The sequence below is a fragment of the Penicillium canescens genome (assembly GCF_028828765.1).
Source record: "Penicillium canescens strain IBT 15451 chromosome Unknown utg000010l_segment0_segment0, whole genome shotgun sequence".
Taxonomy (NCBI): Eukaryota; Fungi; Ascomycota; class Eurotiomycetes; order Eurotiales; family Aspergillaceae; genus Penicillium; species Penicillium canescens.
Genome location: NW_026703972.1, coordinates 44,806 through 116,894, shown reverse-complemented (window position 1 = coordinate 116,894; position 72,089 = coordinate 44,806). Strand labels below are relative to the sequence as shown.

At 48.5% G+C, this 72,089-nt stretch overlaps 3 protein-coding genes across 3 annotated transcripts; 2 read left to right on the top strand and 1 right to left on the bottom strand.

Annotated features, from left to right (window-relative positions):
* Window positions 1-29,182: 29,182 nt before the first annotated feature.
* On the top strand, window positions 29,183-30,291 carry N7446_012134 (bifunctional acetylglutamate kinase/N-acetyl-gamma-glutamyl-phosphate reductase; the record flags this gene model as incomplete). The annotated part of the gene is made up of 3 exons (XM_058520876.1): window positions 29,183-29,185; window positions 29,309-29,553; window positions 29,664-30,291. The coding sequence occupies 3 exons, from the start codon at window positions 29,183-29,185 to the stop codon at window positions 30,289-30,291; spliced, it is 876 nt and encodes a 291-aa protein (XP_058366242.1).
* A 414-nt stretch (window positions 30,292-30,705) lies between these two features.
* On the bottom strand, window positions 30,706-31,210 carry N7446_012133 (uncharacterized protein; the record flags this gene model as incomplete). Its single annotated transcript, XM_058520875.1, has 2 exons — window positions 30,706-30,892; window positions 30,957-31,210. 2 exons carry the CDS (start codon window positions 31,208-31,210, stop codon window positions 30,706-30,708), a joined length of 441 nt encoding a protein of 146 aa, XP_058366241.1.
* A 3,014-nt stretch (window positions 31,211-34,224) lies between these two features.
* Window positions 34,225-35,489, top strand: N7446_012132 (uncharacterized protein; the record flags this gene model as incomplete). The annotated part of the gene is made up of 5 exons (XM_058520874.1): window positions 34,225-34,595; window positions 34,654-34,948; window positions 35,005-35,081; window positions 35,150-35,249; window positions 35,310-35,489. 5 exons carry the CDS (start codon window positions 34,225-34,227, stop codon window positions 35,487-35,489), a joined length of 1,023 nt encoding a protein of 340 aa, XP_058366240.1.
* Window positions 35,490-72,089: the final 36,600 nt, after the last annotated feature.

The following is a 72,089-nucleotide window of genomic DNA, read 5'->3' as shown; positions in this document are numbered from 1 at the left end:
TCTCAACAAATGCCAATTGAACAAGCCGAAGCATCACAACAAGTGTCAAAACTTCAACAATCCACTTCGCCACAATGGCAACAAGTGACCCCGTCACTCACTCCACGAATGACTCCGCTGCCAGCGAGTCTTCCGCCAAGTCCGATACCAAGCGAGGTGCCGCTGCCGACCAGCGTACCAAACTCGCCATTACCGGCACCACTCACGGCCATTCCATATGAGCCTGTTACACCGGATCAAGCGCTTCGTCCAGCTTATCCGCAAGCACCAGAACGAACAGCATTCAAGCAAGTGGACGTAGTTCCAGTACGACCAATTGTCTACACTCCGTCAAGTCCAGCACCGGCCTCCTCTCCAGATCAGCAAGTTCCGGGAAGCTTCCCCACAGCTTCACAAGGTCACCAAGCCATTCGAGATATTAACGGAGACGTCTCTACAGACAACGTTATCCAAGGCACTCGAAGAAGGACAGTGAGAAAGGACCCATACCTTGCGAGTTACTTCACGTACGATGACCAAGATGACCATGAAGGCGTACTAGCTGCATTTGCTTCCGCGCTCTCATCCACTCGCCCAGAACCTCGCTACCATCGCGATGATCTTACTCCTGAACCCCAAAGCTGGAAGGAAATGATTAATCATCCGTTTCGGGACGGTTTCATGGCCGCAGCAGGCCTCGAAGTGGAATCTATCAAGCTCCGTCAAACATTCAAAGTTGAACCACGCCCTCAGGACCGCAGCATTCAGGTCCTACCACTCAAGTGGGTTTTCAACTATAAGTATGACAGCAATGGTTTCCTCACCAAGCTTAAAGCACGAATCTGTGTTCGAGGCGACCTACAAACCATTAGCTCAGACGACAAGCGAGCCGCCACGCTTGCTGCCCGTACAGCCCGTGCAATATTCGCACTCGTTGCTGCATTTGACCTAGGAACCTTCCAACTCGACGCTGTTAACGCATTTCTCAATAGTGATCTCGACGAAGAGGTGTATACGTATATGCCTGAAGGTTTCCACGATTCAACAAGCGTCTGGAAGCTCCTTAAAGCACTTTATGGCTTACGCAAGTCTCCGAAACTATGGCAGCAAGAAGCCACACGCGTTCTTAGAAAGCTTGGATTTCAGCACGTACCAGAGGATATATGCCTATTCACGAGAAATGGAGTCATTGTGTTCTTTTATGTGGACGATATAATTATCGTCTACCACCGAGCGAGATACCAGGAAGCTTTAACGCTGCGCCAACAGCTTAAAGAGCACTGGGAACTTCGGGACATAGGAGAAGCAAGCTGGTTTCTCGGCATTCGCATCCTCCGGGATACTAAGCAGCATAAGCTATGGCTTTGCCAGGATTCCTATATCGCATCAATGGCCGCCAAGTATGGTCTTACCAACGGACGAAAGGTTACAACACCTCTACCAGTCAATCGCATGACTCGGTATACGGGACAAGCAACTAAGGAGCAGATTCACGAATACCAGCAGAAGGTAGGATCAGTCATCTATCCAACAGTCATCACACGTCCAGATGCTGCCAAAGCAGCAAATCACTTGGCCGAGTTCCTCACGAACCCCGGACCCGAACACCGAGAAGCAGCAAACCGCCTTATCCAGTATCTCTACCAAACAAGGTTCCTTGCTCTCGAGTATCATCCAACTCTCACGGAGTCTGCACTCCACTTCTTTAGCGATGCATCATTCGGAGATCACGTTGATCGGAAAAGCTCAGAAGGCTTCCTCTGTAAGCTGTTTGGAGCAGCAGTCGACTGGAAAGCCAGCAAGCAACGAACCGTCACAACGTCGACAACTGAAGCCGAGCTGCTAGCTATATCTGAGGCTGGCAAGTCAGCTATGTGGTGGAAAAGGCTACTTCACGCAGTCAATCTCGACTATCAATCAGGACTAGACATCCACTGCGACAATCAGCAAACCGTCGATCTTCTCACTAAGGAGCAACCTCAGCTTCGCACCAAGCTTCGCCACGTCGATATCCACAATAACTGGCTTCGTCAAGAAGTTGAAGCCGGCACTATCTCAATCAAATGGGTTCCCACAGCCGAAATGGCCGCCGATGGACTCACTAAGCTGCTTCCATCACAGTCCCATGCGCAATTCATTCAGACACTAGGATTGGTCGACATTAAGCACTTGGTGGAGGACAAAGTGGCATGAAAGAGAAGCAGAATGGCTGCTGAGGGGGTGTGTCAAGAAAAGCGGTCCTTACAGTACTAGCTTACTCGAGTTTTAGCAGCACCCATTTTTGCTTACTCATTTGCTACAGTATAAATGGCTACTTCGCCAAGCCATTCACCGCTTCATGAGCATTGGTTAAATAGCGCAGCATCAGCTTGTCCTAGAATTTACACTCATTCTATGATATCAAGGCCGACCAATGGTCTGTTGTAGAACTAGCGCGTACCGTATCTCTTGGAATCGACATTATGTCCAGTCACTGTAAGTCTGTTCCTCGCCATAGTGGCTAACCTAATTAAGGTAGGGCGAACAGGATATAAAATACGGGCGGAAAAGGAGGCGGTATACAGATTGCCCAATTATATTGGATTCTGGGTTATTGCACTCGTGATCCCTATTAACCTCCGTACCCGTCAACCCGTTGAAGCTTGGCCGTCCTTGTTGATGAGAGTCAACTTTTGAACTTGTGATCATGGTTGAGATGGATACCTTGTTTTTTCGATTTTCTTTTTCAGTCCTCTAGGTTTTACTCTATTTACTTTTGGAATTTCTGAGCTCTCAAACGAATGTGGAAAATGCGTTGTGATTGAATATATATCTCCCGGTCCGTTCATCACCAGAAGCCACTAATATGAGGCACATTCACCAACCATCAACACCACGAGACTGATCACCAGCACCATCATTAAATGGACTGCTAACAGAGTGCTGAGATTGAAATGCTGACTACGCTGATTGACTTTAATGGTGAAAATGAGACTGAGTATCTAGCCGCCGATGTCTTCTAGTCTATAAAAGCCTCCAAGAATTGGTGGACATGCTATTGCCCAGATATTCGACTTTCCCCTGCGATCAAGATTGATGCCCTTAACAGCACGCCAGACCAGGAAAAAGAAGGAGAACAACAGCCCAGTGCATTGCCAATCGTTTCTGAAAAAGAGAATTCGCAGGAGGCTTCTGATAATGTCCCTCCACTGGTAAGTATGGCGGCTCAGCTTCCAATGCTCTTGCTGACCGTCGCAGCTCTCTCCCTCGCAACAGGAAGCAGAAACAAGACATACCTTGGCGACCGAGCCCTTTCAACCTATTTTGAATGTGCTAGCAGACCTCGAACGCGACGATCCCAAGTTTGCCTTTCCAGCAGGTCGAATTGTCGGACTCTATCGACGCCTATGGGAGTCGTGCGTGTCCAAACACATCGATGGCCAGAAGCTAGAGCAGAGCAATGGGATCTTGAAGGAGGCTAGCAGTCACCTGACTAAAGAGAGGGACGGACTTCAGCTTCGCCACGACAAGCAGCTGTCTCGGCTGCGCTTCTTTGACCAGGCACTGGAATCATCTCGGGGTCGATTGACTAGGATCCTCGATGACTGGGATCACCCTTGCAGACTCAACCTGGCAGGGCTGCCAGGCATAGGAAGAGAAGGTTGAAGGATTCTATATTCTTGATTGTCCTATGTCTTTTACCATGTGGAGAGTATCCAATGATGTACAGTATCCAACGATGTTGCAATGAAGAGTTACCGCAGGGAAAGAAGCTTATATCTTTTCGAGAACTCATATTACAGCTTTTGTGGAATGTGTCTGCGAATAATCCCGCATGTTCTAGTGTCGCTTTTATTGACCCCAATACATTATAAACGAAAAAGTACGGGTCCAATGACAGTGTGGGCAGTGTAGCTAGCGGAGAAAGTGTCAACTAACTCGGCCGTCCCGCATTGCATCACGACAGCTACCCGAAGTAGATGTCGCCAGCTCGTACAGACCACCAAACCTTCTCCCCGGAGACCGCTTCAGCAATCTTTGCGGAGTGTTGGCATCTTCCATTCTGCTTCGAATGGCCCTCTGGATGCAATCGTTCCTTGTTAGACGCAGGGATTTTGCCAAACTGAAGTATGTCAGTCTCGGATTGACCACAAGTGCATTAACAATCGAGGAATGCCCGCCCCTGACCGCCAACATCAATGGATCCTCAGAACATTGATTCCTGAGGTTCACATCAATCCGATTATGGCTTAGTAGTGCCTGAACCATCTCCAATTCACCACAAGCGGCGGCGATGCAGAGAGCAGTGTCGTGAGTTGCGATCGTGCTTTCGTTGATGTTAAGACGTGCGTCTTGCTGCACCAAGAGTCTTACTACATCGAGATGGCCATGTGCAACCGCTCGACAAATGGGCGGATCTATTACATCCATTCCATTGATCTCCACGCCCTGCACACTTAACAGACAAGCAACCGTGTTCATGCGTCCGTGATATGCGGCCACGGAGAATGGAGAGTGGCCTCCAACACAGAGATTCAGACTGATCCCTGGCACCGCAAGCAGCCGTCGTAGGAGCACGGTATCCAACCTGGCCGCGGCGTGGTGGAGAGATGTAGACAGCGTCTCGAAACTCCCGCGGCCTCCAACAAAATTGACGTTGATGTCTTTCTCGGCCAACAGCCTTTCGGTTATCTCGTCGCATGACGAGTAAGTCGACAGCCAAAGTGGCGTATTGCCATTTTTGTCTTTGCAGTTCACGTTGGCACGGGGGTGACTGAGGAGCAAATTGACCATTTCCAGGCGCTTGTTTCGGATGGCGAGATGGAGCGGCGTATAGCCATTGCGGTTCTGGATGTCCAAACACAGGCCCTTTTGTCCGAGAAGCCGTTTGACAGCATCTACCGACCCATAGGATACCGCTTGGTGAAGAGGTAGCTCAGCATCCTGCGATGATTGAGTACCAAGAAACACCTCGGCCATCGGATCGTTTGAAAAAATCATTTCCATCACGGGCCTATTGAAGCGACGTGCACAATCCCATGGCGAGTGGCCCGAATCATCCTGTAGATCAGGGTCGCTGCCTCTAGAAAGTAGCAGATGCACGAACCCTATTCGGCCTGCGAAGACTGCTAGGTGGAGCGCCGTTCGGCCGTGTTTGTGCTTGATGTCCACCTGGACGTTGGGTCGATTTAAGACGCTCTTGACGGCGGAAAGATTTCCGTAGCGGACGGCATACCACAGGGCGCTCTCCCGCGCTTGATTTTGAATGTTGATGTCTAGGTCTCCACGACTGAGCAAGAGGTCCCGCACAGCAGCGGAAGAGTATTTGAGCGCCCTCATTAAAGGAGTTTTGCCTCGGTAAAATGCATTGACATTGGCGTTGTGCTGGAGCAAAGCCTCCGCAAGACCAATGTTGTCGTATTTGACGGCCAAGTGCAAAAGATTGCTGTTCTGAAATTTGATGTTGTATTTCCAGATGCTGGGCTGCAGTTTAAAATCAAAATTTTTGCATGATTTTGCGAAGGCAAATAATGCACTACCGTCCAAATACGACACAATCCACAGCAAAAGCTCGTTGGGCAGGTCTCTGATGTTTGGCTGTAATGTATTAGCTCATCGGTAAACTCCGTAAGAACGAATTGGACAGACCATGATGGGACAGCGGATTGAGCTAACGAAATGTAGATGGGGGTGAGGTGAGAGTTGTGAAAGTAGGATATGGGAGGCCTTTATATACTCACCTCAGCCAAATTCCACGGTCAGCTATGAGTGTAGTCTGTCACTCCGCTGAGAGGTGCGTAGCAATCACACGGCAGCATCAAAGCTTTGACAACAATGTTCAGGCGGAGTTGGAGAATCTGTGGGATCTAGCTCCTGGGAACGCCAAAACTGTTCCTGGTAGTGTGTCGATGGCCTGGGAACCGAATCTATCTCTACGTACCCACATCTTGCATCTAGCGCCATAAGAATAAATCACAACCTATCATGCACTTCGAAATTCTACAGGCAACCCAGAATTTAACCCGGCATTTGTCGACTTTGCTGCTCACCGCAGTAGTCAGTCTGTTCGCTAATGCGTGGTCACCGCGATGGACAGTCACAGGTGCAGCTGATTGCAGCAGTGGTCTGGAATGATATCCCTTCATGCAGGCCACTGATCGGCTGTATACGGCGCATACTGCGTGTGAATGCATTCTTCCACGTACCGACTGTTTCAAGGAAGTGTTCCATGCCAGCCACGCAGCCATGTAGGTAAGGAGCCCACGGCGATGGCATATAAAGCTGGCGAGGGAACGCCGCAGTGGATTGCCCAACACCACCACAATCCGAAGCATTTTCTGCCTTTGACGACCACCTCAATAACTACCATGCTGCCTTGGAATCCATTTCTTGTTTGTGAGATAGAGGTCAGCCCCAATGGCGGTCCTGGCTCTTGTTGCGGGACGACGAAAAAAGGCGAGCCGTGCAAAAACTCGATCAAAGTTGAAGACACCAAGATCGGCCATCAAAAGTTGACCACTCTCGCCAGAGAGCCGTTTGACTTGTCAACGTTGCAGTCCAAGCTCTGTGATATCGCCAAAGACTTCCTCTGTGCGAGATGGCACCGGCAACGGCAGGCCGACCAAGTTGGCCAGCAGTGGTATGAAGCCGCCGTCCGCAACCAGGCGCGAGTACCACATGGCTCCAGAATAGCCTCTCCATCAGTCATTGTACATCGGGGCCAGCGTCAGACATCGTCAGCCTCCAGGCGACGCCCTGCATCAGACAACACCCGGTCATCACCACCACCGGTGCCCCTGTCCACCAACCCCGAGCCAGTGCAGCCATTCAATCCATTTGTGACTTCTGCAATGCTGCGGACGAACAGTGTTCCATGGCGCGTTTCGCCGACCCGACCAGCCATCCTCTCATCGGCAACTAATATCCGGGCGGGTGTCCAAGACTTGACGCTGCAGAGTCTCAGGCCGAGCCAAGCGGTCGACAGCATCCACGTCGAAAGCATCCACTGTGTGTTTTGCCTGGCCGACGATGAAGACCATGCGAACGAACATGTGATCTTGCGCTGCCATCAGTGCACATCGCTTTGTCATCTATCCTGCGCGGAAGAATGGTTGGAAAAGCGAGATACAGGGTTTGGTACGTCATGCTGTGTGTGGTAAGTGTGGATGACCTTATTTCTGAGACGACCAAGACACTGATGACCGCAGCCGAAACGAAGGAGCCCTAGACGCCATCCTTCGCCCCTTACGAGTCCCCTCGTCGGATGCCGAGACACATTCCGTCCACACGGCAAGCGATCCATCTCCCGATGGTGGGCCCCGTCGCTCAGCCAGACTAGCAGGAACTCATGTACTGCGACAACCTTCCACCGCTGCACCGCTTCGCCGATCGGCACGACTCAATTCCACTCAGCGTAGGTGATCACAGGTTACAGCCGAGTTTGACGGAAAATGCGAAAAGCGAGTGAATCACACGCCAGTACACGTGACCAGACACTTGGCATCGTGATCAGCAACAGAGGTTATAGCCGTTATAGCCGTGATATACAATTTTGAAGCAAATTAGCAAGAAATGAAATACCAATGGTTAAACTCGGAAGTACAACGCGACCGTTTCATCTCGTAAGTGCTGGACACCAATACACCATAGCCAGTAGCTATTGACTGCTTCGCTGATTCCGAAAATGTCTGAGCTCGAAACTGTAGTGGTAGATAAAGTGACAAACTAAAGGAGCGGTCAAATACCGCTATGGCCTTTTGGGATAGGCTTGTTCATCGTTCACCCAATTTCCCCTAGTATTTGTATGGTATTCGGACTAAATTCGGATACGGTGTCATAACACGCCAGAGCACGGACAGTAGACTCCAGAGATCGCTGAACCGATCTACACACCTTCAATCAATCATCAGATTCTATTGGACATGTGCAGTACTAGCCAGTACATTAATTCCTCATCCTGACAGTTATGAGCCCGGTTGCCAGACTGTCTGAGAGATATTAGACGACCTTGCACTGTATCTTGCAGTCTACGAACCCCCTGAAGCGCTCGGTCGGATACCCCTGAACGACAGTCACCTCTTGTGAGCTCTTACGTTCAGCGCACGAAGATCCGCACCAAAGAAAAGCCGCCTTTGGAATCGACATAAGAGGAGAATCTGAGTATCTGAGCTACATCTTGTGCGAAGATGTCCGATATCACGAGGGAAGATCTGATGCAGGTCCCGCTTGACCAAAAGCTTCAATCAGAAGCGCAGTGGAGGGTCTGGATAGGCCATATCAAGTCAGCGGCTGTTGCAGAAGATGTATGGGACTACCTTGATCCGGAGAAGGCGGATGACGAGGTCCTGCAGGTGCCTAAGGCTCAGGAAGAGCCCTCGATACCACGGGATAACCGCCAACGGGAGAGAGATATCATGGAGCTAGATGATGCCGAACTCAAGAGATATACGTTCGCCGTTCAAGCGTATGATCGCCGCGACCAGCGCCGGCAGAGGCTATTGAAGACTATGTCACGGTTGAATAACCTCATCACCCGCTCGTTAGCTACGGAACACCACTATCTTGTTGTGGGAGAGGACTCACCGCGGAAGAAGCTAATAAAGTTATCTGAAACGTTTAAACCAAAGCCTCAAAGCCGCCAGCAACAACTTCGCCGAGCTTGGAGAGAAATGATTAGACAGAAGCCTCAAGGCGACACTAACCACTGGTTAACTCAGTGGGTTAGCCTATTTGAAGAGGGCAAGATCGCAGGCATACCCGACTGCTCCAACGGAGATCACTTCGCGATTCGAGATTTCTTGGACGCCATTCAATCAGTTGATGACACTTGGTGCACAGCCTGGCGCGAAAGGCTCGCAGATCAAGAGAAATCTGTCACGTTTCATGAGGTTATTGCTAGCTACCGTAGCCGCCGGGGGGATCTAGCGATCTCTAGCGGACGGAAGCAGCCAAAGATAGCTCTTGCTTCTTTGAACGGTGAACCTGAGGCTAAGCCTGTGGAGAAGACCTACCGGAAGAAATGTCCGTGTGGTAACACTCATCCCCAACATCACTTCTCTAAGTGCTTCTATCTTAATGAATCTATTCGACCAGAAGGATGGAAACCGAAAGAGGGCACTATTGAACGGATATCTGAAAACATCAAGCAGATGAGTCCTCAAGATCAAGAGAAAATCGTGAAAATACAGCAGAAGAAGGCCGAATCAGCTCACCTAGCCGGTACGGCTCCACAAGAGGGTCAGCCCCTAGTGTTCTTCGCCAATGATACTCAAGCTATCGCATCATCAGCGATGGACGAAGACCTTCTCAAAGATAGCTGGATTCTGGATTCTGGATCCACTGTTCACATCTGCAACGATCGCGAGCAATTCTTGACATATGCGCCGCGAAAAAGCACTGTTAAGACGGGTAAAACCGAGACACCGATGATAGGCTATGGGCAAGTCAGAATCACCGGAAGACACCCTCATACAGGTGCTGCGGTGCCTGTCATCCTAGATGACGTGTGGTACTCACCCGGCTTCCATACAAACTTGATCTCACTCTCTGTAATCGAGGACAAGGGCTTCTGCTTCAAATCTGATGAAAAAGCAGTCTTCAAAGGCAATGAAGCTGTTCTTGAGGTCGAGAGATATCACGGCCTCTACACAGTCATCTACAGCCCGAACCGCCAATCAGCTTTTGCCGGACGGCATTCGGAGAAGCCTCACCTCTCAGTGGCTTCAGCGAGGCGCTGGCATCGTCGGTTGGGCCACGCCTTTGATCAAAAGTTAGAGAAGCTACCGGAGATGGTTGATGGGGTCAAAATCGACGGAATATGCGAGGATAATCAACACGATAACCCTGAGAGATGCGAGGTCTGTCAATTGACCAAGGCTAAGCGTCAGATCTCTCGGCGGGCAACAGGCACGCCGTATGGAAAATACGGACGTATCCACTTCGACCTTGTTCAAATCGACCCAGGCTACAACGGAGACCGCTGGTTGACGCACTTTTACCTTGAAGGTGTTCGTCTCCACGCGGCCTATACACATGAGAAGAAGAATGGCTGCCAAGACGCGGTTAGTCAGTTTGTTGCACTAGCTAAGAAGCAGTGGAATCTTCCCATACGTGCATTCCGATATGATAACGAACGATCTGCTGGTCGCACAGTAGAGGACTTTCTGTTGAATGAAGGATTCATCATTGAACATAGTGTTGTGGGCACTCCAGAGCAGAACGGCTTCGCAGAGCGATCTGGGGGGGTGATAATCACCATGGCTCGCGCTCTTATAGCCGATGCAGGCCTCCCGAAGAGTCTTTGGCCTGAAGCTGTCAAAGCCGCTGTATGGATCATCAACAGATCGCCCACAAAGCTACCAAACGGCCAGTGGATAGTCCCTTATCAAGAGGCTTTCCTTAATCAACCACAACAGCGTGTGAATCTCGCGAATCTAAGGATCTTCGGTTGCCGAGCGTATGTGCGGAAGCAAGGTATTCCGAACGCCGCGAAGATGGAGCCACGTGCCGAGATAGGCTACCTCGTCGGCTATGAAGCATCGAATATCTGGAGGGTATGGTTTCCACGTAGAGGATCCGTACGATCAGTACGAGATGTTGTCTTTGATGAAAATGTGTTCTTCAACGCTCGAGAGCTAGAGAAGGAGTCTATCAGTGACATCCTAGAGTCTATGCCATGGGTTGTTGAAGAAAATGAGGATATCGACCACGGCACCTTTGCCTCCGGAATAAACCTGGATATTCCTCAACCAGTCAACGCGGGCTCGCAGGTGACGGAGCCACAGAGCTTGGATACGCCTTCCCAGGAGAAAGAAGCTACTTCGCAACTAGTGGAGACTCAACAAATGATGTCACCGTCACCCACGCCTCCCGTTCAGCCAGCGCAAGCCTCAGAGCCTCGTACGGCACCTAGAGACATCGTGGGAGATATCTCATCTCGCAACATTGTGTCTGGCTCACGCAGGCGAAGTTCCAGAGACACTAGTAATCTAGCCTTCTCAGTGGACGACGACGAAGAGGGTGTACTCGCTGCCTTCGCAACTGGCCTCAACGGATCCTACTCACACACGAGAACACACCGCGATGATCTACCCCCAGAGCCTCAATCTTGGAGAGAGATGTTGAATCACCCGTTTAACGAAGGCTTCCTAGCAGCTGCTGGACTTGAGGTCAAAACCATCGAACGGAAGGGCACTTTTGAGGTTATACGGCGTCCGAACGACCGTGGCGTGCAGGTCCTCCCATTGAAGTGGGTCTTCAACTATAAATTCGATAGTGACGGATATCTCGTGAAATTAAAGGCGAGAATCTGTGTGCGAGGAGACCTCCAGAAACTCTCTACAGAAGAGAAGTATTCAGCTACACTCGCCGCACGGACGGCCCGCGCCGTCCTCGCCTTGGTCCCTGCGTTTGACCTTGATACACATCAATTTGATGCTGTCAACGCCTTCCTAAATAGCTTGCTAGACGAAACGGTGATAACAGAGATGCCCGAGGGTTTTAGGCAGTCTGGCTATTGCTGGAAGCTACTGAGAGCTCTCTATGGCCTACGGAAATCTCCGAGGCTCTGGCAGCGCGAGGCCTCAAGGATCTTGACCCAACTAGGTCTCAAAGTCGTTCAAGAAGACCTCTGTCTCTTCGCAGCAGACGGTATCATTGTGTTCTTCTATGTAGACGACATAATTGTCGTCAATCACCCATCTCAGCGCCAGCGCGCGGCTGAGATCAGAGAAAAGCTTAACACCGCATGGGAATTGAGACACATGGGTGAAGCTTCATGGTTCCTTGGGATTCGTATAGTCCGTGATAGACAGCAGATGGCCCTCTGGCTCTGTCAGGACTCATACATCTCCTCTATGGCAAGCAGATATCACCTTACCACCCATCGTCGCTTTGATACACCCCTTGCGCCAGCTACATTAAAGCCGTATACTGGGCAAGCCACAAGTGAACGGATTAAGGAGTATCAGGAGAAGGTCGGCTCCGCTCAATATGCAACCACCATCACACGGCCAGATGCAGCCAAAGCAACCTCCACATTAGCTCAATTCCTCACGAATCCGGGTCCGGACCATCTAGAAGCCATCAACCGCGTGATATCATACCTCTATCACACACGCTTCCACGCCCTCACTTATCGCCCACGCCAATCCGAGGAGGATGAAGCCGTTACTCTCTTTAGTGATGCCTCGTTCGCCGATAACCCTGACCGGAAGAGCTCGGAGGGATATATCTGCAAGATCTTTGGAGGACCTGTTGACTGGAGAGCTGGCAAACAGCGCACGGTGACTACTAGCACAACCGAAGCGGAGCTGCTAGCGATCTCTGAGGCTGCGAGGACTATGAGCATGTGGAAACGCCTCTTTGAGGCTGTTCGCTTTGATCCAAAGCACGAGCTTGCTATCCGATGTGATAATCAACAGACAATTCGGCTTCTCACCAAGGAAGCTCCTCAGCTGCGGACGAAGCTACGTCATGTTGATATACACCACCTCTGGCTTCGTCAGGAGGTCCAGGCAGGCAGGATTCTCATCAAATGGACTGAGACGAAGGGTATGGCTGCGGACGGACTCACCAAGCTATTGCCACGTCAGAAGCATGCAGAATTCGTTCAAATGATGGGCATTGAGGATATTGGAAATCTGCTAGATTAACAAGAAGAGGTTGGAATTGTGCGAACGCTGGGGGGTGTGACAAACTAAAGGAGCGGTCAAATACCGCTATGGCCTTTTGGGATAGGCTTGTTCATCGTTCACCCAATTTCCCCTAGTATTTGTATGGTATTCGGACTAAATTCGGATACGGTGTCATAACACGCCAGAGCACGGACAGTAGACTCCAGAGATCGCTGAACCGATCTACACACCTTCAATCAATCATCAGATTCTATTGGACATGTGCAGTACTAGCCAGTACATTAATTCCTCATCCTGACATAAAGTTCTGTTCTCATGATACCTAACGGCGGTGACCAAAGAAACAGAGAAAGGACTCAGTGGAGCCGTGTCGCGTGAAGGCGGGGATTGTTGGCAGAAAAGCCACAGGCAAGAAAGAGACTGACAAACTCTTGTGCTTGTTAACTTGACTCTGGGAATCAATATGATGACCCTGGGAACCTCAAAAGCATTTCTAGGAGCTTTTTACCCCCTAGGAAATACACTTTAGCTCCTGGGGCTATTTCTAGTTTCTAGGAAATTTGAGATCTACCCCTGGGATCTTCACTCTACGTTCCTCGCAGATGTAGGTTGTTGAGTTTGTAAAACCCTTTTAATGACCAGTCAACTGCAAAAGACCCTACCGTTGCATCAATATATGACCATATGTTTGAGATATGGCTCAGTCTGGTGAGCTGGTCTCAAGACTCTCACCATCGGCGCCAATGCAAGGTCCTGAAAACCAACATGCCATCGATTTGTTGATGTACTATTGAAAAGGTGGCTGTTGAGAATCAATGACGTTGAAATGAACACAGTGATGGGAGGCACTTTTGTTGACGATTCCAGATGATTTCACCACTGCGATGACGCCGATGAGAAAGTATACTCCTTTAGCCGGTATTTTCGTCTTCTTGTTCAAAATTCGTTGATCTTCCCCTTCATCGACTTGACCCGTTAATACCCTTAGGATATAAACTGATGAGCGGACTATCACCATTATTTGGATAGACAAAGTGAAAAGTCATGGGCGAAATACGATGGCTCATAATTCTGCTCTGCATTCTTTGATCCTTGGAGTGGCTGAGGGGAACTGATAGGGACACCTCAACTTTCACTGCGGACACCTCACCTGCTTATATAATCGTTGTCTCGTGCAAATGCCACACATTCCATCTCCCTTGGTCAAAACAAATTTCCTGGTTTATTTCAATTTCCCAGTAGAAACCTAGGAGACCATGGAACCCCCTAAAGAAGACATCTTCAATAGCCGCGAGGAGTTGCTCATCTCTGTTCGTCAACATGCTATCCGGCATGGCTATATTATCACTATATATCGCTCAACAGCCAACAGACAAGTCATTCTAGGCTGTGATCGAGGGGGACAACACAGGGATCGATTGACAGCTCCAGACGGAGCAAAGCAGCGATTTACCACCACAAGGAGAATTAATTGTCCGTTCAAGCTCTACGGAAAGAGGCTCCAAAATAACAGATGGGAGTTACAAATTCGATGTCCCACTCACAACCATAAGGCCGACGATCTTATGGGCCATCCACAAGCCCGCCAGCTTACAAATGACCAATTACAAGACCTTAGCCAAATGGTAGAGATCGGAACACAACCGAGAGACATTTTGGCTCTTCTTCGTGAGAAAGAACCTTCAATTCCATTGATATCTCGCGACATCTACAACAAGCGGCAGACGATCCGCCGGGAAAAGCTAGGCGGGAAATCACCTCTTGAATATCTTCATGACCTATTGGTTCAAGAGGAATGGAGATTCGGGTTCAAGCAAGACTCTGAAGGCCATGCAATGTTTCTAATGTTTGCGCATAGAGAGTCGATTGAGTTCGCCAACAGATACAACAGGGTCTTTGTCTTAGATTGTACGTATAAGACAAATCGATATCAAATGCCTCTTCTTCACATTGTTGGAGTATCACCATCGAATGCTACCTTTAGCGTTGCATTGTGCTTTATGCACAACGAGACCACTGAGAGCTATGTGCGGGCTTTACAAACTTTCATCTCGTTTCTCCAGCGCTCTGAACATCTTCCAGTTCTTTGTACTGATCGAGATCTCGCGTTACTAAATGCTATCGAGAAAGTCTGCCCTTTGAATCCGCACCTACTTTGCATTTGGCATATCAATAAGAACGTGACTGCAAAAGCTAAAGGTCAATTTGCCACTTCGGAAGAGTTTGATGAATTCTACGGTCTTTGGATGAAGCTTGTCCACTCCCCGACAGAAGATGAATATAATAAACGACTTGCTGACCTTGAGTCTAAGTGCGCGAAAAATCAGTCTGTTATTCACTATGTGAAGGGGGTGTGGCTTATTCATAAACAGAAATTTGTCGTTGCCTGGACTAGGCAATATCTGCATCTTGGAAACGCTGCAACTTCACGTGTTGAAGGCTCACATGCCTTTATCAAAAAGCATATCGGATCCTCATCTGGCAGCATGCTGATTGTCTTTGAACAAGTGAAGCGAGCCATCCAAACTCAAATTGACATTCTTAAGTTGGACGTTGCGCGTGACCGTTTAGAGAATCCCCTTGTCACATCACGCCCGATTTATTCAAAGGTCACCACACAAATTACTCGACATGCTATTAAGCTTATTGAGCAACAGTTCCAGAAAGCTAGGTACGCCACAGAGCGTTCACCTCTACCAGCATGCACCAATGTCTGGACTGTCACAATGGGCTTGCCTTGTGCTCATCGATTGACCGTTCTTCTTCAATGCAGTATTTCGATTGAACTTCAGGAGGTCCATTCATTCTGGTATACGAATGCTAGGCATGGCTCTACATGTCTACCCCTTTTGGAACCTCGACTGCCAAACCCACTATTCAAGTCTCAGAAAAGACAATCTCCATTCGCAGATCCAGGGAGGATAGAGAAGCGTAATCGATGCTCGTTTGAGGTGGGTGTGGGTGAGACAAGTGATAAGAAAGTCAATGGGGAGAAGAATCAGAAGAGGGCAGTAAAATGCTCTAACTGTGGGAAAATTGGTCATACTTTACGAACATGTACTGTAGCAAGGCACGCTTGATTTTATAAATAGTTAACCTTGAGGCTGTGGCCGTGGCTATTGTGGCATTTGCACGAGACAACGATTATATAAGCAGGTGAGGTGTCCGCAGTGAAAGTTGAGGTGTCCCTATCAGTTCCCTGGCTGAGAGGATTTGATCACATAAGCCAAGGTGGATTATCCATAAACCCGAAGCCCCGCTGCAACATCCGTGCGGAGTGGTGGTGTCACGTCAGCCGTGCATAAAGTAAACAAAGGCCCACGCAGCTTCGAAGAAGCCGTTCGATTCGAAACGTCTTCTTCAAAATGACCACGGGCATCGACGAGCTGCGGCTCCTTCTTGCACAAGACACAAATCATGATGCGGAGGAGCAATGTCTTCGAAGGGAGAAAACAGAGAGGAGTTTCAAAACCAGACTTCCCAGTCTCTCCAACAATCGCGACGCCATTTCACCGCGTTGTAGTGCTCCTGCATACATCGAAAATGCACAATCTGTTTCAAGCAAGTGTTCAATCTCGACATTATTTTAGGTATGTATTGTGGCCCCCGTATTTGTCAATGGATCTAGCCACAAGGGGATGATGCTTTGAGTAAACTCGTTCTTGAATGGTTGGTCTAGACCTCAAGACAAGATGGGCGGTGTTGCCCTTGCGTTCTAGGTCAGCGAAACCGTTCGTGGTACCCGATACGCAAGACTTTTTTTGTTTGATCCAAATGGCCCAAAGGAGTTCCTGCCGTCTACCCAGTTGTCTTGGCGTGTGCTAAATATTTCTAAGCTACGATCTTAAAGTGTGCAACAAACAGACCAAGCCTGCGCACCACTCCGCTTGCTTTGCCAAACAAGGCCACACGGACAACGACTCTACTGGAATGATGGAACAATCCTCACAAACTGGTAGGTGCAGCCTTTGATGTAAGAAGACCCAATACTTACAATATCTCTCCAGGTTGCCATCTAGATTTGGATCCTGATGCATTATGGACGGAGCTCCTATATGTGCCTACGCCACCGCCTGTCCTTACAGCAGCTGGCCATGATGGTGTTTGTTTGTCAAGATCATATATCTCGCTTCCTGTTGTCCACAGAAGAAACAACCCATCCCTTTCCGAGAATCGAATGCTGTTTCTATCCCAGCTGTGACAGCGGATACTTCCTTAACTGGACAGGTCCGGACCTTCTGTCACCATCTACTTGTACCGACGATGTCTTCCTCTACTTGTCTGCTTTCTATCCCCGGGAGAAATTGGATTGGGCAGACATCCGGCTTTGGATCTTGAGCAATGCGGCCGAAAAGATTGTGGCGGTATACCCATTTTTCTTACCGCGAACTGAATCAATACTGGGAAACCTGAGCCGAGTCCGCAGGCTAGTACATGATAGTATCGTGAGCCATGATGTCGAGAATTTTCATTTTCGGTTGATTGTCCGGCCACGAAGCCAAGAAACACCAGGGTCTGTGCATGCAAAAAAGACGTTCAGCTCGTACATCCGCCCTGTGGTACCTATCTCGCCGCTTGATCCTTATTTCTTTGTGCGGAATATTGTGGGGAATTATGGAAGATAGTACCCCAGCTTAGGGGGAAAAAAACACTGAAGCATTTATGCGATCACAAGTAATCATCTCTAAAATTCAGGTCCCGTTGGGCCCTTTGGCCGTTATAGGCGATGGAATGTTAGTCGGACCCTTTTCTATGGGTTTCTCATTTCTAGCTAGCTGGTCTGATGAGCTACAATTTTCTCTTTTGATGAGCGAAGAGGGGTATCCAATATAGTAGTTTTCAAGATCAGTTACAGTATAGCCGTGTCATGGGACGACCCCCACCCTCTCGGGTAGGGGGTGTCCCACAGCCATAATGCAATTAACATCCATAATGCAAATTTCCTACTTTTTCAACATTTACGCGTATTTCTACCCACCAAAAACGCCTAAAAAGCCTAGTGATGAAGAGGATCTGCTAGCTAAGGCATTACATGCTTATAATACGCAAGAATTTTCATCCTTACGTAAGGCTGCGGACCATTATCGCGTGTCTTATTCGAAGCTTCGCGTCGCAAAAACGGACGGCCATCTCTCTCCGATCGCCCTACCACTAACAATGCATTGGATTCGAATCAGGAAAATGCGTTAATTAGCTGGATCAAAGTGCTAAATTCTTGCTATACACCTCTAACTGCAAAAGACATTGAAATTGCCGCAAATCGCCTATTGAAAATAGCGGGTTCGGAGAGAGTTGTTAGTTCGATGTATAGCTATCGGCTTATACGGCGTCTACCTCCACATATCAAGCTGATTACCTAAAAACTGAAGGTATTATTACGAATTCAGGCTGAGGATTCTGGAATTATTAGCCATTGGTACGATCGGCCTGCGTATCTCTATCGTGAGCATGACTTCGAACCTTATGAGATCTATAATTGGGATGAAACCGGCTTCCAAATTGGCTAAGGACTCAACTAACACGTTATCTGTACGCGTCAAACTGCTAGCATTGCTACTAGAGATCGAGGTGAAACTATTACTGGTATTGAATGTATTGCCGCTGATGGTTGGGTGATGTTTCCGTGGTTTCTAGTTAAAGGTAGCGTCCACATGGAAGACTGGTATAGCACTACCTCTTCTTCGGCGTACAAAATTATCCACTTAACGTCTAGTGGCTAAACGGATAGTGAGAACTGCTTACCGATGGTTCTGCTTGTTTCATGAAGCCACAAAAAACCACGTACGACGCGGACGACCGAGGCTTTTGCTAATGGATAATCATGCGTCACATATAACTATCGAATTTTTCGATTTTTGTAAGGAAAACTTGATTATTCCTTGGTATTTTATACCTCACACGACTCATCTATGTCAGCCGCTTGATGTTGAGGTTTTTTTAAGCCTAAAGCATTATTTTAAGATGGCGAATAGCGAGGTTGTGGCGTCGGGTGGAAGCAATGAGAACGCGACTTCTTCCGCGATATTGATGCCGTCCGACGCCGCGCCCTAATCTCCAAAACTATCCAAACCTCGTTCAGGTCTACTGGTATCTGGCCACTAGATCCGACGCAGGTTTTGGATAATTTAGGGCAGTATTCAGATGAAGAGATCTTACGCATGTATGACGAGCCGTCACCCGCCCGCGAATTTCCAAGTTCAGCGACCAATTCTCCGCCCAATTCTTATGCGCACAGTGAAAAATTGGAGAAGACAGTTTCCACACTCCTTAATAACCCGGATCCTGATTTACAAAAAGTTTGGAAGCATATACGGAGGTGCAATTGATGCCGGAAAATCGTCTCTATACAAAGCGGAACTTGCTGAGATGAGTTTTACGCGCGCCCTTAGCCACAAAACGCCTGGGAAAAATCCTACAAAAAGCAAGCGATGGGTAAGGGTGCTACGGAAAGTCCCCTCTCATTGATTTCAGGCAATAGGCTACTACAGCATAGGTGTGAGAAGGAAGATGACTCGAAGCTTCGTGCTTGGCGGAAAGACGCAGTGAAAATGGCGGCCGATTTGGCGGCTAAGGAATTGGAGGAAACCCTTGAAAATGAGGAGGATGATACATTATTGGCTAATGAGGCTATTGACGGACTTTATTTCATGGATCCTGGACCTTATACGTCTAGAAAATAAGCTAGAAGTTGAAGAAATTGAAATTTGCATTATGGCTGAGAATTGCATTATGGCTGAGGGGCACCCCCTACCCGCGAGGGTGGGGGTGGTCCTGTGACGCGGCTATTTGGAGGGTCAAATGCGCTTCAAAACAGTAAACTTGGTTAATGGTCTCGACCACCGAGTTGACGCCACAATGTTGCGTCGAAAATCTAGGCTACCTGGGTGCAAGACAAAACCGTCGAGCTACTATTATTGAAGAAATACCAACGTAGACGGATTCTTTAGAGTCAATTGCATAGAATTGAAAACTCAGGAACCATGCCGAACCACCGGAATTAATCCCGATGTATACGAAGAACCAAGTTGATTGGAAATCAACTGGACCTTCTCGTATATATAGCCCGATTGTTTCCTCTGAATAAATAACAATTAATCTTCCTTTGAACTACAACAGATTGGGTTGCTAGTCCTTAAGAGATGAAGTTTCTCGGCCCCATTTTCGTTCCGTCTCCTTTTCCTATTTCCTCCCCCCACGTCGCACGCTATCCTCGAAGCATTTCTGTTGTTGCGTTTTAGTATTTCGTTCCACTTTAGTCATTCTTTGACAACTATGGACAATATTTAGGTCTGTTCCACTCATAGAGTCACGTTTTCTGCAGTCAGCAAGGTCCACCGTTTCTTATAACGGTCCTGGATCCGCTCCCGGACCATTCGCTTGGCAGCGCAGTACTGAGAACTCTATGCAAGAGCTCCACATGGCTTGATCCCACCGAATGTGGCGGGAATGTTTGAATACCAGGATTTTAATCTAACTAACGCAACCTGTCAGCACCAGCCAAAGCTACAATTCCGCATGTGCATTTATTTAAATCTCACATTGATCTGGAATAGGGGAGTAAATAAAGACCTCATTGGTCTCGGTTAAATCAGCCAGGAATTATCCTTCTCACACTTAATGCCATTGCCTCTCAAATTTTTGCGAATCATTCAGTCCAAAAAATTTATAAAGGCCGACGTTGCGGCTCTGGCTATCTCTCTCGGCCTTTTTGCCCCCTGAATTTGTTTTGTACGGCCTAGCAGGTCCCCGATTTGACGGATTACGAAACCAACGAGCAACTGATAGCCTGGATACTCGGGACGCTTTCTCCGTCTCTTATTGTCAACATACCGGTGAGTAGGACCCTCATTGTGTTATTTCCTAAACCTGAGCAGCGTTGCAAAGGTCTACTTGGGTGCTTTCGCGGCTTTGTATTCCTTCACACACTTCGAGAAAAACAGAAAAATGAGAAGGCAACAGTCTGGGCTCGCTTGCGAGGAATGTCGTCGACGGAAAGCACGATGCGATCGTGTGCGTCCTCAGTGCGGTATATGCGCTGATGCAGGCCGTACTTGCATCGTCGTCAATAAAAGGTCTCCACGAGGGCCCAAGAAGGGGCAATTAAAGGATTTGCGATATCGCTTAGGTGAGTTGGGTCTAGCTGAAGGGCTCTGGCAGTAGTGTCCACTGACCTAGAAGGGGTACCACAGCGGTGATCGAACAACAACTGACCAATCAGAACCAGCCCCTTGACAGTCACATATTACCAGACTCAAATAGAGGGAGCCTGGAACGAGAAGTGTCAAATGAACTTAACTGTGAAGGTGGCACGATAGGATGCGACACGGATGAGTTGCAAATGTTGAACTTTGCTTCATCTGAAAATATCTCCGTGTCTGACGGGCAGGAAGCAATTGACTGGATGATGGCGTATAATTGTCGGAATGAGAGATCGAGCACTTGGAACAATCTCGATAGAACTGCCCTCCCGGATTCATCGTCTGTCTCAGTTGAATCTAGCCATTGCCGGTATCGAACACGGTCTTTCGGAATATCTTGAACAATTTGGTCGACAAAGTCGCACCGCCGACACGCTCTTACACTCCCGGGGCTCAGGGCAGCGAGGGAGCACACTTGGCAACGCAGAGCCCATCCTGCGAGGTAGTCTTGTTTTCGCAGCACCTCCCTGCGAGGATTGTTGTTCACGCAGACCTATCCTGCGAAGCACCTTTCTACACTCGAGGGGCTCATGGCAGCGATAGCCGTGGTCACGGAAGCTCTCAAGCCAGCAGGCAAGGGAGGGACACTATGATGCATCAAAGTGTGAGGATGGAAGTCCTGGGAATTTTGGGCTGGGATGTGAGGGTCTCACGTATACATAGAGGTGGAAAGTGTTCCAAGTTGAACAATCAGTATTAAGAACAACTATAGTTGACTCTAGATACAAGACGTAGCGCGAGGAAGCAAAAGAAAGGTAGCTTCCTCGCGTTCAGGGGAACCCATGTACACCATGTGGGTCCCGTGCGGATCATATCTCCATCCGTTCCGCATGCTTCATCTATATCCTTGACATGGGAATCCGGCCCCTTTTATAATTTTTCGGTCAAGTCTCTACCAAGGAACCATTGCGCCGATGGTAGCGAGAATCACTGTCCTTTGGTTGGCGTTGAAGCAAGTTGAACGACGTTGAAACGGTATTTGGAGACTTTGTGGCCTGCAGACTCATGTTTCGACCTGGGATCATTTCTCTCAAGGCTTGCGTTGAGTATGGTGAACCACTTTCATCAACTGTTGAAAGAAAGCAACGCGGCAAAAATGTGATTCCTACATATTGTTGAGTTTGCAATTAAATCGCTCAAGCGGTGGCACCCTACATCTGCCCGTTTAGCCACGGTCACCGTCTCTTTCATGAGGGTTGATGTGCTTCAACAGATGCCAAAATAATAGGTTGGAAAATTTCTGGTTGACAGAAACGCTGGACTGTACTTGCGGTTGGCCGGAGGATCCTTTGGTCTCGCTCGAATCAATCCTGTTCATCCTTGGCCCCGCGCCGCTGAACGTTGTTTCTTCCCTGTCTACTCGCAGCCAGCTAATGTTGCTTTTACCAGAATATCTACTCCCTTACCGCACAGATATTGACATACTCTCAAGCTCAGGATGAGGATTGTCCTTCTTTGCGAGGGCATAAACAAAGTCCAGAGCTTATTGGAAAGTTTCCATAGGAAACCGAGCCTAGGACAACCATGTGAAATGTGCAACCAGGCCCACGAGCTAGGTTCGCGTGATCGCCACCCCCTCGCAAGATTGCAACGCTACTATCCCATTGATCAGACTCTGGATACAAATAGCACCCGACGGACCAATCAAACACAATGCGCGAATTTAGACAGACGCAGGTACGGTTCTGCGATGCAGATCCCAGCGACGACCCACGGGACACTAGATCAAGGAGGTTCTATTTATGGGCCGGAGAAGAAGTGAAGGATTTGCAAAGGTCCAGACCGATCCACAAGCCCAAACTTGACGGCCGTCAGTGTCTGATGGAAAAGGAGTTTGTTCGTAGAGGGTACGGCCGAGGTACGGTCTAGGCAGGTGAGGTATTTGGAATATCGCGCGGAATTCTGGCAACAGAATGGTAGGCTAAATCCCGATCCGTGGTTATGCTTTCCTGGTTCCTGTCACAGGAAAGTAAGTTCTCCTGTCAAGTGGCAAGTTGCTCCTTGTCTATCAGGTCTGTCGAACGTTCTAGAAGCTATGTCTTCTGTCCTGCATAAAGCTTTCCCGTAGAGATTGTACTCTCTGAATCCGACACAACCCCCTCAATCGTCAGTCCCATATCCCTAGCGGATAGCTTGTGGAAACTATGCCGATCATGGACAGATCTCATGAGCTTATGTAAAAATATCTCCGGTTTTTGCACTAAAACCGAGGAACCGATTGGCTGCCGAAAATGGATTGAGGTTGTGGGCCGGCCCTCCTGCGGCCCCCAAACTTTATCTCAATCACCCTCCTCATCTTGATTACGACTGTAGCGAGAGAGATCTTTCTAGTACACTGCTGGTATATTCCAAAAGCCCTGCATGAGCAGGTCGAGACTGTGGTGGTTCTGCCCCAATTCTCTGGACTTCTCTTTTGGGCTGTAGGGCTGAATCACGAGCAACCTAGAAAGCATGTGGGGCAGAAGCCCGGGCTTGAATCCTACATGATCACCGCATTTTCTCACCGAGCAGGCGATTCCATGGGTCGTCCAAACTTAGCGGTCGAATGATTTGCGGTTCCGCTAATGATCGTCAGCTGCGCTCGTGATTCCACGGTCTCTAACTAATTTCCTCCTGACTTGGGTGTAGGTCAAAACAAATCGTACGCTTCACCCCAATGATTACCCTGCTTTCGACCATCGATCCTCTTAAATCCAAGCAGACGTATTACCTTGAGCCGACAAGAATGCCGTATTTCCTTTTCCCAGAGTCCCCTTGCTACCATCCTGTCTCCCTACGAGACCACTCATAGTATCGTGAATCCTTATACGCTGTCCGCAGTACTTACCGGGCCACATAACACTCCGATGAAATCCTCCTGGTTTTGCATGGCAAGAATGGAAATGTGCAGGTGGGCCCGTTCCAAGGGCACCACCATCGTGCTCGAGTCCTTTGACTTTGGGACATCCTCTATATTATTGTCATTCCAATGAAGGGCGATTGCTACTTCCTCTACCGAATACATGGAACGATATACTACCACGCTTATATTTATCATGCCGAGGCTTCATTGCTGATCACAGCCTTTGATGTAGGAACATGCACCAGGACTTATTTATCAAGATAATTGGCCACTGTTCCTTGGACATCGCTATGTAGCGATCCAGCCGATGAATGCTGCTAAAGTGCATGCTCTGTTCGCCGGTATCTCAGCTTCCTAGCAGCACAGACACGATGCACATAGTCCCACCTCCAGGATGACGACCGTGTTCTTTTAGGCCGGCACGGAAGCGGTGCTGGCGTCAAGCGGTCTGTGACAAAGGGTCAGCATGTAGTATGAGACGACTAAGGGTTTCGTACCTGAAATTAAGTTCGTTTGAGTTGGCCTTTTGCTGTCATCAGGCTGGTTAGGGTCGACCGCTAGAATCGTTTGGAACCATTTGTCGATGTTCCTTTGGGCCGGGGTCTTGGCTGAAAGACTCGACTGTGAAGCGCTACCGACCACAGAGCATCGTACGGGAACGGCTCGCTTTGGTTTGCCTGACTTTTTGGGGAGCTTTGGCGCCAGTGCGACTCTGCTTCCGCAGGATATGGTACTTTTTTCCTCGTGAAGACTCAACGCTTCGATGCACCTGGTATTCTTCATAATATGCGTCGGAGAGAGCTTTCCACGACAGCTCCGGACGGGCATCCAACCATGGGAGAAGGCTTTTCTCCTCCCATTCTGGCCAGCCGCAAGCGTTACGTGGAGACATGGTTATGCTTGGGTAGTTGGCAGAAGTGGTCAGAACAGGTGAAGAAAACTGCAGAAAGTGAACTTGTAGATGTAGGTTGTTGAGTTTAAAAGATTGAAGTGTGGCAGATAAAACCGACTTTTATGTGTTTATGAGACCCAAACGAGCCCTCATTTTTGATGCAATGTACATTGTTGAGAATCAACAACGTTGAACGCGGCCACAACAGTCCGTTCTTGTTGACAATTTCCCGTTGTTTCACCAATTGGTAAATTTTATTGTCTGATCCGCCTCTTAGTGAGTCATTGTTAAAAAATGTGCGGATTCAGCAATAGATATCTACGGGCATAATGTAGGAATGAAAAATGCGTGCACTTGCGAACCCCTCCTCAATTGCGAGCAAGCAGTCAATCCTGATCCCGCGATACAACATGCTATAAAACCCGAGCGCCTCCTCCTATCACAGAAAACCAGAACTAGGACCACTCCTCACCCCATCGTAACTCAGACCCAAGTATGGGCGGAATTCGGAAAGTCTCGCACACTCCTCGACGACACAACTTTCGAAGCCGATTGCAACGTGCATTGTCCTTGTCGTCTTCTGAGTCTGAGGATACTGGTAGTCCATCCATATCCGCTACAGGCGATACCACAGAGGACGATTCATCCTTTCAGGAGGAACACGACTCTGTCGACCAGGACAATAGCACCTCGGCCGATGAGAGTGAACAAGAAGCTGTACAACAGCGGATGACTGTGTTTGGACACCAAAGGGACTTGGAACCACGTGGGCAGACTCAGCTTTCCGGAGATGGCAATTCGGTTGCTCTGGAATGCCTGACGGAGTAAGTACAATCCTATCAAGCACATAATCATGATTGGCCTGCTAAAAGCATCTAGACTAGATAACCGGATGCGGTCAGTTGTGGTCCATCTTGAGTGACAATGTAAAGCGCTAACTGTCTTCGCAGGTCTATTGAGGGCTCGTCGCATGACCAGGCCACCTGGAATGAAACCATTCGCAACGATCTGGCGGACATTTTTAGTCGATTGGCAATCGTCGAAAGTGAAATCCAGAAGGGGACCAGGCAGGGTTCAAACAAAGCTACAGAGGGCCAGAAGATCGGCCGATCCCTGCGTCGGCAGCAGTGATGCGACTGGAGGTTTACTTGGATGCCGAACCATGTATATCAGACCAAGGTCAGTCTGTATTGGTCTTGAGGTATGACCACCAGTTCAACCAACAGAATATGAACACGCTCATCATTGACGCCGGATTGGACGGTCACTGGATAAGCCTCAATTGACTCAGTGCCAAGCTAATGCCATGGCGAGCGATGGACCGTTTGTCGTTGCATGGGGTGTTTGTATTTTACCAGTGATCTTCTAAGCTCTGCAGACAGAAAAGTTTGACTGGTATATGGACTGTACCGAGATGGCTTTTTTGAACCCTCGCGCTATTGTCGCGAGCCACCACATTTTACCGAGTAGATTAAATGATAGGTTCTATTCGGGACTGTTGCGCGAGAGCCCCGTGCGTCGGGCCCATGATATTCCGTGCTGGACATCGCACGCAAATATCGCCTGGCCATCCCCTCCCTCGAAAACAACATCGTCGTTTCAAGGGAGAGCCGGGCTCTCTCCGCGACGGTTTCTTCCCGCCCACCGCGGAACCCCCCTCATGTATATACCACGTATGCTTCCGCATAGTCATTATTTCCTCCTACAATATACGGAGTGCCACGGGCCCGCCTGCAGCCCTCACGGCGCTGTAGCCCTCCCTCAACGAGGCCTACATCGCCAGTGCTCAGACCGCAGGTGCCCCGTGTGGGCCAAAATATCTCATTCGTCTTCATTTGTGCCAGTGTAGCAATGGTTGGAATAGATCTTTGATTAGTTCCATCATTGCAGCTGATTTGTATTGCCTGGCCCACTATGCTTGTACTCGGTCTGTGTAAGTGAGGAAATTTTCAAGAAAGCTAAAACTACAGTAGTGCTCAAGAATCGCACACATGTAACAAATGATCAAAGATTGGTTGCGGCTATTGAAGTACGATCCTTAGCGGTTGATACGCACAGTAGTGCCACATTTATTCACTTGCGATATCTGACCCAACGAGAAACTGCTATTTGTTATTGAATTGGACAGAAATACTACGGCAAGCTTTGACTGAACGCCGAGAAGAAATAATGGCTATAATGTGCAAGAGAAGCGCGGGCTTCTCCACGAAACCCATAACACAGATATTAGCGATATTCCAATCGGATCATTAGAGAAGCTTTTCCTTTACGGCATGAGAGACCATGTGAGTAACAATCCACAGGCCAACTTGGTAAGGTATTTTTTCTCATCTAAAGCGTATCTGAGAGTCTCGGCCTTGATAGGTCTGATGCTGAATACCGTATCGAGGTGCTTGCGCGTGCTCAAGTTACGAAAGAACGTAGCCCTGACCTAGGACAATTGATAGAATTTACAATACACACGGGTTGGCACAGGACATATATAATCAGAACGTAGCAAAATGCTTCTTCAAGAAATATCTGCACGTCGGATACAGCGAAAACCATCTTCTGCAGGAAAGTGAGGACCTTTTCAGGCTAACGCACCCTAATCGTCAGACAAAAGATTCATCTCAGTTGGCGGTAGGTAGTTCAGGTTGAATACCTGGGACATGGTTACTTTTCGATTCGGAGATGCTGGGAAGCATATCCTGGCCAAGCATACCCGCGCCGCCCTGATCGGGCCATTCTGCCTGGATCATTCCGGAGCCCGGCAAGTACGTTGCCAGTCGTCTGTTCTGGAGGACGTCGATTGCACCCCAGAATCGAGTGGTTGCGGATACCAGCTCTGCGTGTGCCTGATCCAACACCAGCTGTATATCATTCCACGGGACCTGATCTTGCAGAGCGGTGTTCGTGGATTCCACTTGCAGCTACAATTGGCAAATCTCACGCTGGAGCTTCTGCTGCTCGGCTAATGCAGTATAGTATCCCTTGCCATGACAGCGATTTGCAGTTCCGAACTCTTTTGCGCTTTCTCGGCTTTGAGCTGGTCCAGCAACTGAGAAAGATCGTGGTTCTCTCCATTTCTCTCCTCAAGCACCTCTTGAAACTCCTCCTCGATATTGCTCATCATCCCGGAGACAAGAACTTACGCCATGCCCGTCGATGTTAGCAGCAATGCTGCACTCGTAGACCCACTTTATTGGTGACCTCACGCAGTCAAGAGGAGCAAGAAGAGTGTAGTTTGGCCATAACGGGTCACCTGTCGCTGCGGTCGTAGACCGTAGCGTCAGATAGGGCCCGTTCGCGCTCCCTTGTGGAGAGGCAATATGTCTGTATTGTAGTGAATTCTATATACAGAGGGAAGGCGGGAGGGACAAAATCAAGACTTGACTGCGTGAGAGATGACGAGCTACCCGCAGAGGTAAGGAACTGACTCTCGTGAGGCAGTTGTAGGAGGAAGAGGCCCTCAGTAGTGTCGGTGTAGATATCACGTGAGGCTACGGGCATTGTGAGGCAACCCCAATAAAACTACTCCCTTTACGCGCGGGTGCTAGACGTTGAATACCTCTGCAGGGAGTTGCATACGACCCAACCCCAACTTGCAAATCTTAAGCGCGGGTTTCTCCATCGACATAGCTTCATACTCTCCGCAAGGTGATCTGTTGTATGTTTTCCCTTGATCGAAGTGGTAGTAAAAAAAATATTTAATACTAAAAACGGGATAGGATAAGCAGGCGGTCACTTGAAGCACACTATGCGAATTCGGAACTGATATTGGCAGATTCTCAAGGTAATAAGGTACCACTTGATCCTGCCATTGGTATTTGCATTACCCGGGCTCCCGTAGTCGGCGAGCTGTTTGTCGTCGAGCTTGAAGACAGTCGGAAAACTCAAGAAGTGTCATATTATATGTATGGTCAATCCCTGGGATGAGGATAAAACGCACAAACTAACCAGAAACACCAAAGCGCGTATTCAATCACCATGGCCCAATCTTCCGAACATAGGAGTTCCCTCATATGCTTTTCGTCGGATTGGGACAAGGTCTCGAATACTGTTATATCGATGGAAGTCTTCAAGAGAAGCGCCCAAATTGGAAAGTAAAGCATAGCTACAGTACAAGTTATTACTACTCTCCCAACTGAAACTATAGAACAAAGTGCAGAATCGAATCACAATCTATAAATCAGCATAAATCTATCAGAACACCCATACAGTCAATTGCATTGCTGTCCACGCCTCCCTCTAATTTGCCCTCAATACATATAATGTTCAAAAAGGAAATAAAACCAGACATTGAAAAGCATTACTAAGGGTCTCTGCCTGACCTGAAGCACTGCGTGAGTGAACATCTGCCTGCCACGGCGAATTACGGCAGCTTGCTGAGGGGCCTAGATGTCGTGACCTCTAACCCCTCCACGTTAATTTGCCAGCCACCCGGTTCAGATTGGCTCCCGTCGCCGTCAGGTCCAAAAGCCTCTTGACTCGACACGAATCTGTGAGCCCTTGTCGGAGTTTCTCGTTCATAGTCTCCTCCTGCCCATGTCTCAGCAGCGATGCATACACCATCCATTCCTGCGGCTTCCCGCATTCATCCCGGCCAGACTTTCCGAAGTTGATATGCCTAGATTACGAGGTGCGGAGCTATGCAGAAAAAAATATTCAGGTCCCCATGGTTAGTAGTGTATGCGCGGCTCCTTCTCCTCCTCTTCTCCCTAACACCCTCTCTCTGCTCCTCTCAATCCGTTCTACAAAATGAGGACGTTTCCCCTAGCAACCTGCTAATTATCAATTAAAGCTGCCGCGTGTTGGTGATCAAGATGCTGTCCCTTCACTCCGCGCTAGCTTCCACCAAGCCCCTCCGATCGCTGTGTCGACTCCCCTGCGCCAGGGCCGACCACACTCGCGCGCCGCCAGCCCTCTCCTGAGCTCGACCCGGAGCACCGTCGTCCATCTGCGGAGCAACATTGGTTCCAAGGGCGAGGCCCAGCAGTACCTGTCCCACTTCTCCTCCGTTTCCCCCAGCAGTTCGCCGTTATCAAGGTCAGCGGTGCGATTATCACCGAGCACCTCCAAAAACCCTGTCCTTGGCCCTCGCTTTCCTGAACCATGTCGGTCTTTACCCGATTGTCATCCACGGTGCTGGTCCGCAGCTCAACCGCACGATACAAGCCGCCGGTGCCGAGCCCCAATTTGAGAATGGGATCCGGGTCACGGATGGCAAGACCCCCGTCGCTGGCGCGCAAGCTCGTTCCGGAGGAGAACATAAAGTTGGTCGAGGAGCCGGAGCGTATGGGTGTCCATGCTCGGCCGATCACCGCCGGTGTGTTTTTGGCCGATTATCTGGACAAGCTCAAGTATAACCTGGTGAGTACGATCAATGGCGTGAAGAAAAAGCCTAGTGAGTCGGCCATTGCAGCTGGCTGCCTACCCATCCTGACTTCCATGGCCGAGACCCCCGATGGCCAGGTGCTCAGTGTTAATGCCAATGTGGCTGGTGGTGAGCTAGCCGGCGCTTTGGAACCATTGAAGATCGTTTACCTCACTGAGAAGGATGATCTGTTCAATGGTGATACCGGCAAGAATATCTCCGCCATCAATCTTGACGAGGAGTATGACCACCTGGTGACTCAATGGTGGGTCCGTCACGGAACTCGCCTGAAGATCAAGGAGAGCAAGATCTTGCTGAGCGACCTACCGCGCTCGTCCAGCGTGGCCATCATCCACCCTGCTCGTAACACAACTGATGCCAAGCGTAGAGGTCGGTCAACGAATCTATAGTTTCCAGTAAAACGCAAGTATTCAGGTTAGATAAAATCTAACTGCAGGGTAGGAGGCCGGTCAGTGAGGTAAGGAAGAAAGTAACAAGTTCAATTGTGGTAAGACTGATTCTTGAGGATTCCTCACGAATCTTTCACGGAACACTCTATTTAACATTGAGTCTCCAGGAGGACATCGAGGTTCAATATACCGTGATTCGGTGAGGACAACTCAACTAATGCAAGAATAACACGAGGGGGAGCATCTCTTATGAAACGTAAGAAAGAGGGTGCGTTATAACAATAGGCTCGTGCGGCATTCAGCCAGCCACGTTTTCACCTCCGCTTCATGGGCGAAGCGGTGCCGGTTATGAATAGCTTCATGAAAGAGAAGATAGTAACTCTCTACAACCAATTTTCCCTATGGCTAAATCAATCATGTCAGCTGGTATGAGGATGGCACTGGCTCCGTCATGTCCCAGAAATCCACTGTCACATCGCAGTTCTTGTAAACTGCATAACATTCCGTTCCCCCTCCAATTGCGGTGGGCAACCTAACCCAGTATGTGCCGTCGTAAGAGCCAAGATTGAAGTTATACGTCAAGTCGTGGTACCGAGAGTTGCTATATATAGACAATATTAGCAACGGAAGGTTCATTGTCACCTGGATAGCAGATGATGTCTTACCCATTGACTGCGGTTGACGATTGAAATTTGGCATACATAGTACCACCATGGAATCCGTCGGCATAGTAGGTGGAGCCTACATTGGTTGGTAGTTTATGTGTCTGGCGATGGTGATTTGAGCCGCAATTTGGAGAATTGATAACAGTGCATTGAACAGCTGCGTCGCAGTGCATAGCCAGCCTCAACATGACGACGGTTGCTAACAGAGCCTGTTTCGGACGGACACCTGGTGGGAAATAGGAGATTGTACGCATTCTGGAGGACGACGATATCAGCTAAATGAAGGCAAGAAGCCTACTTAACTTATGTTCGAAGGAGGATATAATGTGCTTCACCTTTTTTATCCGTAGTGTGTTGCGGCTTTTATAAGACCTTAAGTCTCCAGGGTCTGCTTTAAGCTGCACTACGAGACAAAATAAAAACTGTGTGAGAGGCTGGGAGCCTATTGGACAATACTGAAACAGTAGCAACATTCGTTATCTCGAGCAGATCCTGACAAACTAAAGGAGCGGTCAAATACCGCTATGGCCTTTTTGGGATAGGCTTGTTCATCGTTCACCCAATTTCCCCTAGTATTTGTATGGTATTCGGACTAAATTCGGATACGGTGTCTGTCGGGATATATCCTTCTATCTGAACAAGCTAGCGGTAACTTACTGCTGGCGACTGCCGGGATATCATCCCTTGCTTGGTGAACGCATTCTTGCACCAGGCTGCCGCCCCCGTGTTGTGACCGCCGAGGGCCGGCGTGTAGGATCCAGGGGTGTTTCCCAACTAGACTGAGGAGATAGATCTATCTACATGAATCAATCAACTTTCGCTTTAGGAGCATAAACACTGTTCAATTAAATGTGTACACGGTACCTAGCTGGTGATATCAACAGTGTCATAACACGCCAGAGCACGGACAGTAGGCTCGAGAGATCGCTCAACTGATCTACACACCTCCAATCAATCATCAGGTTCTATTTGGACATGTGCAGTACTAGCCAGTACATAAATTCCTAATCCTGTCAGATCCGTCTACGCTAGTGGGCCATGTTTCTGTTGGATCCCCTGTCCTGATGGTATTGTCCTGTCACCCTGATACGCACTACTCATGCATTAGGGTTAGACCTGTATCTATAATACTGGGTCGTGACCCACATAACTCTACTAGTAATACAACCATCATACACATGCTACAAGAGTTTCCCACATCAATAATTAACTACGCCAACATCAGTTAGCGCGTGCCTCCTACAAGGCTATCAGCCGACTCTGTAATTCTGGGAAAGGCGTCTCCTAACGGCATCTGGGCGCATTTTCCGCGATAATATTATTCGCGTTGCGGAATACCAACTCGATAGTAGTAGTAGAAGTCCCTAGAGAGGCATATTCTCATTTTTGGGCACGTTTGGCTTTGATTGCTGCATTTGCATCCTTTCCCTTCTTGCACGCATGCGGGTGGTAGAAACTGGAGGCCCGATTTCCGAAACTCGCGCTGCTGCCCTATTCGGGCTGTATCCGGTGCCCCGCATGCACGTGGCATTTACCCTACTTCTTCTGCCGGTTAAGCAAGAGAGTAACCCCTTCATAGCACCTGTATGTGGAGGAAGCTAGATCGGCTCAAGTTATTGATTAATTTGATTAACTTTTTTAGTTGAGCTTTCTAAGAAACTACCAGACCACCACCGCTCCACCACCGCTTCACCTGGCAAACAAAATAAGGAGAGGGGATAGGGGGGTGAATCCCGAAGTTTGAACTTGTTTTTTGCTTATCACTAGATTAAGAAGCCTTAACTAACCACAGAAGTTTGGTTGGCGGCTTGAGTCAAAACCTTATTGCCCCATCTTCCCCCCACACACGGCTCGGAAATTCGAGAACTCCAATTAGTCCAGTCATTATCTTCAAGCAATGTGGTCAATAATGCCGTGCTCATGCCACTTCTATCGGCACTAGGGAAAGACGTTTTACTAGCGGAAGCTTCTATCAGCACTAAAGAAAGACACTTCACTAACGAATAAATTCAGTCTACCCCACATCTCTTCAAATCCTTCATTAATGATTAACTGTTAAATAAAGAAAAAAATATATATACATATAAATAAATAGCGGTAATTGGCCGGGGACGCGAGAGCCTGAGCAAATAATGTTGAGATTCCTGCATGAATAGATGGTGTATACCAGATATATCAGGCATGAATCAGTCAGCGTACATCCTTCCATGAAGAGTACAGTTCGGGTAAAATTCTGTCATTTAAATAGGGTCTCTTTCTCAATGAGAAAGAGATCAGACTTAAACCACCTCTCTAGAATAGGTCAAATCCATGCCGTCTTGGGTTGTACATCCTGAATTTCCACAAATAAAGACATACTCATGTCGGACAGCCATTCAACAAAGGAGGATAATACCCAGGACACATTCCATATCCTTTGGCGAGGCTAGCATTCAGCCCAAATAAGAGACAGTAATATCGGAGGGGTCCGAATCGGGTACTCTATTAGGCAGCCGTCAAAGTGTATTAAGAGGGATAATAGCGATAGGAAGGTGGCCGTTTGGCCTACCGAAAGTGTCAGGGTATAGGCCCGGGTAACAGGTATATTAGGAGTTGGGGGTAGCGTGGGTCCGGAAAGATTGGTGAATTTCGTAGTGGCCGGTTATCTGTTCGGCTGTGTTATCCTTTCCGTCGTGGATTTCGTTACCACGGAATTGTACCCTGTCCGAAAGCGGCGCGGAAGCGATATGAGGTTGTAACAGGAATGGCCTCTATAGCTATGAAATACACTGGATGCCAATCAGAGCAACTGAATCAAAGAGGGAAAACAGCTGAGACCTGGAAAGCGTGTTGATTCTGGTGGACGATCTACTGAAGGCTGAGGGTTCAAATACCCTCGAGAATAAGGTGTCTCGAAGGATACCTGTCCGAGGTGGCAGAAGGTCGCAAAAAGGACGCTAAACCAAAGAGACGGTATTGGATGACCGCAGATCTCGGCTAGTCACAGTTGTACCTGACGAGTTAATACGATGCCTATCTCCATTTTCCTGACAGGTGTAACTTTCCGCCTTCAAGAACTAACAAGTTATCTGCATCCTGTGTGGCGCTATGTCAGAGATAAGGCTCATTTCCCGGATTAAACGAATCTTCCGATGTCTGATACGAACGAATACAGCTGGTAATGTCCCTGTAGGTATAAATAGTAGTATCCTCGAACAGTGCTTCTCCATACTACCGAACATTTTTACCAAGGCTACTTTGCTTTCAGCTCAACTCAACTACATCCATAATGCTAAGTCTATTTATTCTACTGCACTTGGGTGTTCGCATCGCACATGGCTATCCTAGCCCTGCACACCAGCAAAGTGCCAGAACCGCACCGTCGCTATTCCTCAAGACTCTCAGTGAAAGCAATGAAACCGTTTTTACTCCTTATAAATCCCTTGATTATGGACGGTGGAAACCTGACAGCACTGTCTATAACGGTGTTTCTATGGTTGAGAAGCATGCCGTTGTTGATGGCAAAAACTTGACATACCAGGACTTTGATATACCTGCACTCACAACAGAGCAGATTAGGAAGTATCTGATGTCGACTCCAGAGTTTTTCAATAGCGATGGGAAACTATCTTACACGCTTGAAGACGTTGAGAAATACAGGTAAACGCATACCGCGCTTACATTTATGGAACTTGAACTCACTACGATTCGAATATAGGCATTCCCTAATGTCAGCGGACCATAATATGACTATTGCTGTACCCAGTCGTTATGCCAAAAGAATCTTACCCCACACCACGGATGTTGAGTGTGAGTTTGGCAGCAGTTCATTCTGTATACCGGAATGCAGGAGAAGCTCGTCTAGGGCTGTTATTCAGTCGACAAACCCGAACGTCTATGGGGACTATCATTACGAAAGCGGCGCTTTGTGTGGCACAGGCTCTATATCAAAGAGCGTCTCCGTTACTGACGCGTCAGGGGTCAACATTGGGGGCAGTGACAATATTCCCGGGGTCAGTTTTGCGTATTGCTGCCTTTTAAAACTGCATATGCCTAACTTTAGCAACAGTTGGGGAAAGGATGGACGGGCGCACTAACAAAGTTTCTAAGCACCTTCGGGCTATCAACTTCTCACAATGCAAACACGTGAGTTAAATTAATAACCCAATCCCGATATGCAGAACTTAGGGAGTACTGATAACCCGTCTTATTAGCGTCACAACCACTATTTCCTATTCCGGCACTTGTGGGCCACATAATGTCTGCTTTCTCTGGGAGAGACCCCATTTTACCGTTGACAAAGGAGTCATTATTGTGAGTAGTGAGCAACTATTCTTGTCACTTTTAGCTGTGTAAGCATACTGAGTAAAGCAGACTCAGGAGTTTGATATCGCCACCAATAAGGCTTGCGGCTCTCCAACTGTGACGCCGTTTGAGGCCCATATAATGCATCAGGATAGCGATGCTGGAGGCGCTGGTATGTACCTCTCCATCTCATCAGTTCCTATGTTCTATTTCACCTGCTTTGTCTTCCCTGCTCTGCTACATCATTAAAACAAACGAGAAAAATGAAGGCTTGCTAATTGGATAGCTGACTATGGTGCTTGCTATTCTATGACGTACCATGGGTGCCCAGGCCCGGTAGAAGCTTCATCTACACTTCCCCGCTGTCCAGATGGCTATTGAGCACTGTACACGACTTGGACAGATGACTCTGCACGATATGCTTTAGGTATCCCTGTTTTTGGTGCTATCATTACTCCGTTCGGCTCACCCTATACCTCTGATTATAAACAGCCCTATTCGGATACGGGGCATGAGAAGACTCGTGAACGAATCAACGCTTTATCAGGGAAAGTGGGATATTTGATGCAGTGCTCATTGACAATATATTTTGTCAACATGGAAACCAGCTATCGCTTTTCGAAGCCCCGAAGCACACTCGTCCACACCAACGGCTCTGTCGACCCGAGATTCCATTTATGTGGCAGTATCATCCTACTGTGCTTTATCTACCACATGTCTCAGTGCCCTTCATCCATAAGCGATACGGCCACAGCTTTGGTTTCTCTCTTAGCCAATCGCGTTTGTTTTGGGACTTCTACCTTTTGTCACTACGTGCTGGATCGGGAAAGCACCTCCCTTCTTCCTACTTCCTGCTGGACCACCTTGGAATTATTCTTCACATATGGGGGACATCTGTATCAGTCTTGCTTTTAGAGGCTACTGATAGCGGGAACAACAATTCCATTTTCCTGGAAGTCACACTGGGCGGGGTGGTCTGTGCCACTTATTTGATAACCTGGCCAAGAGAGAAGAGCGAACGAGTGCTGGTGATTGGAGGGTTTGGAGTCTTGGTTTTATGCAGCGTCTCGCTCTACAACGCTGTCTTTTCTGATATATCTCGACTGACAGCCTCTTATATCTTTATGGCTTTGGTTAACGGCATCGGAGGGTGGTTCTTCTCTCATGGGTCTATTCAAGTCCTGAGTCAACGTTTTCCCAAGCCCTATACTGTGTCGGGGCATACGTTGATGCACCTATGCTCCCTGATTGCATCCATATTTCACGCCTCAATCTTGGTTTCTTCTGTTTGTACTGTATCGGGGGCGGAGTGCCAATCAGCAATCTTTACCCGTCCCAGGATATATCTAAAGTGCCCTGGGATATACATCGTCACCGCCCTACATGGAGATAGGGTTATGGGTGCGCAGAATAAAAATTGATATCTGATATCCGGGTACATGTAACTACTTCCTGTAAAATCTTTCCATCTCTGGTCGTCTTTAAGCACGAAGTAAGATACAGGACTCAAATAACGAACTTTGGAAAACCACCCCCACTATGCATTTCACAATATGGGATTCATCGATAATTCTTCGGTACGAGCCAGTTTGGGGAGCTTTCCCTTTCGACGTCCGCCCCCATATTTTATGGATAATTCTTCCATCATAATTTTTTATCGGCTTAGGATATGTGTTGCTCTGTTATCTGTCAGGAAAACGGAATAGGGGCGATGTAGAGCGACTATGAATTATTGATCGCGTCAAAACATACCAAGCTTTCTGTTGCAGGGGGCCAGTTTGGTGACTGTGATGCGAGCGTATATATCAATCCACTTTTCCTCATACGCAGAACTAGGTAAACATCTGCTTCACACTCTTGAGAGTACTCGAAAGTTTTCTTAAACAGGCTGTGTCTTCCCCTTAAGATTTTCTGACCGTCCCTCCTGGATTGTGATGTTTTTAAATGAATACCTACCCGATCTAAAGAACAGCGTGTCGCACATGCTTGAGTGTCCATAGTGAGCTGAGTGAAATCGATTAGACACACTTTCAAGCTGAAGGCCTTTGGTCTGGCTTTATGGGAGCCTTGACTGAGCTAAAAATAGGTTGTGGGTCTCGTGGAACTGAGATTGACCAAATCGTCTCCACACTGACGTAGAACCTTTTCTCCTTGCCCTGGAGGCCTTCCTTTACGATCAGAGACTCCCAGTGTGAGAGTGGTCGTGCCACAAATGGTGCTGAAGCGTCTAGAGAAATTATTTTATCTTCCTCCAAGTCTTTGTATGAAGTTGACAAAGAGCTTGTTGTGGTAGTGGAGGTGCGTGGGAAAAAGCCTATTGGATGTCCAACTTCGCGGTTCAGAACCGCCTACTCTGCGACCACCAGGCTCACGGGGTCTTTGCTTGGAGACTAGAACCTTCGATCCAGCATTGCCCCTCCATTCCGTCTGGTCGCGCGCCATGCCCCACCCTGGCTTTAAATTGGTCGTTCCCCCCAGTCCCCTCTTCCGTCTCTTTTGTCCCCGACTTTCTTCCCAGCTTTGGCTTTCCCTGCTCAGGTGCTGCGCACCTGTGCGTCCCATCCTTATTGTACATTTGGCTCCCCTCCCCACACTCGTTTTTCCTTGCCTCTTTATTGTTTGGTCTGCATTAATACGGGAATTACAACATGTCCCAAGAGGAAGGCTTCATGCAGCAATGGGGGTTTGGACTATCTGAGCTACATTGTTTGATATTGACAGATCCCAAGGACTCATCTTCAAATGAGGATTTATCGGGCTATCAGCAATTTGCAAGGTCTGAAGAAGTAAGTATCAGAGCTTGGATATCATATAGGCTGCGGATGATTGTCAGTTCCCTGGTTTGGTTCGATATAACTCTTAGCCCTTCAATCCCTTCCAGAGGCTCAGAGGCATGATGTGGCCGCCAAAGTGGGTATTACATCGTTGATGGCAACCATACGTTGTCTCGACACGCCCGGAAATCAAGTCTTACTGGACTCGCAGGTTGGAGAAAATGACGGTGCATAGCTTGTTCCATTTCAACTTCTGCTTTGATTTGCTACGCAATTTGTTCGACACTGCATGTACTGATTTTATACCTGTAGGTCCTACGACGGAAGCCACTGGCTGGGGTGAGTTCAGTGAGTTCACCCACGATCTCGGTATCTCGCCCATACCTTCGAACTCGGAGATTAGTCCGCCAAAACCACAGCCTTTGGAAACAACCTCCTATCCAACCCCCAGTCAGTTCCCAGTCCGGACGCAGGAACCAATACCTTAGGCTCTGATTTCTCGAGTCCGGCGGATCTCGATCCTTTCCAGTTGCTGGATGTGCCAAGACCCGCACATTTGTACCCGACCCAGTCCACATTCGATTGTACGCCGCGACCGGCAACTGGCCTAGAGGGTTCTACGCTACATAATGCGCCCGAACATATGAATGGCATTGGCATGGGTCCACCACTGGAAGAGCCAGCGGCGCTCATCTCCCAAGCTGCTGAGCAATGTTTAAGTCCACATATGGTGGATGACCCTGCTGAGGGAAATCAATCCGCTAGTCAGTCTCTTTCCCTTGAAGCTTTGCAACATGCCCAGGTCCCTGAAGTTGCGCCCCTAGACCATGCTCAAAACATGATACTATTTTTTCCGGATTTAAGTACAAACAAACTTCGACAAGCTATGGAACTAGGTGACCAAGACTTGGCCCACTTGGAATCACAAGTCAATCACTGGCAAGCTGAACGATTGTGGAGTTTCGTGGGTGTTTCACCAGGGTCGTCTGCAAGACAAAGGATCGCTGGAATCTGTAGATACATCAAAGACATGGGCAATCCAAGCGCGGAAAACTACATGAGGATCCGACTCGCAAAAGTCCAAGTCAACATGCTCTATGAGACCATCTGCAAAGAGGAAAAGAATCGGCGTCTCGGTCTCGGACCGAGGAAGTTCACCACCCATGTTCTTAACTGCATCGAGGCAGCCATTAGCAATCCTGGTGACCGACGCCTTCCTGTTCCCAGAAAGTCACTTGTTCGCGACGCTATCTTTCGATATAAGCAGGTTGGTAAAAAATGGTCGGTGTCACAAGGTCTAAGTATGACGTTGCTTGTTGGCCAAGACTGTGGAAGGACAATGTAAGCGCTACCATAAAGGTCGAAAATTCCCTGGCTAAAATCATGCAGAGAAAATGGCCAATTCACTCAGATGCAGATGAAGGCTTTGATGTTCCATGTTTCGGCAACTCGGCCTGATATTATCAGTCTCTGCAGCAAATTAGAACATGCTGTCAGCTATTTTCTGGCACATAATCAGTTGCCAGCGCATCCCACGTTGGACGACGTTCGAAAAATGATAGGGATTCACAATTCAATGACAGCGATCGTAGATTAACAGGGATGGACAGATTAAAGATTGCGCCGTTTTCTTCAGATGAATATCCAAGTCCAATTTTGGCCTGGAAATTTGGCCTGCGCTATTTTGCGTTTGATTTTGCATGGTCGAATTCTTTTCAGCTTAGCTGCAAATAGAACATGAATCAATTATTCCCGCCATACCACGTTCAAGCAATGGGTCCTCTCATTCACTGCGTAATTTCCCAGTCAAGATGAGGAGCTCCAAGCAAATCGGCCATTCAAGGACGAGGAGTTTTCATGCAAGATGCAACTCCCAACGTCAAGCTCAACCTTCGTTCTCCAATCCGGAAAAGGGACCGAGTTACCTCAACTCAACAAACTCCGAGACTGGACATGCACCGTTGACCTTAAATGGCAATAACTCAAATCGATACAATCTCCGACCAAACAGACCCACACCCTTCGCAGAGCAAAAGCCACGATATATGGTTGACCGCGTCCGTTTCCCTCACTTTTTCGAATCGTATAGCAATCTCTCAGGCCATACAACTTACCAGACAGTGAATACTTTCCTCCATCGCATACACCTACACCGAGGAAATGACCCTTTTTACCTTACAAAACATACCATGGAGTGTGTAGGCACTCAATCATGCTGCCATGCGCGAGGGTCTGGAAAAATGTAACGTTTCCAAAGGGCCAGTTAGTGGGTACATACCCTTTCAGATCGACATTAATAAGGGGACGAAGTGTCCCCCCAAATCAGCGGAGCAAAACTGGGGTCAGATTTCCGCCCAACTGTTAAACACTGCAAACGGGTCACAGTTAGGTTAGAAGGGTTCTGGGTTATTCTTGCCTTATTCTCAGACCTCGAATGGATCCGCCCCAAAGGCGGATCCGGACCTAACTCTTCGATCAGCGGGGCGTAACGTATTTCACATCCCGCCTAACCTATTAATCTCAAATGCATTTATCTTAACCAAAACGCCATTAAATTCAATCAGCTAAACTCGAGGTCTATTAATACATGTAGTCAATTCATGACCCTGAATTCCACATATACAGCACTTCAGTAAGGCTCTCGTACGTGGCTGTAAAGGTTCCGGAGCCGGTATTGCCTCACGGGAGACCTGTGCTAAAACTGCATGCTCCGGCTGCGCTATTAATGCAGAAAGCCGAGAGGCCTTCTTCGGAAATTATCTGCCTTGTAGATCTGATCTAGTCCTTCTTCGCTTCTTCGTCTCGTTTTTAGCGCGTAATTCGCTTACTTCTTTCCCGAGTAAAGCTGCCGATTGCATTGTAATTTGACACGCTTTAGGAACCTGATTTATCGCGGAATTAAGCGGGCTTGGTGGGCTTTTTGAGCGCTACTTTAGTAATGCTTTAATCGAGGATGCTTGCTTTTGTAAATGTACATAGTTCGAAGGCGTTTTCGGCGACCACGTTGCGATTGTTTTATGGGCGACGCGGCCGTTCCCGCTCCCCGCATCTCCAGCCATGAAGATAGTTAGGGGCGAGGTGATTCGGCCATCTTTCTTGTATATGGATAATTTACCCGGATATCACCACTGCGAGACCACAGTATCTTAACAAAGAAAACAGACACTTCCGCTGCAAGCCGGTTGTCTCAGGCCACCAGCAGGCAACCTCATACAAGTCGAACTGCATGATGGATGTGGAGGCCATGGTGCTTAGCCGACGGGTTAGTGAGGGGATAAGGACCAGTCAAGCCAATTAGAAGCTGCTCCTGCTCTTCGTATACAAGCTTTACTATCCCAAAGTAAAAGACAGCTGTCAATCTAGCCGGAATCCGTCGCTGCTCCAACCCTGGTCACATCTGTGCATATCCCCTCAATGCCGCAGATGCAGCCATGACCATGCACAAATTATTCATTCCAACAGCAGCGTCGTTGAGATAGCAATCCCACAAGAAAGATGCTATGCTCAAAACGATAATAGTGGTAGAATAGCAGACTCAGAGACAAATTTCCTTTTCCGGGGTTGGGCAATGACCCCACTGGAACTGATATCAGTGAATAATCACAATTGACAGGGGCCGCGGAGGCGTAGAAGAAGCATCAGTTAGTCCGAAGCTAGGTAAGTTCTCCAATCTTCCAATCAACTCCCACCAATCCCGGGGTTATATAGCTGTGCTTCCCCTCACTCAAATGAGCGAACGAACATTTCACTCCCCCTTGGTTCCTGATTCGGGACTCCTATACACACCCCAACAGAATGTTGCTCAAATCGGTGGTGACATCCGCACTTCTGGCCCTGTCATTGGGCTCGGAGGTCGTAGATGCTTCCAAGCATGGTAAATACGGACAGAAGGCACGCGTGCCTCAGGAAAGGGCTAAACGAGCCATTGAGGCTCGAAGCGAGGAGAAATCACACCCGAAGAAAGACTTTCGCTTTCTGAGCAAGAAAACTAAGCGTGGGTGTTAAGCTGCTCCGATTATAACACCAGGATAAGAGCTAATGGATTGATAGCTTACTTGGTGGACTCCCTACCCGATGTTCCCTTTGATCTCGGCGAGATGTACTCTGGTTTGGTGCCAATTGATAAACATAACGAGTCTCGAGCGCTGTTTTTCATCTTCCAGCCTACTATCAACGAGCCTGTTGACGAAGTCACCATCTGGCTTAACGGTGGTCCTGGATGTAGTTCCATGATGAGTTTCTTGCAGGAGACTGGTCGATTCTTGTGGCAGCCAGGCACTTCTGCGCCGGTGGAGAACCCGTATGCTTGGGTTAACTTGACCAATGTGCTGTGGTGAGTATTGTATCTCACTTGGATCCAAATTGAGAAATTGCTTGCTAACATTGTGAAGGGTTGATCAACCTGTTGGAACGGGATACTCAATTGGTACCCCAACTGCCAATTCCCAAGAGGAGACTGCGCAGGACTTTATCAAATTCTTCAAGAATTTCCAGGATCTTTTCGGGATTAAAAACTCCAAGATCTATGTCACTGGAGAGAGTTACGCCGGAAGATATGTGCCCTATATCTCCGCTGCGATGCTGGATGAGAAGGACAAAGAGTACTTTGACCTTGACGGTATGTGGTGATGAGACAAAATATTGAAACTAGTCTGACAGTTTCTAGGTGCATTGGCATACGATCCATGTATTGGACAATTCGACTACGTGCAAGAAGAGATCCCTGTTGTACCCTTCGTCCAGCAAAACGCCAATCTATTCAACTTTAACGAATCCTTCATGGCAGAGCTCGAGAAAAAGCACAAGTCCTGCGGATACGAGGATTTCATCGACAAATACCTCACCTTTCCACCACCCGAAACGCAACCCCCAATGTTTTTCAACTATACCACAGACGCCGACTGTGACCTCTTCGACCTCGTCTACTACGAAGTCTTCCACAACAACCCTTGCTTCGACCTGTACGAGATCAACCTAATGTGCCCCCTCCTCTGGGACGTCATCGGCTTCCCAGCAGCAGGATCAACAGTCTACTTTGACCGCGCAGACGTCAAAGCAGCCCTCCACGCACCCAACGTCACCTGGGCCGAGTGCTCCGCCGAAGCCGTATTCGTAGACGGAAACGCCGGCCCCGAACAAGAAGGCGATATTTCCGCAAATCCAATCGAGCACGTCCTACCGCAGGTCATCGAAGCCACAAACCGCGTTCTAATTGCTAATGGTGACTTCGACATGGTCATCATCACCAACGGCACGCTCATGGCTATCCAGAACATGACCTGGAATGGTCATCTCGGTTTCCAGGAGAAGCCGTCTACGCCTATTGACATCAAGATCCCGGATTTGCTGTATGCTGATGTCTTTGCTGAAAACAATGCTTCGGATCTAGATGGGCCTCAGGGTATCATGGGTGTTCAGCACTATGAGCGTGGTCTTATGTGGGTTGAGACTTATCAGTCTGGTCATATGCAGCCGCAGTACCAGCCCCGTGCGGCTTATCGACACCTTGAGTGGCTGCTTAGACGTACTGATGAGATCTAAGTGTGAAACTAAATAGAGCTATTGTGAGCATGTACCTGTGGATTGAGGAGGGTTATAGAACGGGTTCTAGTATGTAATGTTATGTATACAAATAAAAAATGAAATACATATGCATATTTGTATTTCCAAGACAGACCGCAACTTATCAAGGGATGGCCGATCGATGTTATCATTGCATTACCGCAGAAATCGCCACGGTATTCCCACGTGGTAACTTACATGTATTGACTGAACATGCATCAAGGGTAGGTTATTCTGTATTACCTCGGAAATCATTGATTGCTTTCCTACTTTCCATATAAATGTTCAATCACAACAATGATCGATTAAACTATTGTTGAGTGATGTCACAGCCACCGGGGCTGGCCTGCCGCTTTGATTATAACGTTTACCCTCTCGGCAATAATGCGGAGATCAATAGTAATTATGGAATGTGATTTGTGCCAGCTACGTTATCAGTTTCTCCTCCTTGAAGTTCTCCTGACTAGGAGTTTGAGCTTATCCCCTGCCTATTCCCAGAGTGGATCCCTATATGAGATAAAGCCCAGGGCAATAGATTCTTCGACTGTACCACAATCAACAGACGGTGTCAGTGGTACAGAGTGCTCTAATAAGCTGAAGCATAGGTCACACTTGAGTCATTTCCCATCATATCCGGCCATGCCCAAGTTCAGTCTCAGTGGAGATGTATACGTACTGTATGGGGATTTGACGATGGGAACAAACACGGCCGAATTGGCATGATAAGGGAAGGCGCTCTTTAGCATGGGGCATATCAAATACCATCATAACAGATAGATTCGTCTTCCTTTGCCTCCCCAGACTTGATACCTTCGTTGAATGCACAGGATCGTTTCAATTTGCTTTTGGCTGTAACAGCTATAATACATTGTAGATATTTGCTTCTTGGTCAAGACTGTGGAAGGATAATGTACGCGCTACCATAAGGTTCATTTTTCTCCCGGCTAACATCATGCAGAGAAAATGGCCATTTCATAGAGATGAAGATGAAGGCGTTGATGTTCCATGTTGCAGCAACTCGCCCCGATATTATCAGTCTCTGCAGCAAATTAGAACATGCTATCAGATATTTCCTGATATATAATCAGTTGTCAGCGCGTCCCACTTTGGACGACGTTCGAGAAATTATTGGGATTCACAATTAAATGACAGCGATCGTAGATTGACAGGGATGGACAGGTTGAAAGATTGCGCTCTTTTCTTCGAATGCATATTCAAGTCGTATGGAATGACTTGGCACATTTAGTTTCGCTTGGTCGGATTTTTGAGTTATCCGCAATAGAACATGAGTTAGTTGGCCGCTTTACCTGTGTCTCGATTTGGGCGTAATATTTGAGTCGACATTCCACTGCCAAAAGTCAGACTTGCCTCATCGCTAATATGATGCAGTGCTTACGGTACGAGCCCGGTCTAAAGTAAAATGAATTAGAGCAATACATCATACCACTCACTGCATAGTGTCTTATGAAGAATAAGGAGGTCCAGGCAACTCGGCAATTCAGAGAAAGACAAATGGAGAAAGAGTACGGTGAAGAACAAAGTATCAACATGGAAACAACTGTTTCTTGGGAATTGCCTCCGCTTTGTACGTACCGTCAGTTATAGATCTGAAACTAATGTAAATAGCTTCGAGGAATATACGTGAAAGGTGCCCCGTCCGTACTTTATCGCGGTTCGGAACTACCGATTGAATTTTGTAGTTCAGGCTGGATACTGTGCGCCCATTGGTCGGACACTTTGTTGGCGGTTCAGAATCGCGATTCTGGAAGAACTTGCCGAGCCGCGATTCCTGTTTGTATTAAACCATACGATCTCCTTCTAGGAGTTTCCATCGTCCGAGAAGGGCGGTAACTTCCCCAAGGACGGAAGCAGTGTTTCTAGTATTTTATAATTAGCTGCATCGAAACGCCAGAGAAGAGGAACAGGAATGTGAACTCCGACTTTAACCTAAAGGACGTACACGTGGTATCAGCTACCGAAAGGGTGCAACCAGCTAGCTAGTATTTCTACCGACTTTACACGGTGCGTCCATCGATGGAGCGGCCCTTTTGCGGTTTAAAACACCGACTTCGAAGAAAGCTATTTCGAACAGCCACCTGGCGAAGCTACATTTTCATGCCACCAAAACACTACTTAAAGGAGCAGGATATTCTTCGCCATCATGATTTCAAATGAGATTCAGACAATGAACTCCATTCCGAAACAGCACTCTAGAGCGAGTCTTAGGGCCGGGAAGGATTGTGAGAAGTGGGTTGATGTAAGCGCCCGGATATCCATGTTCAAGGCTCAACTATAGTGCAAGAGATGCGTCTTACTGACAAGGTAATATATACTGAGGTTTAGAACAAACTGCTCTGTATCCAGTGCATCCTAAGATGGGCTACATTTTTCCATCCTTTCAAAACATCCCACGCAGCTGCTTTACTCCGGATAGCGCGCATCCTGAGGCGGGCCACAGGTTTCTGTCTGTGTGCTCCCGATCCCAAGACTGACCACGAGTTCCCTCCTTCCGTAGGGCCAAGCTCATCGTAGGACAGCCACGATTACCTCTCTCTCCAAGCCATCGCAGGTCGGGCCGTTTCTCGCGATCGAACTCATCGTAGGACGGGCCACGATTTCCCCTTTCCCCTCTCAAAACACGCAGCTTCGCTACTCCGGATAGCGTGCATCCTAGGACAGGCCATGGAAACCATACGCTAGTCATACACGAATCTGGCGCCTCGCTATTCGGTAGCACGGGACCTAAGCGATTTCCAAAAGATTAGTTGGGAGGAGACAAAGCTAAGCTGCTAAGAAAGGGGGTCGGTCACGCCCACAGGAAATTTACACAATGCAGTCAAAAGTGGAATTTCAGGTAAGCTGATACTGAGCGTCTCAATGGAGTGGCTGCCCTGTTTACCTTCCTGGATATCGACAATCCAAGGGTGGTATGGTGGTTGTCTTACGGCAGCCCCATTCTTCACAAGATAACCCAAAAGGGGTTTTGGAGGGTAAACGCAATTGTTTGTCTGTGAAAGCAGTATCCGAACTAATCCACGCGACGAGCAATTCAAGACTCGGCTTTGATGACATCAGCGTTTTTGACGCGATACCATTCCTAGACGAAGAGGTTGCTGAAAGGGGCATAAAATTGGAAAGGCACAGGACGTGTTCGTCGACATGATCAGAGCTAAACAGCCACAAATCGTGACATCCTGCTTCTGAACAGAGACAGATAACAATACTGTCAAGAATCTACGCCGTAACAAGATAGGGTACTCCTTTGAATCTGACCCGCAAGCATCAAGGCTAGCTGAATCGGGGCTATTGCTTACTCACGTAAATGCGCTCCATCCCAGTTACGCAATCAACTACTATCCAGAGTTCAGCTGCTTTACGCGTCTACTTGTCTTGGAGTTTGTGAAGGCCTTTGCTCTGTGGCAGGGGAATTGGACCGGTGAGAGCTGGATGGCTCAATTGAGATATGAATGTCATAAGCAAGCAGAGAAGCTCAGAGAAGGTATGCATACTACTCCGGTATTTGAATAGATTATTAACAAATCTTACCTTAACGTATTTCACATGCGAGCCGCCCACCCAAGCGAGCCGCCCACCCCAAAACACCATAGTAAATGCGATAAATTACAGCTTTATATCTCAACAACCATGGCCTATGAGTATTTTCCTTCTTAACAGAATGTTTTTCAGGTGATATCTAGCCTCTTTATGGAGATTGGAGAGCTTGTATGACTTCGTGATTGAGAGATATATACTTATAGCTCATAGCAGTGTAATTTTCAGTAATTTTTGAAATGAGGATAATATGGCTTTTTGATTTCCTTGAAATTGAAGCACAGTGCTAATACGTCTTATCAATAGCTATCGGTAAGCAATGAAATATAATTAAGACGTGGCTGTTGAGATATAAGCGTAGAATATATCGCATTTACTATGGTGTTTTGGGGTGGACGGCTCGCATATGAAATACGTTAGTTGAGGGCGTTCACCATCCTTGGAAAGCACATTGTGTGAAAGGGCAATGGAAAGATCCTCTTGAAGCTTTGGAAGCAAGTTTTAAAGAGTGCTTTTTTGGTGAGCACGGCTTTAGCAAAGGCGGCAAATATAGAACCTAGTCCTAAGCTGATATCTTCATCACAGCATGCGACGCGCTCGTCTCGAAAAATTCGGCGCCCAGAAGAGCAGCCTGGGGGAGGAGGGAAGAGGGAGGGGGCGCAGCAGAAGGGTAAAGGACGGCCAGGCAAATCGAAAGCGTCTAGTATTGGATATGCGCCGCGTCGGTTAGAGCGATTACGAGCCCAGTGATTTGTGGCCTCAGGGGTGATTCTTTTGCTCGTATATTGGATGCAGTTCAAGAGGTTGATTGTAGACTTTATCTCGGAAGCATTTCTGGCTTAGCAATGATACTAATTCCTAACTATCGTTTACTTTGAATGGCTACGAACAGTAACTTGCATTCTGACGGCATTCAAGGATACATATTACGGAATGAGGCGATTGCATCGAGTCAGGTCACGTAGTAACAATAGCCTTAGACCCTTCTATGAAGCTCTCCCTTACCCATTCATTCCTGGCTTCGGGGCAGAAAAGAATAACTTCCATCCCTCCTGGAAGGAGCACGAGCATGAGAGGTTACCCACCTTCTTTTCTCTTTCAATGATCAAACCGGTCTTGTTTCCAACATGCGACAGAGTTAGATGGGTCGCATTTCCCCGGTCCAAGGCTTTGGCATCATGAACACTGAGAGAGCGCAAGGACGTAGCGTTAAATCGTAGAAAGCTCTCCATGAACGCTATCTCCATATACATTGAGCACAGTGATAGCTCGCGTAAATTCAGACTTACGCGACACAGTAGTGCCAAAGCCATCTCACTTTCGACAAGCCGCAGGCAGGGGGCGTATCCAACCAGCTCAGTGAGAGGAGTCGTCAAAGAGTCCCAATGGAAGCTCTGCCATGGAGAATCATTGCGAGGTTCGAGACAGGTGAGCTGAATGACCTTTAAAGTCAATTTGCGACGCTTGAGGGCAGCCAATAGTAGCTGAATATGGTGCTCATAAGACCTCGCTTGTGTCATAATAAACATCTCGTGGTAATACCTCTCCCAGTCCTCGTGGCCCTTGGTGTCACGAAATACCAATACCAATTCCTTCAAGTTAAAGAGGAGATTAAAAGCAAGGTTCATCAAAGTTGAATCTCTTCCTGTTTCTATGATCTCTTGTTGCTCAGCACATGTCCGTCGTATCGTCTTATAAACGCGTGTGTATGAAGGGTAATCGCCTGGGATGTATTCCAGTTCGTCCCAGTTCTCAAGACCGTACATGTCATCGTAACCTTCGCATACATCGACATAATCGTCAGGAGTGAGGATCTCCTTTTTGAAAACATCATAATTTCGTATCTCTAGCTCAAGATTAGTCTTTGCTTCCATAGATGATTCGTCCCGGGATCCCTACCAGGATTCAGCAACATTGGGGCGACGTATTCAAAGGAGACGATATATCGATGCAAGTTTGATTCCAGAATACTTTCCAACAAGTCGAATCCCTTATTCGAAAATTCAATGCTGATTTTGCAAAACAGGACGGGTAAGCAGACGTCTCTCATTCGCCTGCTGGTGAGTGAAAGCTGTTTGATTTCTCGATTGTCAAGACACTTCACAATGCTGAAGAGGACTTCGGTAGGCAGTAGCTCCATACTATTGAATCCAATGAATCTCGGCCGTACCAGATTATTCCAAACGGGTAAGGAGGTGATGCTAGGGATGTAAACAAATTGGGCTCCGTGGCCTTTATATAGGTAAGTACATCGTGGTCGATGATTGGCTTCCAAGGAGATGACTAATCATGCTGTTCTCAATCGGACGCTTACCTCAGTTTCCTCAGACCATATCACATGATCCAATAATTCTGCCGGATTTTTGGCACGCTAAACCTAATCGGATTGCTTGCTGCCATATGGTCTGAGCGCTGAACGCGTCTCCTACATACTATCTCGCGGCAATTTTTGTCAACATCCCTATTTCACCTCGGGTACGCCTTCATATGCTAGGTATTGGCGTATCTCATGGTTGTTATTTGTTTTCTCTCATAGAATCCACGAAAAATCGACCGCTATGTCTCGAAAACGCGCGTATCAATCACCTCCACCCGGGATGCGCGGCCCCAATGCGCAACCAAATGTGCCTCATCAACTGCAACAAGACGGAGACGTTCATGGAACTGTGGATGGCAGGCCACAGCGCGAAATTTATCCCCAATTGCAAGTTCAGGACTAACCAGAACATGGGTATACTTGGCCTCCTTGACTTCTTCGAGTAGCTCTGCGGAAGTGGTATCAGCATTGAGGAAACAGGGTCTGCCACCAAGATTTCTGATATATTCAGTTTGCTCAATACCAATCTGATTTAGTGGAAGCACAACGAGTGTGATTGCCTTCTCGAGGAGAAGAGAAACTGCTTGTAAGAGCATACTCTTTCCAAATGATGTCTTTGCTATAAGAATCATATCTTTGCGGAGAAAGACAAGGTGATGGAGTGCTTCCCTCTGACCATTCCGAGGGGGAAAGGTATAGAGGCTTTTTATTGCGGCAATGATGGCAGCATGCTGTTCTTTCTCCTCTCTCTCTTGGGCATCGAGGATGATCTCTCGTGCCTTAACCAGTGATGATGACAATTGAGCTGCGCTGTTTGAACTTAACCATTTATCCAAGGTTGTTTGCGCATTGCCTAGTGCTCTAGCACTGGACGGGTTCCGTGGACTAGGACGCCGTTCGGAGGAAGGAGTAATTCGGACTTTTCGACGGGCCATTGGTGGAAAAGCCAATGGTTACGCTTAATGTTTCACTTTCCACTTAACTAAGCCCTAGGCCAGAGGTTAGCATGATTAGGGCCGGAAAAGCGCAAGGGGACCCATTGGGTTGTCCGTTGACAACAAAGAGCCGGTGAAGTTAGGTACCATTATTGTACCTTGATTTTGTGAATTTGGGAATAATTTTAATACCAGAGATAGCGCTCCTCAGTATCTAGAGGACATCGTCGCCCGATATTTGATATGTTCGTTGGTTGCTGAGAAAAGAGCAGAAAAGTAGATTTTTTCGCGTCAAATCGCCGCGAGATTTTCCACGCTCCCTAATAAATGATCTTAGGCGTTAGGTACCGTAATTTTACCTTAATTCTGTGGAATTGGGAACATGTCTTATACCAACGGATAGCGCTTCTCAATTTCTAGAGGACATCGTCGCCCAAATTTTGATAATTGCGTTTGTTGTTGAGAAAACGTGGAATATGTGGATTTTCTTGGATCGAAAATACCGCGACAGTATGTGCGCCATAACATTCAGCGCTCAGACTTACCTCAGTTACCTCAGCCGCCCCCAAAAAGGCGGTGAATTTGGCCATCCACCGCCTGCTGTTTCCAGCGATGCTGACACACCTTTTTTGGGGAACGTCTGAGCTGGGAATTTGGTGGTACCATACAAGTTTCCGGGGTTTTTGCCCGTGTTTATATGGCGAAGTTTCCAGGCGCGTCTTTCAATATTTCCAAGTTTCTCGCGCACCCACGCGAATATTAAGAATCGGGCGACGATGTCTTCTGCATCTTTCTGAGCTGAACCCATTGACACCAAAATTGTATGTATAACTGGAAAGGTGGGTGAGAAATATGTCCTTAAAATACCCGAAGGAACCCTTTCTTAAGCTGTCAAAGCCATTATATGCCCCAAGTATTCCGCCAAAACCTCCATGAAGCATATATTGACATATTTTAATGTATAGTGGCTACATCTGATCCACAATATTAACTCTATCGCGTGAGAATTGACTCCAAACCCGCCTCACGATGCCAGATCGACGCCCATCACGACGGAAGCCTCCTCGGAAATATAACGCGAAACTGAACGACCCCGGAAATGGACAGACACAGTTGGATAACTGGTTGGCCTCTGAGAATAATCGACCTTCTTCAAAGGCTGGAGAGCCTATTGAATTGGGAGTGGAGTACGAGAATGAGGGCGCAACTGTCTTGCTGGAGAAACAACAAGTTGAGAAGAATTCAGTTCTTCAAGCGCAGAAACTGATTCGCGATGCGTCTGAGAAGCGTAAGGATGAACAGGACCAAGCCATCAGACAAGCAATTCGAGAGCTGTATCCCTATTATCCACGTGCGGGTCAGTTGCAAGCATTGAGACAATTGATCTACCTGAGAAAGGACCTTATCCTGATTGCGAAGACGTCATTTGGGAAGAGTATGATATTGCAAGCAGTGTCACTCTTGCTTGATAAGTCTATCACCCTTGTTGTGCTTCCATTGAATCAAATTGGCGTTGAGCAGACCAATTACATCGAGAACATTGGAGGGCGACCTTGTTTCCTAAACAGGGAAACATTCTCATCCGAACTTCTTGACAGGGTACAAGCGGGCAAGTTCACACATGTCCTCGTGAGTCCAGAGCTTGCAATCAGTGACAAGTTCCGTTCAACTGCTATGCATCCAGGTTTCCGAGACCGGCTGGCTCTGGTTGTTGTAGACGAAGCTCATCTTGTGGCTCAATGGGGCAAAGATTTTCGAACGGACTATGCGCGATTGCATCAATTGCGAAGTCTATTCGGCAGTGGCGTCCCCTGGTTTGCATGCTCTGCTACGCTTGATATGAATACATTGCGCGTTGTTATTGAGGGACTTGGGTTTCCAAAGGATGTTGAAATCTTGCGGACATCCGTCAATCGTCCAGAGTTGCTCATTCAAACAGCTTGGATCCCACAAGGCGCGCATAAGAAGGCAACGGCCTTGCGTTTCCTGTTTGACAATGGTCCTTGTCAGCCCATTTTACGACCGTCACGAATCCCAAAGACATTGGTATTCTTTGACTCGAAGAATGATGCATATACTGCCATGGAAAATTGTCGGTATTGGCTGCAGCATAACAAGCAACCAGATGGGGCAAGTGTTCAACATTGCAACTATACCCTCAAAGAGGCAATGGATACGGTGAAGGTCTACCATAGCGACACCGCAAAGGGAGACAAGGAAGCAATGATCAAAGAGCTTCAGAAACCCGGACCGCAATCCAAGCTTCGTGTCCTCATGACCACCGAGGCACTAGCGCTCGGAGTGGACCTCCAGGATATTGATCAAGTTGTCATGTATCGGTTCCCCAAAAACCTACAACCAGCAACGCTCTGGCAACGCGGTGGTCGGGCATCTCGCCTTGGACAGGATGGAAAGATCGTTATTCTCGTTGATCAGTGGATACAGGGGCGTATCAAGAAACGTGCCGTGAAACGCAAGATTCATACAGAAAATGATGATCTAGCGGAAGACAACCCACTGGCCGATTCAGATGATGAAGTCAAAGAAGCAAACCCTGAGAGACCACAGAAAGGTGGACGCTTAAGTCATGAAGAGCGACGTGCTGTGTTGCCTGAATTTTGGTATCTCCTTGCCAATGAGCCTACAGAATGCCTCCGGAAACGGTTCCTGGACTACTTCAATGAACCTGAAGAGTTCAGATGTAATCCTCGGCGTGACCGGTGCTGCAGCAACTGCAATCCTGAGTATCAGCTCAATGATCCAACTCGTTATCTGTATACTGAGCACGGTCCGAGGTCAGGACAGATGGACGAGATAATCATCAACCAGTTAAAATATTGGTCCAAGGAGGTCCTTTCAAGCGCTTTGAACGGAGTGAAGTTCATACCTGATTGCTCAAGCATACTGGCAGAAGAACAATATGTCCATCTTGCGATATATATTGAAAATGCCACCTATTCGGAGCGGGAATATTTCCAGGCAAAGGATCTTCAGACAATATTGGGAATATGGGCTTTGTCGAATCAGCTTGCTGAGGGTCTTGTGGATGTCTTGAAGAATGCATATCAAGCAGCCTTTATGGCCACTATTCAAACCCCTGCAAAGAGGAAGCGTGTGTCGAATGACTCTAGTCAAATGAGTGAATGCAGCAACCTCACATGGTCTTCTGCAGTCACGCCAGAAAGCACCAGTCAACCAACTCCATCTCGGAATATCTCTCCGTGGGTTGATATTAACACGCCATCCCAAGCTTTTATGGACATGCCTCCTCCTTCGGCAACTCCAGTTCCCAAACGCAAGGCCCTCGGTGTGGTATCAGGAAATGGGCGTCGCGTGATGAAGGGTGGAGAAGACCTAGGTTCTAAGGTCTGGTAGAGAATGATGAACAATCCATCTGATGCATTCCATCAATGTGTGTCAGTCACCTTATAATATAGCGTGGGAGTATTATCAATGGAATGAAGAGAAGTATAGCTAAAGCTGTCCCGGCAGCAACCTGCTATTCAGTGTCATGTGTCATTCTCTTCAATCTCATCTAGAACAGCAATAGGAGTCGATGTCATCTTGCTAAAATCAACTTCTTGTGCCCACTGTCCGTTGACGACGAGGCTATTGAAGTTCTGTACGGCTTTGAAGAGCTTTTCGCCAATTGTTTCTGTGAGTATATCACATGGTTGAAAGCCTCTTGTCCGACCATTTGGTTGCTTTTGGATGCACTTCGAGATCTGATAAGCTAGATGACGAACATCCTGGCTAGCATCCTTATTTTGGTGTCGCCCATTGCTATATTCTCCAAAGGTAGCCTCCAGAAGCTCCTTTAGATCAGTACAGTAGCTGGCTGTGAGAGCAGTTCGACGGAACATGGTAGTGATGTCCAGATTTGAGGTCCGTCGAGTCGACATGAGTGTCTTCATATGAAGATTGAAGAACTCATTCAGTCGATCAATTTCGAACCAACCGTCCTCCGCACCCCGTAGATTCACAAGTCCGTTGGCAAGAATGGCAGTCTGCAGCTCGGGATCAGCTGCTTTGGTTTGAGTGAGCCATGTCATATACAAGGAGAGGAAAGAATATCGGGTTTTCTTTGTGCCAGGGAAGAGGAGACAACATTGTGCAAAGATCCGCTGGATAATTCCAATGTCACCAAGTTTGATGGCAAGCTTCAAGGACTTGTAAGTCTCCATCTGCTGAAGGAATTTCGCATGTGCTGAGAACTCATAGTCGACTGGTTCTCCTTCTCGTTCACGAACCTTAGACTGCTGCTCTTTAAAATGGAACAGAGACTGGCGTATCTGATCCACAACGTCCAGGAATTGACCCCTTCCGAGGCTTTGAATCCAATCATCCACATCTTTAGCATCCGCGAAATTGACTGTTAATGGGACAAACTGATAGAACATGGCCGTGACGCGAGCGTCAAATGAGCGAGTAGCCACCTCTTCTTTATGGTGGAATGGACTTTTGTGTCCCTGTACGCAACCGAGACAGACCTTATTATGATGGATCGTCGATTCAACGGTAGGGTGGTCTGTCCCAGCATAGAGCTCAAAGATCATATCCAAGTAGTTCATACGCCAGTGGAACAGTCCGGGGATTGGCAATATCCAGCTGAAACGATCGAAAAGACGAGAAGCCTCCGCACGTTCTTTTTTGACGGCACGAAGGAGTGACACTGTTTTCTGATCTCCATAAACCAGTTGTAAAAGCCCATCAAGGTCTGTATCATCATCATCCCCCAGTTGCTCCAGAAAGACATTCTGAATGACCTTGTATGTCCCCTCTGTCGTGCCTTCGTTGTATAACATTGGCCCAAGGCTGTAGTGAATTGTCTTCTGCGCTTGCAGTCGTTTAACTGCTGGGAATTCAGGCCAGTCAATAAGATGGGCTCGCGGTTTCATCTGGCCTGGTTTGACGCACGCTTCCGCAGTAAATAGTTTCTCTACTGCCTCCCGATGAGTATAGCGAATGGCCTCTGCAATCCAATGGCGCTGACATTGATGGAAGATCTCATCATCCTGATTGCCTGGTGCCATGTAGATATCATGAGGACTCAGTGTAACCTCTGGATGGAACATAGATCGGAGAAGCCCTCCTGCAGGGATGGACTGACCGATACAAAGCTTGCCAGTGGTGGCGGAGATATGCTCTGATGGATCACGAATAGTTTGATGTCGAACAGTCTGGCTGTAGTCAAAGTTATCCCATGCCACAATGAGATTCCTGCGAGAAGCCTGGGCATTCTGTTTCAATTGTTTCTGTACACATCTTGGGGTAAGAAGTCAGCCAGAACATGTTATTCTCCGGTAAATGCGGTTATAGTACCTGTCCTAGTTCTGCAAGTTCCTTCCGTCTGTCCATGATAGTCTGGTATGCTGAGTTTATCCCCAGGCCAGCCAGAAAGCTAATCACACGTCGCTTGACACCCATTGCATGTAAATACAAGCCGATCAACATCGGGAAGTTGTTGCTTTTCCGTGGTGCAAAAGCGCAAGCCAGAATTGAACAGACCATCACAATGCTGCCCTGGTGGATCTTGGGTGTATCGCGATGGTTTCCTGGAGGTGTCATGATGCTAACGAGCAGTCCACAGAGCTCTGGAGCTTTCCTCTGCATCTGCGTAGCCAAGCTAGAGATGTCCATATCTTTAGGGTCCACATTGGACTGGAACTCGCCGAGTATATCTCCGTTAATCAGCCCTCGAATCTCGGTCTGTATCCGAGACACGAGATCGGATGCACCAGTGGCATATATGTCTTTTGAGACACTACCTAGCCGCTCAATAATTTCAGGTTGCCCATATATAGCGTCAGACAATTTCTGTGCTCGATACGATGTCGAATATCCATTTTTTTTGACTGGTTGTGCATGCACCATGTGGTAAAGAAGATCCTTGATTGTCCACCGGTGCTTATCATTAAGCTCAGCCAGTACCATATCGACACGTTCGCGTGGCTGCAATCCTGAGATATAACGAGATCGCTGAGTAGACGCAGGTGGTTCTTGTAATGGTGAACTGGAAGAAGGCCACTCGAGGGAGGATTGTCGAGCACGCTTTCGCGATCTAGAGATCATATTGGGCAAATCCGGTGATGCCATTCTTTCTAACAATGTCAGAAATACTCTCAGAGAGCTTGAGAAAACACACCTTGACCAAATGGTGGGGTTGCTGGCGAGAACCGGAAACTTGTATGTACGGAAGGGGTTCCCGGCTCAGACCACGGGCTGATGAAGCAACCCAATCGGGTTAGCGTGGCAGAATCGGCAGAATTCTGTCTCATCATTGGCTGTGGTCTGAGGGAACTGAGGTAAGTTTTAGCAGCACCCATTTTTGCTTACTCATTTGCTACAGTATAAATGGCTACTTCGCCAAGCCATTCACCGCTTCATGAGCATTGGTTAAATAGCGCAGCATCAGCTTGTCCTAGAATTTACACTCATTCTATGATATCAAGGCCGACCAATGGTCTGTTGTAGAACTAGCGCGTACCGTATCTCTTGGAATCGACAGTTATGAGCCCGGTTAGCAAGCGTATCATTGAATAAATCAGTATTCGAGATCGCAAACCTCGAAGCCTTCCGAGCAAGCCTTCGAGCCCCTGAGCAAGTCGCTTCCAGCAAAGTCGCTTCCGAGCAAGCACGCTGAAGCCATCACAAACTCCCTCCGAATTCAAACAAGAGAACACGCCGAGATGTCACTCCCATACGACGAGCTCTACAGACATGAGCCCGCCGACGCTCAACGCTTCGGCCTAGTCCGAGCGAGCATTGTGCTACACTCCTCCGCCCAGTGGAGGACTTGGTACAGCCAAATCCAGACAGTTGCTAAGGGCAATGACGTCTGGGAATACCTCGATCCCGAGGACCAACACCCACCGGCCCTACCGACGAAGCCAGTGAGACCGAGCAAATTCGACTACGAAAGAGAGTCAGAAACAAGCGATAAGCTCACGAAGGAGGGTCGCCGGGAATACCAAGAAGACAGAAAGGAGTATGATACCGACCTAGCCGAGTACAACACTATCAAGCGAGCCATAGACCGAGTCACCGAGCGAATTCGAAACTCACTTGCGCCAGAGCTCCAGCAACTTACCGTTGACGTATTCGACGTACATACCCTCCTTATCGCACTTCGAGACCGTTTCTCACTTGCTGAAAGAGAAAGGAAGCAAGAGCTACGCACCCAGTGGAATGCTCTAGCTTCAACACCAGTCAAAGACTCTGGACTTGACGCAATGATCATGAGATGGGAAAACCTATACCAGGAATGCAAGGCTGCAGAGGTCTCATTCACGAAGGATGCTGATGATGCTATCTACGACTTCCTTACTGCTATCAAGCAAGTGGATCCTCAGTTCTCCTACACTTGGTATCAGAAGACTTTCAGGGAGGAAGGCAACGTAAGCTTCACGAGCATGCTAAATGCGTTCCGAACGGAGAGGACCGTTTTTCGGCCGAAAAAGGGTCTCAAGGCAACTCACGCTTCATTCGCTACGCTAAATGGCCAGGAAGAAGCCGGAAAGCCGCAACCTCAGCGCAAAGCTGGTAGCGGAAATGACCGAAAGAAACTGCCTAGCAATCCTACTTGCGTCTGCGAGGATAAGCATCTCTACCAAGCTTGCCCATATCTCGTCAAAGCTGTCCGACCATCAGGATGGAAGCCTGATCCTAGCATCAAGAAGAAGATCAGCCAAAACACGGAAAAGTTATCTTCAGCAGCTCAAAGAAAAGTCAAAGACCTCACTGCCAAGCTAGCTGAAAGCACCGCAAGCGATACACAAGCGCACTTCGCTGAATTTCGAGAGGACGAATCTCCCTTTAGCTTCCTAACATGGGATGATAAGCCGATAACAGCATTCCCTACCACACAGCAAGCATCAATCAAAGACAGATGGCTAATTGATACGGCTTCTACAAGGCATATCTCAAACAAACGAAGCCTATTCACTGATTTTAAGGAATCAAACGGCACTATCAAGGTCGGAGACACCTACTGCACCCTTCAAGGAAGTGGAAAAGTCAGCATCAAGGCACTTAGTCCTACCACAGGGAAGCCAGTGACAATTACGCTTGACGACGTCGAGTACTCACCAGGATTTCACACAAACCTGATCTCACTTGGAATCATCAAGAAGCGAGGTTTTATAGCGGACTTTGACAACTTAACGATCGTTAGCAAGCAGTCCGGCAAGTGTATTGCAAAGATAGAGGAAATTGGTAACCTCTTCGCACTCTCAGAGGTAGACATACTGTTTCCTGCCTCATTCGCAACAACTGCATTTGCTTCAACCACTAAGCGTTCTACCGTACCGCTTGTCTCAAAAGCAACCGCTGAAACATGGCATCGCCGACTTGGTCATATGCATGATCAACGTATCGAGAAGCTTGCCGATATGGTAGATGGCATCGAAGTCACAAAACCTACTGGTCAAGCACAACAAGACAATCCTGAGCACTGCGAAGTGTGTCAGTTGACAAAAGCGCATCGCCAAGTGTCTCGAAGAGCTCAAGGAGCCACATTCGGACCGCTTGGTCGAATTCACTTCGATCTAATTCCGATCCAAGAAGCCTATAACGGCGACAGGTGGATAACTCATTTCTATATTGATGGCATCCGCTACCATTGGGCTGCAACGCACCCACAAAAGAACGGCTGTCAGGAAGCAGTCACTAGCTTCGTGTCACAAATGAAGACTTGGTTCAACTTGCCGATCCGTGCCTTTCATTATGATAATGAGAGATCAGCAGGCAGAGCTGTCGAGGATTTCCTCACTCACTGCGGTATCGTCATCCAACACAGCATCCCCGGCACTCCTGAAATGAATTCGTTTGCCGAGCGATCTGGGGGGTGATAATAGCAAGGATGAGATCACTTCTCGAAGACTCTAAGCTCCCTAAGAATCTCTGGCCGGAAGCAGCGCAAGCAGCTATCTATATACTAAACAGATCGCCCACCAAGCTCAATGATGGCCGCTGGATCATCCCACAACAGGAGTTTCACCAGCAAGGAACTAGCACATGGGTTCCGATCAACCTATCAAATCTTCGAGTATACGGTTGTCGCACCTACGTCAGAATTCAGGGGATCCCTCAATCCGATAAAATGCATCGCCGAGCTGAAATTGGCTACTTGGTCGGATATAAAACAGGCAACATCTGGAAAATCTGGTTTCCTAGGTCTAATACCAGCAAGTACGTCCGAGACGCAGTGTTCGATGAGAATATGAACTATTCACACCAGCCGAAAGAAGCTCCAATCATCAGCCAGATACCCTACACAGAGGTTTTCGATCAGGAAGAGCTTGAAGCAGAGCTTGAGCAGGCCCTACGCCGACTTGCTACATCACCAATCATACAAAATGAGCCACAAGATCCGCAAGAAGCAATTGAGACCCGATCTCAACAAATGCCAATTGAACAAGCCGAAGCATCACAACAAGTGTCAAAACTTCAACAATCCACTTCGCCACAATGGCAACAAGTGACCCCGTCACTCACTCCACGAATGACTCCGCTGCCAGCGAGTCTTCCGCCAAGTCCGATACCAAGCGAGGTGCCGCTGCCGACCAGCGTACCAAACTCGCCATTACCGGCACCACTCACGGCCATTCCATATGAGCCTGTTACACCGGATCAAGCGCTTCGTCCAGCTTATCCGCAAGCACCAGAACGAACAGCATTCAAGCAAGTGGACGTAGTTCCAGTACGACCAATTGTCTACACTCCGTCAAGTCCAGCACCGGCCTCCTCTCCAGATCAGCAAGTTCCGGGAAGCTTCCCCACAGCTTCACAAGGTCACCAAGCCATTCGAGATATTAACGGAGACGTCTCTACAGACAACGTTATCCAAGGCACTCGAAGAAGGACAGTGAGAAAGGACCCATACCTTGCGAGTTACTTCACGTACGATGACCAAGATGACCATGAAGGCGTACTAGCTGCATTTGCTTCCGCGCTCTCATCCACTCGCCCAGAACCTCGCTACCATCGCGATGATCTTACTCCTGAACCCCAAAGCTGGAAGGAAATGATTAATCATCCGTTTCGGGACGGTTTCATGGCCGCAGCAGGCCTCGAAGTGGAATCTATCAAGCTCCGTCAAACATTCAAAGTTGAACCACGCCCTCAGGACCGCAGCATTCAGGTCCTACCACTCAAGTGGGTTTTCAACTATAAGTATGACAGCAATGGTTTCCTCACCAAGCTTAAAGCACGAATCTGTGTTCGAGGCGACCTACAAACCATTAGCTCAGACGACAAGCGAGCCGCCACGCTTGCTGCCCGTACAGCCCGTGCAATATTCGCACTCGTTGCTGCATTTGACCTAGGAACCTTCCAACTCGACGCTGTTAACGCATTTCTCAATAGTGATCTCGACGAAGAGGTGTATACGTATATGCCTGAAGGTTTCCACGATTCAACAAGCGTCTGGAAGCTCCTTAAAGCACTTTATGGCTTACGCAAGTCTCCGAAACTATGGCAGCAAGAAGCCACACGCGTTCTTAGAAAGCTTGGATTTCAGCACGTACCAGAGGATATATGCCTATTCACGAGAAATGGAGTCATTGTGTTCTTTTATGTGGACGATATAATTATCGTCTACCACCGAGCGAGATACCAGGAAGCTTTAACGCTGCGCCAACAGCTTAAAGAGCACTGGGAACTTCGGGACATAGGAGAAGCAAGCTGGTTTCTCGGCATTCGCATCCTCCGGGATACTAAGCAGCATAAGCTATGGCTTTGCCAGGATTCCTATATCGCATCAATGGCCGCCAAGTATGGTCTTACCAACGGACGAAAGGTTACAACACCTCTACCAGTCAATCGCATGACTCGGTATACGGGACAAGCAACTAAGGAGCAGATTCACGAATACCAGCAGAAGGTAGGATCAGTCATCTATCCAACAGTCATCACACGTCCAGATGCTGCCAAAGCAGCAAATCACTTGGCCGAGTTCCTCACGAACCCCGGACCCGAACACCGAGAAGCAGCAAACCGCCTTATCCAGTATCTCTACCAAACAAGGTTCCTTGCTCTCGAGTATCATCCAACTCTCACGGAGTCTGCACTCCACTTCTTTAGCGATGCATCATTCGGAGATCACGTTGATCGGAAAAGCTCAGAAGGCTTCCTCTGTAAGCTGTTTGGAGCAGCAGTCGACTGGAAAGCCAGCAAGCAACGAACCGTCACAACGTCGACAACTGAAGCCGAGCTGCTAGCTATATCTGAGGCTGGCAAGTCAGCTATGTGGTGGAAAAGGCTACTTCACGCAGTCAATCTCGACTATCAATCAGGACTAGACATCCACTGCGACAATCAGCAAACCGTCGATCTTCTCACTAAGGAGCAACCTCAGCTTCGCACCAAGCTTCGCCACGTCGATATCCACAATAACTGGCTTCGTCAAGAAGTTGAAGCCGGCACTATCTCAATCAAATGGGTTCCCACAGCCGAAATGGCCGCCGATGGACTCACTAAGCTGCTTCCATCACAGTCCCATGCGCAATTCATTCAGACACTAGGATTGGTCGACATTAAGCACTTGGTGGAGGACAAAGTGGCATGAAAGAGAAGCAGAATGGCTGCTGAGGGGGTGTGTCAAGAAAAGCGGTCCTTACAGTACTAGCTTACTCGAGTTTTAGCAGCACCCATTTTTGCTTACTCATTTGCTACAGTATAAATGGCTACTTCGCCAAGCCATTCACCGCTTCATGAGCATTGGTTAAATAGCGCAGCATCAGCTTGTCCTAGAATTTACACTCATTCTATGATATCAAGGCCGACCAATGGTCTGTTGTAGAACTAGCGCGTACCGTATCTCTTGGAATCGACACCCATAAATAGCGAGAAATAGGGGTAATGGAAATACAGAGTCATTTACATCTCCAATTGGCCGGATACAGGACAAATCGTGACACTGTTGAAGTGCCTGAATATTAAGCTCATTTATAAAGCGGACGGCTAAAAGCCCCTCAGTCTAACCCGTCAGTCTTGGTCGACTCTCGACCCTGAGAGCTTAGCGTCGAACGGAAATGACTACCATTGCCAGCAAATGGATATTTTTATAAAGATTGAACGTCTCTGGTTGAACACTAAACAGTCCGTACTCAGTATGAAGTGAGGTAGTCCGGTAGGAGTCCAAAACCTGCAATCGCCCAAAACTTGATTAATTGTTTTCCTGTTGGCTGATATATCTGGGTAATTATCGACCTTCATCATGGCTGCTTCGGCCCGGAATTGATACACCTTGCTCGTATTTCTCTGAGAGAAAATTACAGATCCTTGTAACCGACTTGCACAGCCACCGTTTTGATACAGACAAGCCACAATACTTGGCAGTACCGTATAATTTTCGATACATCAAACAAGCATGTTTCCGTAAGATACCAGAGTCGTATATTCTCGGCCAGATGTTCGTCTGAATAGTCTGATTTTCTCAGACAACTCTTTCTTGGCAAAAACGTTTTCTTGAAATATCTAGCCAATCAGAGGTCTCACAGCCTCGTGAATTAGTTCATCGTAATCGTAACCTCAAGCGCTACGACCTGATACCCTTTTTATAGGGGAGATGGCAGCGATGGTTGGGACGGGTGCGAACGCACAGATTTTGCCCCCTGACAGGAGAGGAACACCAAAAACCACGGCCCTCGCGGATCCGCCCCGATCCATGGACGACATCGCGGAAGGGGCCCGCAGGGTGCTCAACCACATCGAAAACAATGGCACGGAGGACCGATATGTCACTGGGTATATTCGCGCCGTCCGCCAGTACGCACTCAACGCCCAACGGGGAGACGGCCAGGGGATGGCCAAGGTGCTCGAGGCGTTGACCAAAATCAACATCGACACCGAACGTCTGAACCAGCGAATGGATACCATTGAAAAGACAACGAGCACATTATCGACGGCACTATCTACCCCCGCGGCGAACTCTGCGGCAGCGTGGCGCAACTTCCGGGCCAAAGAATGGCAGCGCGACTTGGCTACGGCTGCGGCTCCTATCACCCGGAGCGGCGGCACATCGTCACCAGGAGTACCGGAAATGGAACTTCGCGAGGACCGAGAGGTCATCGTCAAGGTCGGAATGAACCGCGAGCAAATCCGTGGATTGACACCAAAAGATTTGGTCGAGAGGGCTGAACGACAGAGGGTATCAAATGCCCGTCAGAAGAATTCAGGGGTACTGGCCGGACAGGCTTTCTTTGTCGCTGCTCGAAAATTGCCGTCGGGGGATGTGGCAATGATCGCCAACAGTGCGGCAGGGGCAGAGGTCCTCCGCAAACATGCTGCGTGGCTGAGAGCCTTTGGACCAGGCTCGGTGGTCCAAGAACCGTCATGGGGAGTGGTGGCGTACCATATTCCCGTGAGGTCCATGAAGGTTACTCCGGAGACGATGGCTGACGTTGCGGCTGAGCTGCTCAGGCAGAACAACTGGGGCGAAGGCGCTAAGATTCAGTATCTAGGATGGATGACCCGTCCGGGTGAGAGGGCGGAGGGCTCCATCCTGATCGAGTTCACCAGCCCAGTCGTGGCTAATCGCGCGATCATCTCGGAAGTCGTGTGGGGGAAGCAAATTCACAATGCATCACGATTCTGTCGTGAGGGGCGGATAAAGCTATGCAGAAAATGCCAAAAGCCGGGGCATATCCAGTCACACTGTTCCAACTTATTCAAATGCGGTCACTGCGCCAACGGACACCCGACCTGGGAGTGTCCGTCGACGAAGGGGCAAGCGATACCAGTCAAGTGCGCCAACTGTGGTGAAGGGCATCACCCTACAAGTCGGGAATGTCCGGTGAAGGTTGCAGCGATGAACGAAGCCAAGCAAGCGCTGGCCAACTGCCCTGCATATCACCGCGTTCCTCTGCACCTCCGAGTGACGGCAAGCACTGGCAAAGAAGCAACTTCGACCAGGGCAGACCCCATGGCCACGAATGGACTCGAAGCGTCGATACACGCTCCAGAGGAGCAACGGGGGGAAGAGCCCCGGCGGAACCCCCAGGATGCTGTAATCGACGTGGAGGCTGCAGCAATAGAAGTAGAAACATCACCAGAGGAAAACACTGAGCCTATTCAGCCTACTCAGCTCAAAAGAGGTCCTGGTCGCCCAAAAGGCTCAAGAACGAGGCCAAAGAATCCGAAACCAGCAATGATACCACTAGCATGCCAAGGGTCAACAAGGCTCCAAGCGGCCTCGAAAAGGCGCCGCACAGGCGAGCCGGACGACACCATGGACGAGCAACCAGACGACAATGAATGGCTCAGCATTCAACCCACTCCGGCCGATCTCCCTCAACCTGACACTCCGCAGGATAGCCGGGAACACCGACTTACCCAATTCATTAACGAGTTCACCTCTGTCAACATGGCCGGTAACACGTCCGAGCCTGATGACGAGGACGAACTGGACCCGGAGAGCCCCGAATACCGCAAATTGGTGGTTCTGAAATACAAGCAGCGACAAGCGATACCAATCGGATCTTCTCCGCCGATTTTTACGACGGATGCACCAACAATCGAAGACCCAAATGATGAAGTATGGCACGAGGCCAGCGAACGAAGCGATGACGAACAAACTCATCAATGAAATCGTTTGAGATTCTTCAATACAACGTACACAAATCGTGGCCAGTGATGGCAACGTTCCTCAGAGACAGAAATGTCCTCGCGGCGGACGTCGTCGCGGTGCAGGAGCCATGGAAGAACGAAATGCAACACACAACACACCAACCAGCGACGGCAACATTCCAGCTAATTTACCCACCAAAAGCAGCTGCCGACGGAACAACCCAAGGCCAGGACAATCAAGTCCAAGCCTCGGATCTCTCCCAACCGGGCGTATGCCTGTTTGTGTCTAAAAGGCTTGACCCGAGCACTTGGTCGTGTCAACTCGTCTCACAGGACTACCAGTTACTGAAACTTAGAAAGGCTCATCAGGGCAGAGACTGGACAGATCTCTTCATACACAACATATACAATAGGCCGGGCAGCAATACTCTTAGACATCTGAGAAATGAGCTGTCAAAACGACCTCATGGAGAACACATCATCCTTGGAGATATGAACGCGCATCACCCGAGATGGGGAGGAACAGGGACCAGGCTCGATCAGGAGGCCGAGCAACTCCTAGAAATCGCCAATGAATGGGGACTCGAGTTGACGACCCAACAAGGCAGACCTACCTGGTCTCGAAACGATCAGTCGTCGGTGATTGACCTCACCTTCATCACATCCAACCTTGTCAACAGGCTTATCAATTGCGAGAGGGCGGATGACATCGAACACGCATCCGACCATTTCCCGATCAGGACTGTGCTTGATATTATTACACCCATTGCAGTACAACAGAAGAGAAGAAACTGGAACGCAACCGATGATCAGAAACTCATCCAGAAGATCGAAGGAGGTCTACGGACAGGAGGCCTATACCGGGCAAATCCGCAAAGGATAGAAGCCAAATGCCAGGAGCTGATGGGAGCGATCCAAACAGCAATCGAGGAATCAACCCCATGGGCAAAACCATCCGCGTGGTCGAACCCCGACTTTGACGACGAGTGTAAAGTTGCGGTCAAAGAGGTTCGTCGCCTCCGTCGCAAACATACGAGAACTCAAGACCCCTACGACTGGATGTGCTACTCTGAAGCACGCAACAGAAAAACACGACTCGTCAAGAGAACCTTGTCAAGGGCGCACCGGCGCCGAGTCCAGCAGGTCATTGAAGATGGCCCACAGGGTATGTGGCGATTGGCTAAATGGGCAAGAAACCGAGATGGGGCCTACGAGAAGGGTATCACCCCTTCGCTGAAAATACAGGATCCCCAAATGCCTGGAACTCTCGCAGAAACAGTTGATCAAAAGGCAGAGGCATTCCGGATTGCCTTCTTCCCCAAACCGCCGCCAGCCGATCTATCCGACACGGACTCATTCCAGTACCCACAGCAAATCGAGTTTCCAGCAGTCACCGCTCAAGAGATACAGGAGGCGGTGCGAGGAGCGAAAGCAGGGAAAGCACCCGGAGAAGACGGTATACCAAACTCTCTCTGGCACAAGCTTATCGAGATACCGGTGGTTCTAGCAACAATGGTCCAGTTATTCAACGCATGCATAAACACGGGATACAACCCGTCACATTTCCAGCGCTCAATCACGGTGGTGCTCCGGAAGCAAGGCAAAAGTGACTACCAGCTCGCAAAATCCTACAGACCCGTGGCGTTGCTGAACACGCTCGGAAAGTTTCTGGAGGCAGTTGTCGCGCGACGGATCAGCTACGCAGCAGAAACCAACGGTTTACTCCCACGAACCCATCTAGGCGGACGAAAGGGTATATCCACCGATCATGCTATCCACATTATCATCGACCGAATCAAAACTGCATGGGGAAAGGGCAAGCCAGTGGTATCTCTGCTGATGCTGGACGTGTCCGGAGCGTACGACAATGTCTCCCATGAACGTCTACTACACAACCTCAAGAAACGACGTCTGGGACACTTCGTTCCCTGGGTGAGGGCCTTCTTGACCAACCGAAGCACACGGATCCGCATGCCCGAGGGCACATCTGATCGAATCCCGACACCTACAGGCATCCCTCAAGGATCACCGATCTCACCCATTCTATATCTCATCTACAACGCAGACCTCGTTGAGAACTGCGGTAACGGTGTGACTAGCAACGGGTGGGTCGACGATGTTTGCTTCATGACAAAGGGAGACAGCGAACGCGAAACCATCAAGAAACTCAGAGCGGCATGCCGCAAAGCCGACCAATGGGCCGAGAAACATGCATCAGTTTTTGACCCGAAGAAGTATGCACTCGTGCATTTTGTAAACACCAGGGAAGTCGACCCACAACACACATCGCTTTCTCTACGAGGACACACGGTGACAGCGACGAGGACGGCTGAGCGGTACCTAGGCTATTGGCTGGATCCGGGTCTGGAATTCCACCATCACCGCGAGAAAGCGGTGGCCAAGGCCGGTGTCTCTCTCCACGCACTACGAAGCCTGGCAGGATCAACGTGGGGAGCCTCACTCTATGCAATGCGAAAGATCTACCAAGCGGTGATAATCCCGCAGATGCTCTTTGGGGTTTCCGCGTGGTATCAACCTATGCTCATCAGTCACTCCAAGGCACGCATAATCAGTCGGCCTTTCGTGGCAATCCAGAAGCAGGCAGCATGTCTCATCAGTGGAGCTTTCAGAACTACGGCAGCAGAGGCACTGAATGCAGAGCTTCACCTACCGCCTATTTCTGTTCACATGAATCGACTGGTGAAAGAAACGGCCCTTCGACTACGGACAGGACCAAAGTTCGCTGTCCCGCCAACGATGTTACGTCGACGACCGGCAGATGAGAGAGACTGGGCTGGATGGTCACCGATGGAGGCGCAAGCTTGGAAGGCGGGCGGATGTCTTATGGCTCCCCCGGATACTTTGACGAGGAAATGGGAGAGTCGAAAGGCATTCGTCCTGGCACCATGGCAAGCGCCACCAGAGGTAATCATCGAGGACAGAGAAGCTGCGGTGAACAATCACAACCAGATCCTGATGAAAGACCCAAGAGAAAGACCCTTGATTCTGTACACCGACGGGAGCGGAATTGATGGAAGGATCGGAGCGGCAGCGGTCGTGGACCTTGAGGATCAACATGCTCATAGCCAGATGGGAGATGATAATACGTCCACCGTATATGCGGCAGAGCTTCGAGCCATTGAGATGGCACTTGAAATGGTTCTGGAAAGCACAGAGCCATGGGCTAAGCAGGCGAAAAACGGGGTAGTCATCTTTGTAGACAGCCAAGCAGCGCTGAAGGCGCTGAGACGACCGCGGATGCCGTCAGGACAGGTCTATCTAGCAGGATGCCTCAACCTGATCCGACAACTTGCGGGCAGAAGCATTCGGACAGAACTCAGATGGATTCCTGCGCACCAAGGAGTCATTGGCAACGAGATCGTGGACCAACACGCAAAAGAAGCGGCGCAGGAACAGGACGGGCTGCATAACCCCCTCAACCGAGACATATGTCTCGCAGCCGCAGCGAGACGACGAATTCGCAGAGAAGCGAAGCTGGAGTGGGACAGAACGTGGGCCAAGGAAGCGACCAGTCGTCCGACGAAACGCTTGATTGAAGCACCAACAAAGAAGACGCTGGAATACTGGACGGGCTTGCGCAAAGCGACGACATCGATTCTGATGCAGCTTAGAACTGGGCGAATTGGCCTAGGGGCTTACCTGAATCGTATCAACCGACGCGAAACAGCGCGGTGTGATTGCGATCTTGGCAGCCAAACAGTAACACACGTCCTACTGGAATGCCCCTTGCACCAGGACGAGCGAGACTGGATGAGAAGCGCTCTCTCATACCAGGGAGTCGCTCTCCACCGGGACGAACTCCTCACACGACCGGAGGCCCGCACAGTTGTGGCCGAATTCATGGTCAAGACCGGCCTCCTAGGCCAATTTCAGACAGTCGACCCTACGGCTCTGGGCGAGGAAGGGGACGACAAAGGAGCGGAGACAATGATCCCTTAGACAGTGTGACGGAAGAAGAAGGATGGCGCCCATTAGGAGTGCAGTGCCAGGTCCACTGTACTCCCTTGATCCAAGCGAGCGCGCAAGCGGCAGCCGACAAGACTGGACAGTTGGAGAGAAGAGGGCGTGGGAATGGTGTGTTGAAGCGGGGCCCTGGTCCTACCCGCGACCAGGGGTAAATGACGTTCATTTTGGCTTTGTGTTTATCATGTTTGCATCCGTGCATTTCTTTTGTTTAGTCTACGTCTTTCGATTCGAGGGCGATTGATCAGAAATTCGCAAGGCGAGTTCCCTGACGGTCGCCCAGTGGGCTGGCGACCACCTTCCAGCTGTCGGCAGGCCCGACAGCACTCCCGCATAGCAGCATATATATAGAGCGAGCTACATCGGGCAAATGAATACATCATCATCATCATCATCATCATCATAGTCTGATTTTCTACAATATGCACTGTCAAGTTCAGCCGCAGAAATTGGCTTATTCGAACGTCAGATCAACCAGTCAACTCCTTTATGTTCAAAGTCAACTTCATCCAGTGTGTTTCTGGTGTAAGTGGTAGAATATGAAACTGAAGTTATCTAGGTGACCGTAAAACTGCCACCTCGGGTAAGCCAGCGCGACCGCACTTTTAAAGTTTGGGCGAGGCGACGGTTTCCGCTGCCTGATCTTGCTCAACTCTTCTTCTTTCCTACATCATGCATGATTTCCGACATCCGAGAAACATGAAAAAATGCTTGTATCCGTACGATTCCGGGGTCATCCAGCTAAATGTGCAACGCTTAGGGCAGAACTCCGACAACAACTCGTCCTGGACGGCTCTAGTAGACCAATCCACGGACAGTGGAAATGATGTTCCGGCACATATTGCGAGACAAATTACGTGTGCTTTACACCCTACTCTATCCGGAAATGACCGGTTATCCTGGTCTTTAGATAGATTACGACTGAAGTGAGTCTTTCAAGTTCCACGGGAGATCGATCTAGGCATTTCATCTGATCTGACATTATACTATTTAGGTACGTCAACGGTGTGGATATTGTATCCGCTGAAAAGCAAATTCGTGCAAGTTCTGCTATAATAAGCTGCAATCTTCCGCACCTTTATCCAACTGCCAGCAACAGCGAAACATCTTCAGAACTCGACGTGTCATGGGGTGCATATGACGCGATTATCACTCTTTTGCAAACTCATTTCCGTCACTGCAAAAAAATCATGCTTGTACTTTGGACCGATCGCAATATTAGCTTATGGGGGCGCGAGACAGGGCAGGAGAACGATGCTATGCTAGCCCGGCTTGAGAAAGTACTTATCCGGGCGGATGAACTTCATCGCACACTTGCTCAACAGGGATGTGAGTTTTCGATTTTTCCGTCTCCGGCCGCATTCGAATTGTGCCTAGATCAAGCAAAGGAATCAGGTGGGGTTCTCGAAGAGGGTGACTGGGATCAGAACCGGGGTGCTGAATCCCGCGTCTGGCGCAGTATTGAGCCACAACTGGGCTATTGGATTCGAACAAGCTTCTTTGACACGTGTAAAAGGGAGGATATGGAATTTGTGTGACCCGAGATTAAGGGCATGTAAGGGCCCGTATTATTTCCCTGGTCTTCTGTATCCATATTGCTTACTTTATATTTAATATGACTTACTGAATTTCTCCTTTTGCGAGCAATATGGTTTAGCTTACGTAGACTTAGTTACATCGTTGCAATTGATCTGTAATAGCCCTTGGCCACCAAACAAGAAGGGATTCCTCGCGTGGATACAATTACATTGATGCCTTGTTGTCACAGAGAGCCAATAGAACTAAGTTCTTGGGACTTCTGCTGGCTTACAGTAAGATAGCTGCTCCCAGGAGTCCAGGAGCTTTGGGTTTAGGAAGCTACTGAAACTAATTGAGGGGTGACGACGGTATCTTCTAAGAGTTAATCGATAAGACAGAGTAGGCACAATTGCTCCCAGGAACGAATCAGGAAGTAGCGCTTCTTCCGCCAGCAAATATTCTAGCCCATGGATTGCTCGCAAGGCCTGTGTACTGAATAAACGAAGAAGTCCCAACTAGCGATTCCCACCACATATAAAACGGAAAGAGGAAATCGACCCAATGACGTAGCTATAGGGTCTAGAAATTGTCAGGGCTGCTACACGACAAGATTCGGTCCTCCATTGGGGTATTGACAAGAACGAATTTGGTTCTCACAGTAATCTCAGTAAAGTTGAGTTAGGACGTGCGATTGGTTACTCTTTTGATTCCATAACATGGCCCATGTACACCTTATCATTGCCTTGATACCTTGTATCTTCTTTGTATCCACACTTCCATCTCGTGGAAGAGGTAATTGACCTTAAAAGATCTAGAAGTTTTAGAATTCCCTTATTAAATAAATCTGGAGCCTTCTTCTCTCTCTTGCTCGGATGCGGGGACCTGCCGCAGACTAGACCTCCGCACCGGCCCACAAAGCCCATAGCCCAACCCACCCCAGCCCATAAATGGGGCGGGTTTTGGGCCTGGCATTAGGCCCACTGGTAGGCTATGGGCCTAAGGTAGAAGCCCAATATGGTTTAATGGGCCCCCAAATGGGCCCCAAACATTGCAAACATGCCAATTCTTGGCATTTGCATAAGTTATGTAGACCTTCCTAGTAATTTTGAGTATTACAATTACCACCTGAGGCCCCTAATTGACTGAGATCTCATGGAAATCGACGCAATTCACTGATTTATGAGATTGATGAGATTAACTGATGAGATCAACTGATGAGATCGATTGATTAGATCCCAAGAGGTAAAACTATCTACATGCTAATAATGCTCATACAAATCATCCTCAACATGCCTCCTCTTCCTCCCTGATGTCCGCACTTGAGACGGTGCCGCATGAGACGGTGCCGCATGAGACGGTGCCGCAGCGATAGTAGCATCGTCATCGTCATCGTCAACATCTATCAGATCACCGGATCTATCACCCTGCTCTTCAGCATCACTGATCGCATCAACGTCGACGACAGCTAGCACCTCAGCTGGCTCCTCGGCATCATCACCTGGCTTTTGAGCCGCCTGAGCCTCCTCCACCAGGATCTGAATCTCATCAGAGCCAAAGAACTGCTCAAATTCCTTCGCCTCTTGCACTTCAAGATCAAACCTTGACGTACAGAGGCACAACATCAGCTCTTCGATAGTTT